Source organism: Dendrobates tinctorius, unplaced genomic scaffold, assembly GCF_039654945.1.
Source record: "Dendrobates tinctorius isolate UK_male_01 unplaced genomic scaffold, ASM3965494v1 ptg000028l, whole genome shotgun sequence".
Lineage (NCBI taxonomy): Eukaryota > Metazoa > Chordata > Amphibia > Anura > Dendrobatidae > Dendrobates > Dendrobates tinctorius.
Window position 1 is genome coordinate 41,512,091 of NW_027361696.1, and position 60,948 is coordinate 41,573,038.

General features: G+C 44.8%; 1 protein-coding gene across 3 annotated transcripts; it reads right to left on the minus strand.

Annotated features, from left to right (window-relative positions):
• Positions 1 to 38,739: 38,739 nt before the first annotated feature.
• Positions 38,740 to 59,102, minus strand: LOC141085326 (sialic acid-binding Ig-like lectin 13). Of its 3 annotated transcripts, none has more exons than XR_012231274.1 (10): positions 58,917 to 59,102; positions 58,057 to 58,145; positions 51,182 to 51,547; positions 46,286 to 46,585; positions 46,110 to 46,139; positions 44,751 to 45,005; positions 42,970 to 43,081; positions 39,538 to 39,643; positions 38,949 to 39,011; positions 38,740 to 38,847 (listed from the first exon to the last, which is right to left on the minus strand). XR_012231274.1 is itself a non-coding variant. In XM_073570609.1 (10 exons), the coding sequence occupies exons 2-10, from the start codon at positions 58,133 to 58,135 to the stop codon at positions 38,761 to 38,763; spliced, it is 1,323 nt and encodes a 440-aa protein (XP_073426710.1). In that variant the 5' UTR covers positions 58,136 to 58,145; positions 58,917 to 59,102; the 3' UTR covers positions 38,740 to 38,760. The 3 variants fall into 3 exon arrangements, 2 of the variants coding, with proteins under 2 accessions (XP_073426710.1, XP_073426711.1); XM_073570609.1 differs by having other exon boundaries at positions 39,613 to 39,643; XM_073570610.1 differs by lacking the exons at positions 58,057 to 58,145; positions 58,917 to 59,102 and adding an exon at positions 53,106 to 53,161 and having other exon boundaries at positions 39,613 to 39,643.
• Between the last annotated feature and the right edge of the window lie 1,846 nt (positions 59,103 to 60,948).

Consider the following 60,948-nt stretch of genomic DNA (forward strand, 5'->3'; position numbering starts at 1 on the left):
ATTTTGTGATCGTCCCTCCATCTGTATGCATCTTCTTACATTTCCTCTGAAGAATATTCCTTTTTACCTGCTGCTTTCATCATAATACAAGAATTTCAGTTAAAGCTTCCCTCTTTTCCTGGAGTCTTCTTACATGAGATCGTGGCTGAGTTAAGCTGTCTGATTAATCGGTATGAACGTGAGTACAGGTCGATACGGAAGGGGCCCAGAAAGAGAGGTCTATCCAGGCACCATACGTTCTACATATCCATGAGTCAGAATACAAACTGATATTGGTTTTTTAACTTGCAATCAAAAAGTATTTGTAAATTGTTAACACACTAGGGCAGTGTGCATACTGCGTCTTTGTACCTTGCCTACAGTACATGGGAGCTTCTTTCTTCTACCTATAATGAAACATCATCAAAGGCGACATTCATCTGAGCAAATAAGCGTGTTGTATCAGAATTGATCTGTCTGGTAGGTAACTGCTCAGCATTTGAATAACTCTATGAAAGCACAGTAGATTGCACTTTTAGTTTAGTACGGAACGTAAGGAGAAGAAGAGAACTAAGAACTAGGGTCAGAGCAGAGCCCTTCCTCAAGTTTGAAGCGCATGGCCGGGGACCGGTCCCCGAGGTTGTATGGATACTGATGTTCCTGCAGCAGACACCGGAGGAATAGAAGTTGTCACCACTTTATTCCCACCTAAGACTTGGGGGCACAACAGCAACGTGAGTGAGCCGGGACTTGATAGCAGGGAGTCCCCGAAGCAGGCTACAGCTGTCTGCCATACAAGTAGAGTTCTAAGTAACATCAAGAAGGAGGAACTTGAGTTTAATACACAACTACAAGTACTTCAGATTAGGCGCTAGTGTGGAGACGTTCAGAGAAGGAACATGTTGGAGGAGTGCTGGAAAGGTGTACTTTACCTTGCCTGGGAGTTGGCTGAGCCCCTGACCTGGAGGACACGGCACCGAAGTGGGCACCTGTATGCGCAACAGACTGTGAGTAAAGCTTTGGAACTACATGCCCTTGTGTACTCCACTTATTCTTGCACCTTACACCCAGCTCTGCTACATCTACTTCTTTACACCATCTCCCCACTTGCCAACCTCATCAACACTGCCCTGGGACTACAGCTCCACCTGTGGGGAGCTTCAACATCATTGCTGCACCACAGCATCTGTCCCAGAGAAGCAACCCTGCAGCGCTGGTCAAACTGACTAGAAACCACAGGTAGCGTCACGAATCATCTCAACAACTTTATCCCCATCACTCTACCCCTTTTACATTGACCGCCTGAGGCCACGGACCGGGTCACCGTCACTGTGACATCTCCCATTGTAATCAACGGGCCCAGCACCGAGTACCCCACGGCCTCTGGGGGCGAGGCAATTTTTGGCATCATGAACAGGATGACGAAGCCCGGTACCACCGGGTCCTGTGTGCTGAAGATTTATTGGACTTAAAATTGCTGAAAATGTGCAAAATAACCAAAATGATAGACAGCAAAATGGACTCTCAAAATGACCGCCGGCGCGGTGAAGAAGGGCGTGACAACATGGGTGGCCCTAAGAAAATAGCGCAAACTGTCCTGGGCCTCCCCTGCCTGAACTTCTATGCAACAGCAACATGGCCCACCCCCAGAGGGGTTCGTATACTGGCTTGGTATGGAGGCAGAGGAAGAAGGCGCCGCCCCAGGAAGGAGGAGAAAAGCCCTGTGGCGGGAAAGGAGCCCAGGAAGGAGAGAGAACACCAGGACACCATGATGGAAGAAGGATGGAGGCCTGAAGAGCGCGAGGAAGAGGAGCTTGCCTTCCCCAGCGCAGTAGTTGAAGGCTCCGGCCCTGCTTTTGTGATGGACCGCCAGCAGCTGGAGGAAGAAATCACCATGCTGAACCGCAGTCTGCGGCTGAATCAGGAAGCGCTGCGACCTTGGACCGGCAGCGCACCCAAGAGGGACCTGCAGAAACGGTACCTCCACCACTTGTACCTGCCGCTGCTGCACCAGTTCTCCCCCAGGCAGCACCTGTGAAACCCGCGGCTGCTGCTTTTCCATCAGCAGTGCCTGTCACCACCTCCCCACTGCTGCCGCCGCTGGGCACTGCCTGCCAGAAGGAGTTACCTGAGGACCCGAGAGCTGAATGTAAGGCAGAGACTGTGATCTTGCCTGGACCTGGCGCGGCCACCCAGGTCCCACCGGAGGCCTCAGCAGATCCTGAACCAGCTCCAGTAACCACCGCTGCCACCTGCTGCCATCTAGTGCCCGCACCAGAGTCAGAACACCGTCAAGAAGCGTCAGGTATGACCGCCGCCCCTGCAGTCGGTTTGACCCCTGAGTTCCCATCTACCGCGTGCGACAGGCCAGTATTCCGCATGGAACAAATGGAGGAGTTGTGTTCTCAATTCTAAGACGCTAAGTTGACCACAATGGATAAGTGGAAAACGTCCCTGCTGAAAAGAGCAAAGCTGGAGCAGACGCGTCCCATCCGGCGACTTCTCATCTTGGTGGAGGAGCCTGAGCAGCTGATAGGTGTTACCATGCATCACGGATTTCCCTTACCAGAGATTCATTATCCTCGCCTTTCATCACACAAGCGACAAGACCACCACTAAGTACATTTCTAACTGAACTGTTACCCAGGAGGGTATGGGCACCGTTGTGCCCTCATTTTCTGTGTTTCCCCAGTTCGCCCAGTTGGCACCCATTTTATTGAACTGAGCAATCATGAACTTGGAGTGATCCAAAAACTTTGCTGTAAATAGTTTGCGCCTCTTAAGGTGCTCTCTCTTGGTTTTACACAAGCCTTCTTCAAACAAGGACTACCTCAAATCTGGAGTTCTGCTCCATCCCCAAGGACACTGCAAGAAATCCCAGCTGGGAGTAGTGTCCAGCCCTTGCAAGAATTATTGCTGTCTTACTGTGAAGTATTTTATAATGTGCATTTTGAAAATGTTGGTAGCAATGTTTAGCTGCAGTATTAGAAATGGATGTTTTGCAGAAAGTAGTTTAGAAGTAATCTATAATAAAAATGTGAAGCTTTGAATAAAAATTTTGAATTCAGATGACGAACCAGGAGTCAACGGTTGTCACCTATGGGTCTAGAAGAAACAGCAGAATGTGGAAATGTGAATGATAAAGGAAAATATGATGCAGCAGAGATAGTAGGCCCTGAACTGGCAGTGAACTTCTTAGCAACGGTTACTGCCAATAGCACTTTAAATTAGTTAAAATGTTAAATTATAGGTAGTCTGTTAACTAGTTCTGCAACGTTTAAGAATCAGTGCCTCCCATATTGGGAAGTTTAGTTTAATAATTGTTTACTTGTTAAAATGCATTTTAAAAATGTTGCATGTTCCTTACATAACACCTTTGTTTCACTTGCAGCCCACGGACGTGCTGTGTTTAACGGGGGGTATGTGGCACCCCTGAGGGTTCAGTCGCCACAGAGGTACTGCACCTTCTCCTGAGGTGTGGTACCCCACTATCCAGGTAAGGTGGAGACACCTGACTACACTCAAACACTCACATCCTACATGCAAACCAGTAGTGTAGCAGAGCAACCTTTGTGGCTCCCTGCTTGGAACACGAAGAGTGCTGGGAGGTGGGTGGAGCTTAGACTGCACAAGAGAGCGGGAGAATATTAGGAAAAGGTCAGTCTGTGAGAGAAGATCCCCTGAGAGGGATGGAGTGAAGGAAGTGCTGCAGCAGACTGCTGTGACCTGGAGCTGCTGGCACAGGAAAGAGCCATAGAAAGCCTGATTCTTCAGAAGAGAAGAAGAGAACTAAGGACTAGGGTCAGAGCAGAGCCCTTCCTCAAGTTTGAAGCGCATGGCCGGGATCCGGTCCCCGAGGTTGTATGGATACTGATGTTCCTGCAGCAGACACCAGAGGAATAGAAGTTGTCACCACTTTATTCCCACTTGAGACTTGGGGGCACAACAGCAATGTGAGTGAGCCAGGACTTGATAGCAGGGAGTCCCCGAAGCAGGCTACAGCTGTCTGCTGTACAAGTAGAGTTCTAAGTAACATCAAGAAGGAGGAACTTGAGTTTAATACGCAACTACAAGTACTTCAGATTAGGCGCTAGTGTGGAGACGTTCAGAGAAGGCACATGTTGGAGGAGGGCTGGAAAGGTGTACTTTACCTTGCCTGGGAGTTGGCTGAGCCCCTGACCTGGAAGACATGGCACTGAAGTGGGCACCTGTATGCGCAACAGACTGTGAGTAAAGCTTTGGAACTACATGCCCTTGTGTCCTCCACTTATTCTTGCGCCTTACACCCGGCTCTGCTACATCTACTTTTTTACACCATCTCTCCACTTGCCAACCTCATCTACACTGCCCTGAGACTACAGCTCCACCTGTGGGGAGCTTCAACATCATTGCTGAACCACACCATCTGTCCCAGAGAAGCAACCCTGCAGCGCTGGTCAAACTGACCAGAAACCACAGGTGGCGTCACAAATCATCTCAACAACTTTATCCCCATCACTCTACCCCTTTTACATTGACTGCCTGAGGCCACGGACCGGGTCACCGCCACTGTGACATCTCCCATTGTAATCAACGGGCCCGGCACCGAGTACACCACGGCCTCTGGGGTCGAGGCAGGTGCATCGCTAAATGTTGACGGTACCTTAATACAAGGAAAACAAATATAATTAGTGATTTATCTTACCTTTGTAGCTACATTTTCACTGTACTGCCTTCATATCTCCCATTCATTATCTCAAAAGTGATTACATACTGTATGCACAACCACCACTCTGAAAGGAATGAGGGACGAAAGACGCCCAATGTCGGCACCAGTGGGGTCAAACATTCTCGAAAGCTTTACAACATTCTCGACTTACGCATAATATCCTTTAATCCACGCAAGAACAACTTTGCCATTTTGGCCCTTTTTCTAATTATCCTAGATCCTTTCCTTGATCTCTGTAGAAGTTTCCCCAACACCCACGACCCGGGCACATATCCCACCAGCCCCGATTACCAATATGTAAGCCATAAATGTTGATACTTTTAACTCATTAAGTCTAATTAAATCATTAGATTTTGTTTAGTCAACAGTACTTCAATATTACATGCTCTTTGGGAAATTTGTTCTTACCTTGAATTATCCCATGTGGTACATTCTCTTATAATTTCCTATTTTTAATATCAAACTTTCAATGTTTATAATATGCCATTACTTATCTTCTTTTTGGAACTTGAAGACATCCAGATCGTGCCTGATCTCTACTGAATCTTTTCAGGGCAGGGGTGAACCTAGCCTCTCTGGTGCCTGAGGCGAACTGCAAAATGGTGCCCCCCCTCCCCGTAGTAAAAATCAGTACAAATAAATCTGGTTTCCTATTTACTAGCGTAACCTGACACACATGTAAAATACACACCTTTTAAATAGGAATATATTTGAAACTTTGATCTTTACACTTGTCTTCAGGGACTCAATGCCGCCTGAGGTAAAGTGATCAACTTGCCTCATTTTAGATGCACCCCTGGCCGGGGAACAGTGCTTGCTGTAGCGCTTCTTCCCCGGTGGCTGTCTGTGTGGTACTGATGTGGCACACAGTTGCCACACATATTACACACATGGACACGGATATCTCCACTACCGATTTTTCCGGTACCAGAAATATCAGGTTGTGTAAAACCAGCCTAAAGCCACATTCACATGTTCAGTATTTGGTCAGTATTTTACCTCAGTATTTGTAAGGCCAAATCAGGAGTGGGTGAGAAATACAGAAGTGGTGACATGTTTCTATTATACTTTTCCTCTGATTTTTCCACTCCTGATTTTGGCTTACAAATACTGATGTAAAATACTGAACGTGTGAACATGGCATGATAGAGGGTTTCTGCTCCTTCTGACTTCCCGCAGACAGAAGTTGCAGTCACAAGATGGCGCCAATAAAAGGTGGAGATGATGACATTATACACAGGAGCTCTGTATATAGTGTATAGTGTACAGGTAATACAGTGATCACTGGTGACATTATATACAGGAGCTCTTTATATAGCGTCAGTGTACAGGTAATACAATGATCACTGGTGACATTATACACAGGATCTCTGTTTACAATGTCACTGTACAGGTAATACAGTGATCACTGGTAACATTATACACCGGACCACTGTATATAGTATGCAGTGTATAGTATCAGTGTACAGGTAACACACTAACTCACCAGTGACATCTCTATATGTGAAGTACTCCATCTTTGGTTTTCATCTTTCATCCAGCACAGACCGCCATCACTTCTTCCAGCCAAGGCTCATCTCTGCAGGAAATAACACAGTTATCTAGAGCACCACTTCCAGAACACATTACTTAATTTTATCCCAAATTCTAAACTACAACAGATGAAGAAAAAAGCGACAGTGTCGCTCTGCATATTAACAGGACCGGCCACCCATTTAAAACAATATCCTCACAAAATAAAGTAATATCCCTTAATTAGCATGTAAAGCAGGAATTAATCAATCCACAACATAGATTATCTATGTAGCAATGTGGATATTAAAACTTAACCTTTATTAGGTAAAATTGTAAAAAGCCAAATTAGTCAAACAAAAACAAAGGGGTACCACAGTGAAGGAAGTGCCCTATAACCAGCGAACAGAAAAAGGGAGGGTTGTTAAAAAGGTACTACTGGCCTCTCACATCCTCAATATTAATCTGACCTGATACAAAGTGACTATAGTTGCCCATAGGATATGTCATCCACTTGCCGAAGTAAGTCACAATAATATGTATGGGTATAACTTTATTTTGTAAGCACCACTTATTTGTACCATATAAATGAGATCATGTACTGTATATATTATTCATCCTATGGGCAACTATAGTCACTTTGCTATCAGGTCAGATTAATATTGAGGATCTGAGAGGCCAGTTGTACCTTTTTAACAACCCCCTCCCCTTTTCTGTTCATTGGTTATAGGGCACTTCCTTCACTGTGGTACCCCTTTGTTTTTGTTGTTTAACTAATTTGGCTTTTTACAATTTTACCTAATAAAGACTAAGTTTTAATATCCAGAGATAATTCCTTAATTAGACCTTATGATATATCCTGGCCCCCGTGTGACAAATTCCTAGTTCCAGCCCTATGTTCTCCCATCCTGCCCTCATGAATATCCATTCTGCCCCATGTGATGTCCCATGATCCTGCCCCATCTGTCTCCATCCTGCCTCATGATTCTGCCCCCATGCTCTATTCTGCCCCCAAGCTCCATTCTGCCCCCTCTGTGCTCCATTCTGCCCCTTCTGTGCTCCATTCTGCCCCCTCCATGCTCCATTCTGCCGCCCCATGCTCCATTCTGGCCCCTGGCAAATTTTAGGCCATGCCCTGACCACACCCATTTCACAACTAGTCACACCCATATCCAAGCCACAATCGCACCCATTTAGCACTGCTGATCACACTGACTGGTACTGAGGGCACACTGACTGGCACTGAGGAAAAGAAAACAGAGAGAGAAAAAAAGAAAAAGAACAGAGAGAAAAAAAAAGAAAGAAAGAGAGAGAAAGCAAGAACAGAGAGAGAGAAAGAGGGAAAAAGAAAGACCAGAGAGCAAAAGAAAAAACAGAGAGAACGAGGGGAAAGAAAGAACAGAGAGAGAGAAAAAAGAAAGGAGTGAGAAGGAAAGACCAGAGAGAGAAACAAAGAACAGAGAGAGGGAATGAAAGCAGCCTGGCTCCCATTGTAATGTTCACCTGAGCCTCCCGGAGCAGGACATATCATGATCTGCTCACATGGCCGGCATCCCCGATTCCCAGGTGATCCCGCAATCTGTGCTGTCGGAGGAGAACACGGTGATGGAGCTGAAGCATTCCCTGAAGTGCCTCCATGGATCGACCGTCACAATCTCCTCCTGAAATTACCTAATTTCCGGTCAGCTTCCAGCAAATCACTTCTGGTGGAACATCACGTGCAAGTTTTAAAGTGCTCCTCGGGGCTCCACCATGTACTCCTGTGTCCACGCGAAAAGTTTGCTCCCGGATGGGACAGCGGGGCAGACTCTCGAAATCGGGACTGTCCCCCTGAATCTTGAATGGTTGGGAGTTATGAATGCTCCCCACCAACTTCGTACGGCTCCGCACATCTCATACACACACGGTTCCGCTTTGCATGCCTCGTACACACACAGCTCCGCTCTGTACACCTCGCACACAAACGGCTCCACTCAGTACACACATGGCTCCACTCTGTAAACCCTGTACACATGCGTCTCTGCTCCATACACCTCTTACACATGCGGCTCCGCTCCGTACACCTCGTACTCATGTGGCTCCACTCCGTACACCCCGTACACACACGGCTCTGCTCCGTACACCCCGTACACACATGACTCTGCTCCGTCCAAAATTGTGCACACACAGCTCTGCTATATCCACCCTGTAAACCCCTCCTGACTCCACAAATAAACTTCCCCTCATCCAGCACCATGACAACCAGCACAGCAGACACTGAGGCCAATAATCATGTGAGGCTTGACTCTTCTCCTCCTGTGACCTCATCACAGGTTCTGTGTGCAGAGAGCAGCCACGTATGAGCAACCTGAGGAGAGGAGAATTTGCTGCCCCCTCTCTTAAGGGATGCACAGTCGCCTGAGGCAACGTGCTCAACTTGTCTCATGGTGGATGTGCCCCTGATTCAAGGACCAGAGGTTACAAGTATCTAAAATGGAGAAGTAAATTGGATTAATTTACATAGCTTCCTACATTCTCTGTTAGGCCGGCGTCACACTAGAGAGAAATGTGGACGAGTTCTATGGTTTAAAAATCGCATAGCACTCAAACCAGTGTTAATCTATGGGGCAGCTCCCATCATCCATTTTTTTCTCACCCGTATTATACATGCGAGAGAAATCTCAGCATGCTGCGATTTGCACCATATTACGGCCGAGACTTACCAGTGCAAGTCTATGAGAGCGAGAAAAAAAGGAATACATACGAACCATGCGTGTGACTTGTGAGAAATACGCACTGGTGTCCTTTAGAAAAGCCGACAATTCAGTGCGATATACTGTAAAAATCACACTGACAGGTTAAAATAGAATAGATAGAATACATGTATACACATAGTATAGGTATATATATATACACTGCTCAAAAAACTAAAGGGAACCCTAGACACTCTTACTGAGCAGACAAATGGAGGTTAATGACCCTCCTATCACTTCCACCTGTTGTTTATTCCATTGGCACAACAGCGGGAGAAATTAAATCGCAATCAGTGTTGGTTTCACAGAATTGTGGCTGACTTGGAGTTACATTTTGTTGTTCCCTTTATTTTGTTGAGCAGTATATATATATATATACACTCACTGGCCACTTTATTAGGTACACCATGCTAGTAACGGGTTGGACCCCCTTTTGCCTTCAGAACTGCCTCAATTCTTCGTGGCAGAGATTCAACAAGGTGCTGGAAGCATTCCTCAGTAGAGTTGAGCGATACCAGCCGATACTTGAAAATATCGGATCGGAATGGATCGGCCGATCTTAAAAAAAAGTATCGGTATCGCCGATTCCGATACCGGGAACCAATGCAAGTCAATGGGGCCAAAATATCGGAATTAAAAAAAACCCTTTCTTTCCTTGTAGGTTAATTCTACATGAAGAAAAACAACTAAGAATAATGTAGAATGTATTGTGGGAGGTGGAGGAGACATTAAAGCCATAGAAGTTTAGCCCAATCAAATGGAATAGCAGGAATTAAACTTTTTTTTTAAAGATGTTAGGAGTTACAAAGATATTGACTATGTTAGCCTCATTTATATTTTGCCAGACATGTATGTCTTCTTCTTCTTTCTTCTTTCTTCTTCTTCTTCTTCTACTTCCTTTTTTTACATTCTTCTTCTTCTTCTTCTACTTCCTTTTTTTACATTCTTCTTCTTCTTCTTCTACTTCCTTTTTTTACATTCTTCTTCTTCTTCTACTTCCTTTTTTTACATTCTTCTTCTTCTTCTTCTACTTCCTTTTTTTACATTCTTCTTCTTCTTCATCTACTTCCTTTTTTTACATTCTTCTTCTTCTTCTTCTACTTCCTTTTTTTACATTCTTCTTCTTCTTCTTCTACTTCCTTTTTTTACATTCTTCTTCTTCTACTTCCTTTTTTTACCTTCTTCTTCTTCTACTTCCTTTTTTTACCTTCTTCTTCTTCTACTTCCTTTTTTTACCTTCTTCTTCTTCTTCTTCTTCTTCTTCACCTTCTTCTTCTTCTTCTTCTTCTTCTTCTTCTTCTTCCTTTTCTTACATTCTTCATATTCTTCTTATTCAACAATTATTATTCTACATATTCAGCTTCTTCATCTTCTTCCTATTCTTCTTCATCATATTCTTGTTTGTGTCAGGCATTCCTGTAGTTGTTATCTAGAAAAGTTAGAAGTTTACACCTTCCGTTCTGCCTGTCACAAAAGATTTACAACAGGATTTGTTATGCTTCTTTGTCTTCTCTCTCTTGTTGTTCTGCATCTTGGTGGTTGTCTTCCTGTTCTTTGTCCTCTTGAACCAGCTGACGGTACTGGCACCCGGAGGGGCAGCAGAAGGAACAAGAGCCAATGGCACTACCGAGGACCAGCTGACGGTGCTGGAACCCGGTTACTAAGCAGGAGGTACCTGTGCTACAAAGCACTACCAAGGACCAGCAGACGTTGCCGGAACTCGGATACCGAGATGGAGGCACCTAGGCCAAAGGCTCTGACGAGAACCAGCTGACGGTGCTGGAACCCGGAGGGGTAGCATAAGCTGCAAGAGCAAATGGAAATAGCGAGGACCAGCTGACAGTGCTGGCACCCGGAGGGGCAGCAGAAGGAATAAGAGCCAATGGCACAACCGAGGACCAGCTGACGGTGCTGGAACCCGGTTACTAAGCAGGAGGTACCTGTGCTACAAAGCACTACCAAGGACCAGCAGACGTTGCCGGAACTCGGATACCGAGATGGAGGCACCTAGGCCAAAGGCTCTGATGAGAACCAGCTGACGGTGCTGGAACCCGGAGGGGTATCAGAAGTTACCCCTGAAAAGCAAAGTTGGCATGCCGCAAGCTGGCCGCAGTTACCGAATCACACAGTCCTACAGGGGGTGCTTGTCCTACTGGCACTATGGAACAAACCTTTCTTACCAGAACCCGCAGTCCACATAGGAAGCACCTAAACTGCTGGCACCCTAGCCTCGGCTAACCCAACCGCAACACGACATGGCAACTTGGGGTGGCAAACTGACATTGACACTTCCCGGAAACAGCAGGCAGGGCTGGAACCAAGCTGGGCAGGAGGGAGTACCCGTGCCAAAGTCAGTTATGAGCAGCAACTGGCGATGTTGGAGCCCAGGACAAGCACTTAGCAGGCTGAGGCCTGATGTGCTGTCAATTGGGAGGCAGCAGGACAGATTGCCATCAAAACAGCAGGGGAACAGCTGACGTTACTGAACCCCACAAACACAGGAGCTAGTGTTTTACTCTGTGAAGACGGCACTTCCGAGCAACAACTGGCTGTGTTGAAGCCCAGGGACAAGCACGGAGCAGGCTGAGGCTGCATTGAAGAAATTTTAAGATCGGTTGTAGACTACTAATTTGAACCAAGCTCCACTTAGGCCTGTGGCTTCACTGATTTTCGTATTTCCCCTGTCCTCCAACCCCGCCAGTTACAGCTCCGAAGTGGCGTCTGCACAATCCACACTTGTTCCTGTGTTACAGGTGTTCAGTCCGGTCAGTTAATCCCCTGATGTGTGTCCGGCAATGTCGCCTGCTCTGTCCACATTCCCATAATGGGAATGTGGACAGAGCAGGCGACATTGCCGGACACACATCAGGGGATTAACTGACCGGACTGAACACCTGTAACACAGGAACAAGTGTGGATTGTGCAGACGCCACTTCGGAGCTGTAACTGGCAGGGTTGGAGGACAGGGGAAATACGAGAGACAGTGGAGCCACAGGCCTAATTGGAGCACGGTTAAAAATCAGTAGTGGTACGACTGTGTAGGCAGCAGGAGACTTTGCCATCCACACAGCAGGGGATCAGCTGACATTACTGAACCCCACTGAGACACGGGAGCAAGTATCTCTTTCCGTGTGGACGGCACTTCCGAACTACAACTGGCTGTGTTGAAGCCCAGGAAATAGGAGGGTGTAGGCAGAGGCCTACTGTATTTTGAATGAGGTGACAGCAGGAGAGACTGCCATCCACACAGCAGGGGATCAGCTGACATTACTGAACCCCACTGAGACACGGGAGCAAGTATCTCTTTCCGTGTGGACGGCACTTCCGAACTACAACTGGCTGTGTTGAAGCCCAGGAAATAGGAGGGTGTAGGCAGAGGCCTACTGTATTTTGAATGAGGTGACAGCAGGAGAGACTGCCATCCACACAGCAGGGGATCAGCTGACATTACTGAACCCCACTGAGACACGGGAGCAAGTATCTCTTTCCGTGTGGACGGCACTTCCGAACTACAACTGGCTGTGTTGAAGCCCAGGAAATAGGAGGGTGTAGGCAGAGGCCTACTGTATTTTGAATGAGGTGACAGCAGGAGAGACTGCCATCCACACAGCAGGGGATCAGCTGACATTACTGAACCCCACTGAGACACGGGAGCAAGTATCTCTTTCCGTGTGGACGGCACTTCCGAACTACAACTGGCTGTGTTGAAGCCCAGGAAATAGGAGGGTGTAGGCAGAGGCCTACTGTATTTTGAATGAGGTGACAGCAGGAGAGACTGCCATCCACACAGCAGGGGATCAGCTGACATTACTGAACCCCACTGAGACACGGGAGCAAGTATCTCTTTCTGTGTGGATGGCACTTCCGAACTACAACTGGCTGTGTTGAAGCCCAGGAAATAGGAGGGTGTAGGCAGAGGCCTACTGTATTTTGAATGAGGTGACAGCAGGAGAGACTGCCATCCACACAGCAGGGGATCAGCTGACATTACTGAACCCCACTGAGACACGGGAGCAAGTATCTCTTTCCGTGTGGACGGCACTTCCGAACTACAACTGGCTGTGTTGAAGCCCAGGAAATAGGAGGGTGTAGGCAGAGGCCTACTGTATTTTGAATGAGGTGACAGCAGGAGAGACTGCCATCCACACAGCAGGGGATCAGCTGACATTACTGAACCCCACTGAGACACGGGAGCAAGTATCTCTTTCCGTGTGGACGGCACTTCCGAACTACAACTGGCTGTGTTGAAGCCCAGGAAATAGGAGGGTGTAGGCAGAGGCCTACTGTATTTTGAATGAGGTGACAGCAGGAGAGACTGCCATCCACACAGCAGGGGATCAGCTGACATTACTGAACCCCACTGAGACACGGGAGCAAGTATCTCTTTCCGTGTGGACGGCACTTCCGAACTACAACTGGCTGTGTTGAAGCCCAGGAAATAGGAGGGTGTAGGCAGAGGCCTACTGTATTTTGAATGAGGTGACAGCAGGAGAGACTGCCATCCACACAGCAGGGGATCAGCTGACATTACTGAACCCCACTGAGACACGGGAGCAAGTATCTCTTTCCGTGTGGACGGCACTTCCGAACTACAACTGGCTGTGTTGAAGCCCAGGAAATAGGAGGGTGTAGGCAGAGGCCTACTGTATTTTGAATGAGGTGACAGCAGGAGAGACTGCCATCCACACAGCAGGGGATCAGCTGACATTACTGAACCCCACTGAGACACGGGAGCAAGTATCTCTTTCCGTGTGGACGGCACTTCCGAACTACAACTGGCTGTGTTGAAGCCCAGGAAATAGGAGGGTGTAGGCAGAGGCCTACTGTATTTTGAATGAGGTGACAGCAGGAGAGACTGCCATCCACACAGCAGGGGATCAGCTGACATTACTGAACCCCACTGAGACACGGGAGCAAGTATCTCTTTCCGTGTGGACGGCACTTCCGAACTACAACTGGCTGTGTTGAAGCCCAGGAAATAGGAGGGTGTAGGCAGAGGCCTACTGTATTTTGAATGAGGTGACAGCAGGAGAGACTGCCATCCACACAGCAGGGGATCAGCTGACATTACGGAACCCCACTGAGACACGGGAGCAAGTATCTCTTTCCGTGTGGACGGCACTTCCGAACTACAACTGGCTGTGTTGAAGCCCAGGAAATAGGAGGGTGTAGACAGAGGCCTACTGTATTTTGAATGAGGTGACAGCAGGAGAGACTGCCATCCACACAGCAGGGGATCAGCTGACATTACTGAACCCCACTGAGACACGGGAGCAAGTATCTCTTTCCGTGTGGACGGCACTTCCGAACTACAACTGGCTGTGTTGAAGCCCAGGAAATAGGAGGGTGTAGGCAGAGGCCTACTGTATTTTGAATGAGGTGACAGCAGGAGAGACTGCCATCCACACAGCAGGGGATCAGCTGACATTACTGAACCCCACTGAGACACGGGAGCAAGTATCTCTTTCCGTGTGGACGGCACTTCCGAACTACAACTGGCTGTGTTGAAGCCCAGGAAATAGGAGGGTGTAGGCAGAGGCCTACTGTATTTTGAATGAGGTGACAGCAGGAGAGACTGCCATCCACACAGCAGGGGATCAGCTGACGTTACTGAACCCCACTGAGACACGGGAGCAAGTATCTCTTTCCGTGTGGACGGCACTTCCGAACTACAACTGGCTGTGTTGAAGCCCAGGAAATAGGAGGGTGTAGGCAGAGGCCTACTGTATTTTGAATGAGTTTACAGCAGGAGAGACTGCCATCCACACAGCAGGGGATCAGCTGACGTTACTGAACCCCACTGAGACACGGGAGCAAGTATCTCTTTCCGTGTGGACGGCACTTCCGAACTACAACTGGCTGTGTTGAAGCCCAGGAAATAGGAGGGTGTAGGCAGAGGCCTACTGTATTTTGAATGAGTTTACAGCAGGAGAGACTGCCATCCACACAGCAGGGGATCAGCTGACGTTACTGAACCCCACTGAGACACGGGAGCAAGTATCTCTTTCCGTGTGGACGGCACTTCCGAACTACAACTGGCTGTGTTGAAGCCCAGGAAATAGGAGGGTGTAGGCAGAGGCCTACTGTATTTTGAATGAGGTGACAGCAGGAGAGACTGCCATCCACACAGCAGGGGATCAGCTGACGTTACTGAACCCCACTGAGACACGGGAGCAAGTATCTCTTTCCGTGTGGACGGCACTTCCGAACTACAACTGGCTGTGTTGAAGCCCAGGAAATAGGAGGGTGTAGGCAGAGGCCTACTGTATTTTGAATGAGTTTACAGCAGGAGAGACTGCCATCCACACAGCAGGGGATCAGCTGACGTTACTGAACCCCACTGAGACACGGGAGCAAGTATCTCTTTCCGTGTGGACGGCACTTCCGAACTACAACTGGCTGTGTTGAAGCCCAGGAAATAGGAGGGTGTAGGCAGAGGCCTACTGTATTTTGAATGAGGTGACAGCAGGAGAGACTGCCATCCACACAGCAGGGGATCAGCTGACGTTACTGAACCCCACTGAGACACGGGAGCAAGTATCTCTTTCCGTGTGGACGGCACTTCCGAACTACAACTGGCTGTGTTGAAGCCCAGGAAATAGGAGGGTGTAGGCAGAGGCCTACTGTATTTTGAATGAGGTGACAGCAGGAGAGACTGCCATCCACACAGCAGGGGATCAGCTGACGTTACTGAACCCCACTGAGACACGGGAGCAAGTATCTCTTTCCGTGTGGACGGCACTTCCGAACTACAACTGGCTGTGTTGAAGCCCAGGAAATAGGAGGGTGTAGGCAGAGGCCTACTGTCTTTGTAATGTGGAGACAGCAGGAGAGACTGCCATCTCCACAGCAGGGGATCAGCTGGCAATGATGAACCCCACTAACACTTGAACGAATGTGTTTGGCTCTGTGGAGACGACACTTCTGAACACCAACTGACGCTGTTGGAGCCCAGGATTAGGCGAGGAGCAGGCTGTGGCCTACTGGATTTTGGCAGGTGAAGGCAGCAGGAGACTTGCCATCTCCACAGCAGGGGAGCAGCTGGCAGTGCTGAACCCCACTAACACTCTAACGAAGGTGTTTGGCTCTGTGGAGATGACACTTCTGAACACCAACTGACGCTGTTGGAGCCCAGGATTAGGCGAGGAGCAGGCTGGGGCCTACTGGATTTTGGCAGGTGAAGGCAGCAGGAGACTTGCCATCTCCACAGCAGGGGAACAGCTGGCAGTGCTGAACCCCACTAACACTCTAACGAATGTGTTTGGCTCTGTGGAGACGACACTTCTGAACACCAACTGACGCTGTTGGAGCCCAGGATTAGGCGAGGAGCAGGCTGTGGCCTACTGGATTTTGGCAGGTGAAGGCAGCAGGAGACTTGCCATCTCCACAGCAGGGGAACAGCTGGCAGTGCTGAACCCCACTAACACTCTAACGAATGTGTTTGGCTCTGTGGAGATGACACTTCTGAACACCAACTGACGCTGTTGGAGCCCAGGATTAGGCAAGGAGCAGGCTGGTGCCTACTGGATTTTGGCAGGTGAAGGCAGCAGGAGACTTGCCATCTCCACAGCAGGGGAACAGCTGGCAGTGCTGAACCCCACTAACACTCGAACGAATGTGTTTGGCTCTGTGGAGACGACACTTCTGAACACCAACTGACGCTGTTGGAGCCCAGGATTAGGCAAGGAGCAGGCTGGGGCCTACTGGATTTTGGCAGGTGAAGGCAGCAGGAGACTTGCCATCTCCACAGCAGGGGAACAGCTGGCAGTGCTGAACCCCACTAACACTCTAACGAAGGTGTTTGGCTCTGTGGAGACGACACTTCTGAACACCAACTGACGCTGTTGGAGCCCAGGATTAGGCGAGGAGCAGGCTGTGGCCTACTGGATTTTGGCAGGTGAAGGCAGCAGGAGACTTGCCATCTCCACAGCAGGGGAACAGCTGGCAGTGCTGAACCCCACTAACACTCTAACGAAGGTGTTTGACTCTGTGGAGACGACACTTCTGAACACCAACTGACGCTGTTGGAGCCCAGGATTAGGCGAGGAGCAGGCTGGGGCCTACTGGATTTTGGCAGGTGAAGGCAGCAGGAGACTTGCCATCTCCACAGCAGGGGAACAGCTGGCAGTGCTGAACCCCACTAACACTCTAACGAAGGTGTTTGGCTCTGTGGAGACGACACTTCTGAACACCAACTGACGCTGTTGGAGCCCAGGATTAGGCGAGGAGCAGGCTGGGGCCTACTGGATTTTGGCAGGTGAAGGCAGCAGGAGACTTGCCATCTCCACAGCAGGGGAACAGCTGGCAGTGCTGAACCCCACTAACACTCTAACGAATGTGTTTGGCTCTGTGGAGACGACACTTCTGAACACCAACTGACGCTGTTGGAGCCCAGGATTAGGCGAGGAGCAGGCTGTGGCCTACTGGATTTTGGCAGGTGAAGGCAGCAGGAGACTTGCCATCTCCACAGCAGGGGAACAGCTGGCAGTGCTGAACCCCACTAACACTCCAACGAATGTGTTTGGCTCTGTGGAGACGACACTTCTGAACACCAACTGAAGCTGTTGGAGCCCAGGATTACGCATGCCGCATGCAGAGGCCAATGGGCAGCGGTTTTTATGGAGGTTGTGGACTACTACTGATTCTAACCATGCTCCACTTAGGCCTCTGGCTCCACTGTCTCTACTATTTACCCTGGCCTCCAACCCCGCCAGCTACATCTCTGAAGTGGCGTCAGCACAATCTACACTTGTTCCTGTGTTACTGGTGCTCAGTCCCGTCAGTTGATCCCCTGATGTTTGTCCGGCAAGTTCGCCAGCTCTGTCCTCATTCCCACTACTGGTTATGGGAATGTGGACAGAGCAGGAGACCTTGCCGGACACACATCAGGGGATAAACTGATGGGACTGAGCCACAGGAACACAGGAACAAGTGTAGATTGTGCTGACGCCACTTCAGAGATGTAGATGGCGGGGTTGGAGGTCAGGGGAAATAGTAGAGACAGTGGAGCCAGAGACCTAAGTTGGGCACGGTTAAAAATCAGTAGTGGTTTGAATGTTGATGGAGCTGGTGACTTTGCCGTCCACACAGCAGGGGATCAGCTGGCATTACTGAACCCCACTAACACAGGAGCTAGTGTGTTTCTCTGTGCAGACGACACATCTGAGCGACAACTGGCTGTGTTGAAGCAAAGGGATTATAGTTCAGGTGGTAGAAAAATGAACACACCAGCAGACCTGGATACAGTTGCCAACCACTAATTTAGTCTGTAAGAGGAATGGCAAAGTCTTTGGAGATCCAGGCCTTGTTCATTTTCAGAAAAGTCAGCCGGTCAACATTATCGGAAGATAGTCGCGTGCGACGGTCTGTTAGTACACCACCTGCGGCACTAAAGACACGTTCCGATAATACACTGGCAGCAGGGCAAGCCAGCACCTCCAATGCATACTGGCTAAGCTCTGGCCATGTATCCAGCTTAGAGACCCAAAACTTGAAGGGGGAAGAGCCATCTGGGAGTACAGCGACAGGGCAAGACATGTAGTCTGACACCATCTGACGGAAGCGTTGCCTCCTGCTGACTCGAGGCGTCGCTGATGGTGTAGACAATTGTGGTGGACACACAAAACTTTGCCACATTTGGGCCATAGTGGTCTTGCCTTGTGCTGCGGCGCTGCCTCTGCTCCCTCTTTGTGCAGAGTTTCCTCCACTGCCTCGACGCACAGAGCTGCTTTGTAAAGCACTAGCAACAATGCTGTCGGGTGGAATGGAAAACATTATGGACTGCACCAGTGACTCTTCGTACTCCCGCATTTTACGCTCCCGGTTCAACGTTGGTATGAGCCTTTGTACGCTGTCCCGGTAGCGAGGATCTAGGAGGGTGTACACCCAATAATCAGCCGAGACGAGAATGTGGGCGATGCGGCGGTCGTTTCTCAGGCACTGCAGCATGAAATCAACCATGTGCTGCAGACTCCCAACTGCCAAAGAACCGCTGTCCCCTGTTTGAGGCGTGACCTCGGCCTGCTCTGCATCACCCCACCCTCGCTGTACATACTGAGTAGAGGTTTGTGTACCTCCCTCCTCTGGAGAGATGTCTTCCTCCTCCATCGACTCCTCCTCATCCTCCTCACAAAGTGTCCCCTGCCTAGGCCTTTGTGAGGAAACACGTAGCGCAGACTGTCCAGAAGCAGATGGCATTTGGGACTCCTCATCCTCCACCTCTTCTGAAACCTCATCCCTTAGTGCTTGCAGTGTTTGTTGAAGCAGGCAGATAAGGGGGACAGTCATGCTGACTAGTGCATCATCTGCACTCGCCATCCGCGTGGATTCATCGAAGGCACGCAAAACGAGGCAGATGTCCTTCATAGAGGCCCACTCAATGGTGCTGAAGTGTGAACGGCGCACAGTGCGACTTGTTTGCGCCTGATGCAGCTGGTACTCCATGACTGCTGCCTGCTGCTCACACAACCGCTCCAATATATGTAACGTTGAATTCCACCGGGTGGGTAGGTCACATATGATGCGATGTTCCGGAAGGCCAAATCGTCGCTGCAGAGCAGCGAGGCGCGATCTTGCCGTGCTGGAACGTCGCAAGTGAGCGCACTCTATGCGGACCTTGTGCAACAGTGCAGCAAGATCCGGATAGTCCCTCAGAAAGCTCTGCACGACCAAGTTAAGAACATGTGCCAGACATGGGATGTGTGTGAGGTTGCCTAGGCCAAGAGCTGCCACCAGATTTCGGCCATTGTCACACACTACCAAGCCCGGCTGGAGATTCGCTGGCCCAAACCACACATCGCTCTCCAGCTTGATAGCATTCCAGAGCTCCTGCGCTGTGTGGCTTCGATTCCCCAAAGAAATTAATTTGAGTACAGCCTGTTGACGTTTGGCCACGGCTGTGCTCATATCGGTCGTAACAGGCTCCTGCTCTGCTGTTTCTGAGGAACTTGAGTAGGAGGAGGAGTCTATGTGTACAGACTGGAGTCCTGCAATCCGTGGCGTTGGAAGAACACGTACAGCGCCACTCTCCAGATCCGTACCCGGCTCCACAACATTGACCCAGTGGGCAGTGAGGGAAAGGTATCGTCCCTGTCCATGGTTACTGGTCCACGCATCGGTGGTCAGGTGGACCTTGCTACTAACGGCGTTTAGTAGCGCATGTTTTATTTTGCCCTCAACATGTTTCTGCAGGGCAGGGACGGCTCACCTGCTGAAATAAAAGCGGCTGGGCACGTTGTATTGGGGGACTGCCAATGCCATTAAGTCCCGGAAGGTGTCAGTGTCCACCAGCCTGAATGACAGCATTTCAACTGCCAGAAGTTTGGCAATGCCAGCATTCAGAGACTGTGCTCGGGGATGGTTTGCCGAGTAAGGGCGCCTTTTATCCCATGCCTGTGCTACCGATGGCTGTGATGGATGGGAACGTGCTGCTATGGGTGTAATCTGACAGGGTCTCCGGACAACAGTGGCAGAGGTTCTTCCTTGGCGATCCTGTGAGGAAGCCGAACCAGCAGTGTGTGAGCTGGAGGAAGAGGGCCCAACACGAACTGAAGAGGTGGTAGGTGGTGCTGTACGTTGGCCTACGTCTTCAGGGTGTCTCTGCAACTCCAACTCGTGCTTGGTGCGCACATGTTTCCACATATTTGTGGTATTGAGGTTGCTGACATTTCTCCCTCTTTTGACTCTGATGACACAGCTTGCATTTGACAAAGCAAATGTCATCTGCAACTGTGTCAAAAAAGGACCACGCACTGCAACTCTTGTGAGCGCCCGGTTTGCCTTTGGAAGGAGGAATGCTCCTAACGGGTGCCGAAGTGGAGGGTACAGGCAACCAAGTCTTCCCCCTCCCTCTGCCTCCTGTTTTGGCCGGTAGGGGAATCTCTTCCTCCGAGCTGCTCCCACCACCTTCCTGTTGCTCACGCCATGATGGGTCAAGGACCTCATCATCTTCCCTCCCCTCTTCAAACAGCTGCTTCTCCGGGGTTGTCTCGCCAGCACCGTACGCACCAGAAAGTGGCAACTGAGTCTCGTCATCATCTGATGCGTACTGAGGTGTGCTGACCATAGGCACTGGCCCACTCGCCTCTTCAGATTCAGAGGGACAAAGAAGTTGCGCATCACTGCATACTCCCTCTTCTTCACATTCAGGAATGCTGCTTGGCTGGCCCCCTCTTTCCAAGCCAACAGATTCCGAGAACAGAAGTAGAGACTGTGATGGCTCCTGTCCATGTCTCTCTGACTGCCTGGGCACTTTGGCAGGTGGTGAAGAGACAGATGGTTGCTCTTCGGTGCTCTGACCCTGAGAGGATGCGGAAGTAATTGAAGTCGATGCGTTAGCTGCCATCCATCCGACAACGGCTTCAATTTGTTCCTCCCGCAGCAGTGGGGTATGTTGAGGTCCTACAAAGCTGCGCATAAAGGACTGTTGCCTGCTAAAACTGGGGGATGCTGATCCACTGGTGCCCGCAGCAGGCCCAGAATCCCCACGTCCTCTACCTGTAGAATCCCCACGTCCTCTCCCTGCAGAATCCCCACGTCCTCTCCCTGCTGAAACTCCACGCCCACGCCCACGCGCCTTACTCCCTGCCTTCTTCATCTTGCAAGACTGCTTAAGATAGGCAAAAAAGTACAAAGGGGGGCCTTAGTGTGCTTATTCCTGAACAGCTGGTTACAGGTACAAGAAACACTAATTTTATGAAGTGTGTGTGTGTGTGGACTAGACTTTAATAGGAGCTGATGTGGCCTACACAAGTTCAAAATGTAGTGTTTGGTGAACTTTTTTTGTGGTTTCTTTGTTGGAAACAAACTCAAAGTATGTGAACAAAGAATTGAAACTGATAGTATCACCAACTTTTTGGAGCTATTACAATGCAGGCAGGTAACCTACAATGCAAAAGATGAGGCTCCAAAAAAATTGGGTAATACTAATCTGGCTGCGCCGGCAGGGCACAAGCCAGAAAAAAAGGCTCCTCTATCTACTCCTATATAGTGTTTGCAACCAACCAATGTTGATGGATACGGATGGATGCACACTAATAGGAGAAGAAAAAATGAGCTGCACTCAAAGACAAATATGTGGGAGGCAGTGACGCACGTTGAGCGTCCTACAACCAGACGTAGCTGCAGGACACTCTACTCAGCGTGAGCTGCACTCACACACAGTCAGAGGCCTCTCAGACAGCCGTCAACAGTGCAGCTAAGTGGGCACTGGCACTGACAGGCTGCAGAAAGGCTCCGCTGTGTACTCCTTTATAGTGTTTGCAACCACCGTAGATGGAGACGGATGGATGCACACTAATAGAAGAAAAAATGAGCTGCACTCAAATAAAAATATGTGTGAGGCACTGACGCACGCTGAGCGTCCTACAGCCAGACGTAGCTGCAGGACACACTACTCAGCGTGAGCTGCACTCACACACAGTCAGAGACCTCTCAGACAGCCGTGAACAGTGCAGCAAAGTGGACACTAGCACTGAAAGGCTGCAGAAAGGCTCCGCTGTCTACTACTAGTGTTTGCAACCAACGTATATGGATACGGATGGAAGCACACTAGATTGAAATTATGTAAAAAATGCAGCTCAAAAAATAAAAGATGTATGAGGCAGCAGTGATCACACTGGGTGGCCTACAGCCTGACGTGGCTGCAGGACCCACTCCACAGCGTGAGCTGCACTCACACAGCCCTTGCAGACAGCTGTGAACACTGCTGCTAGGGCAAAGAAGGCTACAGTGGTGGTTTATGTAGCCTGGGTAAAGCACTAGATGTTTGGTGGAATCGCTATTTCTAACTGTCCCTCACAGTCTTCTACAGCAGCCTGTCCCTAACTGAATTCACAGCAGAGTGACCAGAAATGGCGGCTGCGGTGGCTTTTATAGTGCATCATGACATCATTTCGGCAGCCAATCACAGCCATGCCAATAGTTAACATGCCTATATGCCTAACAGGATGTGCCCACACTTCGGAGGATTCCCATTGGCTTAATCAAAGCAAGCAGGCTCATAGCATGATGGGAACTTCCTATTCCGATTCCGATTCCGGAATCCGATATGACAAAAGTATCGGAACTAAGTATCGGAATTCCGATACCGCTAATATCGGCCGATACCCGATACTTGCGGTATCGGAATGCTCAACACTATTCCTCAGAGATTTTGGACCATATTGACATGATGGCATCACACAGTTGGCGCAGATTTGTCGGCTGCACATCCCTGATGCGAATCTCCCGTTCCACCACATCCCAAAGATGCTCTATTGGATTGAGATTTGGTGACTGAGGAGGCCATTTGAGTACAGTGAACTCATTGTCATGTTCAAGAAACCAATCTGAGATGATTCGAGCTTTATGACATGGCGCATTATCCTGCTGAAAGTAGCCATCAGATGTTGGGTACATTGTGGTCATAAAGGGATGGACATGGTCAGCAACAATACTCAGGTAGGCTGTGGCGTTGCAACGATGCTCAATTGGTACCAAGGGGCCCAAAGAGTGCCAAGAAAAAATTCCCCACACCATGACACCACCACCACCAGCCTGAACCGTTGATACAAGGCAGGATGGATCCATGCTTTCATGTTGTTTACGCCAAATTCTGACCCTACCATCCGAATGTCGCAGCAGAAATCGAGACTCATCAGACCAGGCAACGTTTTTCCAATCTTCTACTGTCCAATTTCGATGAGCTTGTGCAAATTGTAGCCTCAGTTTCCTGTTCTTAGCTGAGAGGAGTGGTACCCGGTGTGGTCTTCTGCTGCTGTAGCCCATCTGCCTCAAAGTTCGACGCACTGTGCGTTCAGAGATGCTCTTCTGCCTACCTTGGTTGTAACGGGTGGCAATTTGAGTCACTGTTGCCTTTCTATCAGCTCGAACCAGTCTGCCCATTCTCCTCTGACCTCTGGCATCAACAAGGCATTTCCGGCCACAGAACTGCCGCTCACTGGATTTTTTTTCTTTTTCGGACCATTCTCTGTAAACCCTAGAGATGGTTGTGCGTGAAAATCCCAGTAGATCAGCAGTTTCTGAAATACTCAGACCAGCCCTTCTGGCACCAACAATCATGCCACGTTCAAAGGCACTCAAATCACCTTTCTTCCCCATACTGATGCTCGGTTTGAACTGCAGGAGATTGTCTTGACCATGTCTACATGCCTAAATGCACTGAGTTGCCGCCATGTGATTGGCTGATTAGAAATTAAGTCTTAACACACAGTTGGACAGGTGTACCTAATAAAGTGGCCAGTGAGTGTATATATATATATATATATATATATATATATATATATAGAGTGCTGTGCAAATTAATTGAGACAAAGCATTTTTTTAAAGTAAAATCGTAAGTTGGTTACCAGTCAGTGATTCAAAACAGTTTTAACTACTTTGAACAGGTGTGAGTGCCTGCCTGTTCAAAGCAGTTAGAGCTGGTTTGAATCACTGACTGGTAACCAATTTACGATTTTACTTAAAAAAATGCTTTTTCCCAATTAATTTGCACAGCACTGTATATATATGTCATTGACACACATATATATATATATATATATATATATATATATATATATAGATTTATATTTCATAGAGATATAGATAGCAGAATATGTGATAATTCAATTATTCAATTGTCGGCTTCTGCAAAATCATTACAGAACCCGACAGGATATGAGACATGGTTTACATAAAGTATACCATTGCATATCTGTTAGATTTATATATGTCCCTCACTAATAATGTTATTAGTGTGTGTGTTGTGATACAGTGACCCCTGTGACAGCTAGGGGGCGCTGCATGGGCTGCCCAGGACATGCATGCAGGCGTTCCCTTTATTGTGATGGGGAAATGGTGTGCGTCAGGGTTGTAAATGGCTGATATGTATCACAGGGATGGGTGTCCTGTGATGGAAGCCGGAACGTGTTTTAATCAGCAGATATATTGCTGATGGTTTTGTTTTGGGAGACTTCCAGGTGACTTAGTGAGATGGGTGGGACCAGTCACCTACAAACCCATCCAGGGGCGTATGTCTGAATGCCCAGAGTAAAGCCTGTGTGTGTGGCTGGGTGGGTAAAAAGGACCTGCAGTGAGGTCATGACCATGTGATCCATACCTCACCTTTGGTGTGGTTATGTACCATATAATATGCCTGAGATCTGGTCATATGTGTCATGATCCAGCATGGGGCTGACAGTTTAAATGGGTAAGTGACCTTTTTTCCTTTGGCTAGGTGCCAAAGTGATGTGATTGCCCCCGGTGGCCATTAGAATTATTACACGTGGTGTCGTTCATTCTAAGTTGCCCTGGTGGTGGTGAGCGGTAGTGCACTTTAGTTTCTTTGGTTTAATGTGCACTTAATTACAAATCAGGTGTTAGGCTCTATAAAAGGGAGCCAGGTGTGTTCAATCACTGTTGGTGATATTGTGTGTTAGTCATTCACAAGGAAGCCTGGGTGAATGAAGGAGCTGAACATGAGTCCTGCGCAGCCCAGCCAGAGGGGACGAGTGGCAGCTAGGTGGTCTACAAGAAGGGCTGGCATGGCGTGGTGGAGTCACAGTGTTTGGTGTCGGCAGGAAGTGCTTGCATGGCTTGGTGGAGTGACGACTATGGAGAGAGTTGCACTCAGCATGCAGGACTTGGTTGCTGAGAGCTGGACTCAAGCATGCTGGACTTTTTGGGCAGGAGCTGAACTCATCTTTGGGACTCTGTTACTGGACAGCTGCAACTGGTGGTGGACTCTGCTCCAAGGCTGCACTATGGTGAAGGATCCAGTTATGGTGATGGATCCGGGTGGAGGAGAAGATGCACACAGGTGGTGGGCTCTGTTGCTAGGAGCATATGCAACAGAGCAAAGTTAAGTGGTGTTTCCCCTGTTTTGTCATCTTTCCTCATGTGTGTTTTAGTGTAGTGGTGGGATTAGTTTCCGCACCGACCAATTCCCTAGTGAGGGTTTAGGTCAGGACGAGCTAGGGTTTTTAGGTTCCTGTTGCGCGCCCGATGCGGAACCGGCATAGGGAACGTTAGGAGTGCAGGGACACTGGCTCAGGGGAGTTCAGGAGGTCTCCACTTCCCTATTCCCTATTGCAGGGCCCACCATTGTTAATGTTACCCAGGTTTCCCTTATTGTTTAAATTCGCCATACTGGAGGTGGGGTTTCCAGACTTGTATATACGTGTAATGTCTAAATTCGCTACGTGGAGGCGGTGTATCCAGCTGCATGTGTTTATTATTTAAATTCGCCCCACTGGAGGCGGTGTATCCAGGGTCAAGTGCGTCACATGGATTCGCCTTGCAGTACTCGCTGCGTCCAGACACGTGTGACCGTGACAATATGGGGGCATGGACCTGATTGGTTTGTGTGGAAGGTCCTGTGAGGCCTGTGTGTTGGGATATCCTGGGAGTAGGTTCGGATCCCTGAAGAGCACATGCTGAGGCCCTGGACCTGGTGAGGCCAGTGTGTTGGGAGATCCTGGGAGTAGGATCGGATCCCTGAATAGCACCCGGTGAGGCCTGTGTGTTGGACGGTTCCAAGTGGGGATGGACGTCCTGAACAGCACACGGACAGGCCATGTGTGTTTGCAGAGACAGTGATGGCACTGCATTGGGGGAGCTACTGACCTTCTCCGGGTCTGGACTATCTGGAGTGCCCTTGTCACAAGGATGGTGATCCCAGCAAGGCAGCTTCCCCAGGAGAGAGGACCAACAAAGAGTCAGCATCTAGAGCAGGAGCTCCTGTAAGTACCTCCACAAACTGTTGGTGCTTGTGATATTCCATGAATGTTACTGAACTGTTTGGCGTGCTGTCGCCCACTGTCACTGCACAGAGAGATCCAGCGTGTTTAGGGACTGTGAATTAAACCCATACCCTGTAAGTGCTCTGGACTATGAGTTAGGTCTGTGATGTGCAACATGACCTATGGTGCGGTTTATGATGGCATAATAAACTGCATTGGATTGTTTAAATGGAAAGTTTTCCTGCGTGCTTTAAATCTCGCAGCCAAGTGAGTGTTCCCCAACACAGACAGTAAGCACCATCTTACAGTGTGTAAACTTTTGGATGTCTAGGTGTAAAAATAAAGAATTAAATCATGGAAAAAACTGGCGTGGGCTCCCTCGCAATTTTCTCTGCCAGAGAGGGAAAGCCAGTGACTGAGAGCAGATATTAATAGCCTAAAGAGGGACCATGGTTATTGCCCCCCTTGCTAAAAACAGTTGCCCCCAGCCACCCAAGTGATGTAGCGGTAGTCACTGAGGCTGCGCAGACTCACCGCCTGACCCGCAGTGAACTCGACAGCATGGGAAAATGTTCAGAAACTTTCCCTCGCTACAGAGTTCATCTCCGGTCAGGCTGAGAGGCTGCGCAGGCAGTTTTTCATTAATTTCACAGTGGCTTACAGCCGGGACAGTAGCATTAACACCGCTACTGGTTGTAAACTAACTCCTTGAGATGGATTGCGGCATGGGACATGACTGTACGGCGGATAGGCATGGGATATTGTTGCTTTTTTATTTTTAATTTTTTACAAGAGAACAAGGGCTTCGATTGGATTGGGAGTTTAGTAAAGATGGCAAAAATGTGTGTTTAATTATTTCATTAAATATCTTTATTCTTAATGTGTGTTTTTTAACCCTTACATACTATTGGATTAATAATGGATATGTGTCTTATTGACACCTCTCCATCATTAACCGGGCTTAATGTCACCTTACAATAGCAAGGTGACATTAACCCCTTATTACCCCATATGCCACCCGCTACAGGGCAATAGGAAGAAAGAGGCTAAGTGCCAGAATTGAAGCATCTTAGAGATGCGCCTTTTCTGGGATGGCTGGGGGCAGATGTTTTTAGCCAGGGGGGCCAATAACATGGTCCTTCTCTAGGCTAAAATATCTCCTCTCAGTCACTAGCTTTCCCTCTCTGGTGGAGAAAATTGAACAGGAGCCCACGCCAGTTTTTTCTGTGATTTAATTCTTTATTTTTACACCTACAGCTCCAAAACTTTACACACACACACTAATAACATTATTAGTGAGGTTCATATATAAATCTAATGGATATGTAATGGTTTACTGTATGTAAATCATATCTCATACCATGTCGGGTTCTGTAATGATTTTACAGAAGTCGACAATTGAATTATGGGCTATTCTGCCATCTAGCGCTGTATGAAATATAAAGACATATATATATATACTGTGTGTATATATATATATATACTGTGTATGTGTATATATATATATATATATATATATATATATATATTAGTCCTCAAGAAGAAAGCAGCACACCAAAAGAAATCCAGTCAAAATGCTATTTATTAGCCCATCTGGCTAGTTGCCCATAGTTTCTATAAGGTCATAGTTGCCCATGGGTGAAGCCATTTATTGTCATACTACTGTGTTTTCTCTTTTTAAATCATAATGACATCCCAAGACATCCAAATGAACCTGATCAAAAGTTTACATACCCTGGTGATTTTGGCCTGATAACATGCACAGAAGTTGACACAAATGGGTTTAAATGGCTACTAAAGGTATCACCTGTGACCTGTTTGCTTTTGATCAGTGTGTGTGCACAAAAGCAAAGTGAGTTTCTGGGATCCAGGCAGACTCTTGCATCTTTCATCCAGCCACTGACGTTTCTGAATTGTGAGTCATGGGGAAAGCAAAAGAATTGTCAATGGATCTATGGGAAAAAGTAGTTGAACTGTATAAAACCGAGAGATACAGAAGATATCCAAGGAATTGATAATGCAAGTCAGCAGCGTTCAAACTATGATCACCAAATGGAAAATCAGGGGCTCTGTAAAAGCAAAACCACGGTCAGATAGACCAACAAAAATTTCATCCACATCTGCCAGGAAAATAGTTTGGGATGCAAAGAAAAACCCACAAATAACATCAGCTGAAATACTAGACTCTCTGAAAAGTAGCGGTGTGGCTGTTTCAAGATGCACTATAAGGAGGCACTTGAAGAAAAATGGGCTGCATGGTCGAGTCGCCAGAACAATGCCATTACTGCACAAATGCCACAAAGTGTCTTGCCTACAAAATGCAAAACAGCATAGAGACAAGCATCAAAACTTCTTATGGAACACATTGGGGATACGAAGCGACTGAGATTAGCGTAAACAAAAGGCAACTGGTTTGACAACCTCAATGATCTCGTGAGGACCAATAGACTTGAGACCTAGCTTAACGGAAAGAAGCTTCAAACGTATGTTGTTGGTAGACAACCACACTTTATATCCAACCAGAAACCTAGGTCCTACAGATCGTCCCTTGTCAGCAAAATGTTTCTGCTTGTCCTGAGACACCCCAATGGTCTTCTGGACCTCCCTTCAAATCTCCCCCAACCTTTGAACCGCCGAATCTGCCCCTGGACACCCCGAATACAGCCTGGAAAATTCAACAATTAACCAAAATGGGGGTGAAAACCATATTTACAGAAAAACGGAGAGATGTCAGTGGACTGATTAACCCAATTATTAAATGTGAACTCAACTACGGGCAACGAGGAACACCAATCATCCTGCTGGGACGTGGCAAGACACCGCAAAATCTGTTCTAGAGACTGATTGTTCCTTGCCGTCTGACTATTGGTCTCGGTATGGTAGGCAGAGGAGAAGATCAAGCTAATACCCAATCTCTTGCAAAACGCCCTACAAAATTTGGACACAAATTGCACCCCTCTGTCAGACACCAAATTCAGAGGCACGCCATGCAACCGCATAACATGCTCAATAAACAACTTAGATAGTGTTTCAGCATTGCTAAATCTGTCAACTACTACCCAGACCATTGTTTTGCCAGCAGAAGGAGGAAGATCAGTGATAAAATCCATGAACAAATGAGTCCACGAGTCCAAGATCTATCCGGAATTGGCAATGGCACCAATTCCCTGGCCAGCCGGTTATGGGAGATTTTACCACCAGCACATTTATCACAAGCAGACACAAACAAGGCAATGTCAGAAGACATGGAGGGCCACCAAAACAGTCTAGCAATAGCTCTCTGGGTGGCCGCGACTCCCGGGTGTCTACTGAGAGCAGATTTGTATAATCACTGGAGCACTCTCAACCGAAACTGAACTGGGATGAAAAGTTTATTATCAGGCAATGACGGAGGAGACTGAGCCTCATGAATTTCAAGTTCCAATTTGGAGGACACCCCAGCCATAACCACTACATGCTGTAGAATCGAGGAAGGAGGTTGGGGAGCTTCGAGATAAGGCATCGGCCTTGACATTCTTGGAACCAGGCCGAAAGGAGATAGAAAAGTGAAAACAAGGAAAAAAAGGGACCACCTCGCCTGCCTAGGAGTCAAATGTTTGCCTGACTCAATGTAAGAGAGGCTATTGTGGTCCATATTCACCGTGATCCAATGAACAACCCCCTCCAAAAATTCCTCCATTCCTCAAAAGGAATTTCTCTCTGCAGGAAAAGTTTATTGGAGAAAAAGCCACAAGGTCTTAAGTTAGTCAAAGTGATGGGTCCCTGAGACAGCACTGCCCCCACTCCCACCTCCGATGCGTCCACCTCTACAATGAATGGTTCAGATGGATCGGGTTGGACTAACACAGGAGCAGACATAACACATTTTTTCAATGTAGAAAAGGCTTCAACTGCCAGAGATGACCAGTTTTTAAGATCAGCCCCCTTACGAGTGAGATCAGTGAGAGGCTTGACCACCTGAGAAAACCCCATAATAAATTTGTGATAGTAATTGGCAAAACCCCAATAAAGCTGAAGACCCTTGAGGTCTCTGGGTTACCCGAATCAACATTGGCCTGTACTTTTCCAGGGTCTATACTAAACCTATTGGCAGAAAGGATGAATCCCAGAAAGGACAGCTCTTGGATAAAAAATAAACACTTCTCAGGTTTAGCGAACAGAGAGTTCTCCCATAACCTATGAAGAACTTCACGTAAATGACTGATGTGAGATTCTTGTCAGATGAAAATATGAGAATGTCATCTAGATATATCACAATAAAGCACCCAATGAAGTCAGAAAATACATCATTAATGAAATTTTGAAAAACAGCTGGCGCGTTCGTGAGACCAAAGGGCATGACCAAATTTTCAAACAAATCCTCAAAGGTGAGAAATGCAGTTTTCCACTCATCCCCCTTCCAAATATGGATAAGATTATACACTCCCCTGAGGTCCAACCTGGAAACCCACTTAGCCCCAGATAATTGGTTGTAAAGATCTCGAATAAGCGGGAGAGGGTAGGTATTTCTCACCGTAATTTTATTTAGTTCCCGAAAATCGAGGCAAGGGCGTAAATCACCATCTTTCTTTTTGACAAAAAAGAATCCACCAGCCAAAGGTGATACAGAGGGATGGATGTGACCTTTACGTAAGCTTTCTGAGATATAATCTTTCATAGCAGTATTTAACAGGCTGGAAAGATTATACAAATGGGCCTTGGGCAATATAGCACCCAGAATGAGATTAATAGTACAATCATAGGGGCGATGTGGTGGCAAGACCTCAGCCTCTTTTTCGGAAAACACATCCTCAAAATCCGTCCGGTACTCCGGAATGCCCTCCAGACTAACGGACGACAACAGAACAGCAGAAAGACTACCATTTGAACAATTAGGAACCCATTTCACAATATCCTGAGATTCCCAGTCAACAGGATTATGCACTTGTAACCATGGGAATCCCAGCACCAGTCCCGCTGCAAGATTATCCAGAACATAACATGAAATTCGTTCCTGATGCAAGGAACCCACCTTGAGGAGAAACTCCTCAGAGACAAAATTAACAATATTCTTAACCAGCGGTGTCTTATAAAATAGCAATGATATGGATTGGGTTTTCAAGCCTAACTGTCCCTATCTTACTCTTGGACACCAAGCTCAAGTCAATTGAGTTCATGGATGACCCACTGTCCACAAAAGCTGAAGTGGGTATGTAACCATCTCCACAAGAAAGTTCCGCATTTAACAGAAATTTTTTTTGAAATGAGGAAATAGTACCTGAGACTCTGGGTGACCACCTTGAAAATCACCCAGACTTGGCAGCTTGTTAGCCGGTGGACAAGAAGGGCAGTCCTTTTTCCAATGTCCAAGGACATCCACAAAAAAATTATCTCCCTTCACATCGTCACTTCCTCTCCTTCGCCTTGAGGTTAGTGGCCCCAACCTCCATAGGTTCCGTATATGTCATCACTTGGAATTTAGCAGGATGTAAAGGAACCTCTCGCTGAATTACTCCTCTCTCTCACAATCTCCGATCCATACGAATGGCCTGAGTCATGGCCTCCTCCAAGGAGCTGGGTGGTGGAAGAAGAGCCAGATCGTCCTTAAGATGATCCGACAGTTCTCTTCTGAACTGACATCATAGTGCAGAGTCATTCCAGGACACTTCGGTGGACCACCGTCTAAACAGAACAATACCATTCGGCAGTGAATTTACCCTGGGAGAGACCCAAGATCGTGTCCTCTGCCACCCTGACCCGGATTAGTTCATCAAAAATCAGTCCTAAAGCCTCAAAGAACCTATCTACAGACACACATTCAGAGGCAATAGCAGGTAAAGGAAAAGCCCAAGTTTGAAGACCCTCCCGGAATAAAGAAATAAGTAATAATTATCCCCACCTGTTGACTCTCACCACCTGAGGATCGGGGTCTAAGGGAGAAAAGCAGCTCACAGCTCTCCCTGAATGTACAGAACTTCTCCTTTTTTTTCCAGAGAGAATATCTGGGAGCCTGACCATAGGTTCAGGAGAGTGTAAAAAGACATCCATGGGGCCGAGTGCTTGCAGACTGATTGTGTCATAGAACCCTTAAAAGACTTAACTGTCTCAGTAAATTCCCTCTGGAGTTGATTATGGGAAGTGGCCAGGGTTCTATGTTCCACAGACAAATCCTGCATCACATGAGTCAAATTAGACATCTGATCCACAAGAGTACAAAGCGGATCTATAAAAAGAGAGAGGAGAGAAAAAAAATGTATGGCCAGTTATAATGTCACGCTGCAGCACTGCAGGTAAATTTATTATTATTATTTATTATTATGCATTCATATAGCGCCATTTATTCCATGGCGCTTTACATGTGAAAAGGGAAAATATAGACAAGTATAATAAACATGTATAAGACAAGGGACACACAAGTACATAAGGAGAGGGGACCCTGCCTGCGAGGGCTCACAGTCTACAGGAATGGGTGAGGATACAGTAGGAGAGGGTAGAGCAGGTCGTGCGGTGGTTCAGTAGACCGAGGATCATTGCAGGCTGTAGGCTTGTCGGAACAGGTGGGTCATCAGGTTCTTCTTGAAGATTTCCGTTGATGATGAGAGTCTGATGTGTTGCGGCAGAGAGTTCCAGAGTACGGGGGAAGCATGGGAGAAGTCTTGTATGCAGTTGTGGGAAGAAGAGATAAGGGGAGAGTAGAGAAGTAGATCTTGAGATGATCAAAGGTTGCATGCGGGTAGGTACCTGGAGACCATGTCACAGATGTATGGAGGAGACAGGTTGTGGATGGCTTTGTATGTCATGGATAGGGTTTTGAATTGGAGCCTCTGGGCAATAGGAAGCCAGTGAAGGGCCTGGCATAGGAGGGAGGCTGGGGAATAGCAGGGAGACAGGTGGATTAGTGGGGCAGCAGAGTGTAGGATGGACTGGAGTGGTGCCAGAGTGCTAGAGGGGAGGCCAGAGAGTAGGAGGTTGCAGTAGTCAAGGCGGGAGATGATAAGAGCATGCACTAGTGTTTTTGTGGTTTCATGGTTGAGGAATGAGCGGATCCGGGAAATATTTTTGAGTTTGAGGCGGCAGGAGGAGGCGAGGGCTTGGATATGTGGTTTTAAAGAGAGTTCAGAGTCGAGGATCACCCCAAGGCACCAAGCGTGTGGGACTGGGGAAAGAGAACAGCCATTGACATTGATGGATAAGTCTGGTGGAGGGGTAGAGTGAGATGGGGAAAGATGATGAATTCTGTTTTGCCCATGTTCAGATAAATGCAGAGAAATGAAAACTCCACTAGATGGCAGCAGAGCGGAGAGAGCGCTGGACTCCTGCTCAGAGCAGACCAGCAGCACTGCAGTGAGGTTACCACCAGGTGGCAGCAGAATAGTCAGACAAGCCGGGTTGATACCAAAGAGTAGTGTAGTATAAGAGGAATCCCATACACAGAGTCAGAGGAGTGCAAAAAGGTCAGTACTGGTCCGTAGCAGAAGTACCAGAAGGAAGGGACAAAATCAGGTCAGAGCCAAAGAAGAGTTGAGTATCGGGGAGTCCAAACACACAGGGACACACAAAGTCAGGACGGGTAGGAAAGGGGTACACAGACACAGGCAAAGACAGCTAAATGCAGCAGGACAAATCAGGGTCTCACCAGAGCCACCTACACACGCCGTAGGCAGGAAATATAACTAGCACTGTCTGCAGGATGCAGCAAGGAGAAATAGCTGACCTGACACCGGAACGAGGTTAAGAAAGTTAACCCCTGAATGACCAGACCGGGAAAGGAGAGACGAGACCCAAAACCTGATCTGGATCATAACAGAGACCTTCAAGATCAGCAGCGATAGAAGATGAAGATGGCAGTGGGAAAGTATGAAAGTAGGGACAAGGACCTTAGATTATAAACACAACTCCAGTGCTGCAATAAAAAAAATGCTGTAGTGGTGTTTTAAACAATTTGTGATTCATTTTGTTGAAATTGACTAAATTGGCCGCCACCATTTTACACATTGTGGTAAACTTCATTAACCAGAGAGGCATGACTTAACTTAGAGTATGGCCATTTGTGCTTTTCTACAATATATTACAGCAAGCACATCACAGGGTATAGTACATCCAATCAGGAGAGACTATCATAACTGGTATAAAGTCATGATGTCCCTCATTCGACTTATCAGCTTGTATTTATGCTCTTTTTCTATGGTAATCTTGTAAGAAGTCTTGGGTTTTCTACATGTTATATTATTGCTCTCATTACATGGAACTATCCTTTTCGCCATATTGACCTTGTCATGTTGTTGGGCTTATCCTTTACACAACCCAAATTATATGGATATGGCGCATTTGTACTATCCATGATTCCATAATTATGGCATTTATTTAAGCTGACACTAGTTTAGTCCAGTTTTAAAATTTTGGGAAAAGTATCAAAAGATATTTTACACTCAATCATCATGGTATTTATTCTGGACATACCCCCTATCAATGAATGCTTGTATTACCTTATTTGTTATGCTTTATTTCTTGCACGTGTATATTTTTTTCACGATTTATTATTTTGTTCTGTACTTATTGAATCTGATGAAGGGCAATGATTTGACTGAAACTTTATGCTTTCATTGTGGATTGCAACTACTGTATGAATAAAACTTTTTGAATTGCAATTCTTTTTTAGTGCCAAGTTGTTCAGGAATGTCTTTATAAAAGTTTGGGTCCTATTGGTACACCAATATTACGAGAATACCGTGTTCTATTACATGGAGTAGCATTTCCGGCACAGAGGCACACGACATTCAGAAGATGCATCGAAATTATTTAGTGACATGCACTAGAGTTGAGCGAAACGGGTCGGTCAAATTCAAAAGTCGTCCACTATCGTTAAAGTCGGGTTTCGCCGATCGAAACCCGACCATAGCGTGAGGTCGGCCATGAGGTCGCAGACTTGAGCGCCAAAGTCGCATTTCCCATAATGCATCCAGCACCTTTTCTCAGCCAATGACCAAGGACGCACACTGTGGGCAACTTGATGACATAGGCAGCGGCCACCACCATCTTATAGAAGGGCATTGCAGTGATTGGCTGGCTTTGTGTGGCATCACAATGGCTATAAAAGCCCTGAACGCAGACCGCCATCTTACTTCTGCTGATGTTAGCATAGGGAGAGGTTGCTACTGCTTGTTCTCAATAGGGAGAGCGTTTAGGCAGGAAAAAAAAACTGCTTCTGCTGATAGCGATTTTCACTGTACAACACAACAGTTAGTGTGCAGTGACAGGGTAGGATATTTTTGTGTGCATCAGCTCTGGTGGTTATTAGGCTGCCTTATAAGGCTACCTGATAGCTGCATTGCTGTGTGCACACTGCTGTGCAGACTGCTTTTTTCAAAGCAAAAATACTTTTCTTCCTTTTGTCTGCACAGTTACCAAGCGTTCATTTTTTCACACTTTTGCGTGCAACAGCTCTGGTGGTTCTTAGGCTGCCTTACTAGGCTACCTGATAGCTGCATTGCTGTGTGCACACTGCTGTGCAGACTGCTTTTTTCAAAGCAAAAATACTTTTATTCCTTTTTTCTGCATTGTTAGCGAGCGTTCATTTTTTCACACACTGTATAGAGCTGTCCGCTTGTCAAACAGTATCCTATATCTGCTGTTTGATTGCGGTCCAATCTATACAGAGACAGCACGTGTGTGTGTGTGAGTCCGTAAATACATAGACGGACCTTTCCATTTTTCCATACACCGTATAGAGATGTCCGCTTGTCAAACAGTATCCTATATCTGCTGTTTTATTACGGTCCAGTCTATACAGTTTTCAATGTGTAACTATTATTATAAAGTAAATTAAGGTTGACAAGCTTAAGTAATAAGAATTGATGTTGTTGGCGTTAAAATGGGCACTGTAGGTGTCTTTACTGTCCTCCACTTCCTGTTGACTTTGCTTCCCCATTGACTGGTATTGGGTTTCGTGTTTCAGTCGGACCCCGACTTTTCCCTGTAGTCGGCCGATTTCGTTCAACTCGACTTTTGAGAAAGTCGGGTTTCATGAAACCCGACTCGACCCTAAAAAAGGCAAAGTCACTCATCTCTAACATGCACCTCTTAAAAAGTTAGGTGCCTTGGACCCAGCAAGACTGGGTTAAGGTACTGTCACACTTAGCGATGCACCAGCGATCCCAACAACGATATGACCCGGTCAGGATCGCTGGTGCATCGCTAAGGCCTCTTTCACACATCCGGTTTGTGCCGTCAGGCACAATCCGGCATGTGTGTAAAAAAACGGATCCGGTTTTTTTTACCGCCGGATGCGTTTTTTTGTCATTGAGAAGCACATGCGCCGGATCGCGCCGCATGTGCGTCCGTTTGTTCCGGTTTTTACCGGATCCGGCTGAATTCCTCTGTCCGGCGGCCGGACAGGACGGGTGCTGCAGCGTTTTTTTGTCCGGCGAAAAAAGCCGGACATGGACGTATGCGGCCCTTCCGGCTCTGCGGGACAATGTTTCTCAATGGCACATTCCGGCCGCCGGATCAGACTTCTACCTGATCCGGCCACCGCATGCACGGTTTTACCCTGTGCGCATGCCCGGATATCTCTCTCTCTCTTTAACCCGTTCTCTCTCTCTCATACCCCGGTCTCTCTCTCTCTCTTTCATGCCCAGTTCTCTCTTTCATACCCCGTTCTCTCTCTTTCATACCCCGTTCTCTCTCTCTCTCTTTCATGCCCCGTTCTCTCTCTCTCTCTTTCATGCCCCGTTCTCTCTCTCTCTCTTTCATACCCTGTTCTCTCTCTCTTTCATACCACGTTCTCTCTCTTTTTCATACCCCGTTCACCGGCTCCTGGATCCTTTTTTTCCCTGGTGACTCCTTTGCAACATAGCCGTGTCAGGCGCCGTAAGATACGCCGCATATACTTCCGGTCCCTCCGTTCATGGCTGGATCCGGCACTCCATCTTTTTGCCGCATGGCGCCGGAATGCCACCGACGGACATGTGAAAGTAGCCTAAGTGGTCGCTAGTGAGCTGCCACACAGGCAGATCTCACCAGCGACATAGCAGCGGTTGGCGGTCACTACTTACCTGTCAGACGAGGCGATGAAGACGTCCTCCTGCCCGTATCCACGCGCGTCGCTCGTCGCCACAGCAGGAAGCTGACGACGAGAAATGGCCCAGGCCGTTCTCGCGTGATCAGCGATAACCAGCGGGGGAGCCGGTCGGAGGTAAGTATCACACATAGCGATATCGCTAGCAATATCGCTGCTACGTCACAAAACCAGTGAAGTTATAGCGATATTGCTAGCGATATCGCTTAGTGTGACGGGCCCTTTAGCGAGAGCGTCTGCTATGCCAATCTGAATGAATCAGCCCCATAGTGATTTCATAGACCAGGTGACCCACTAAAAGAGTACTCTCCATAATGTTGCCTTGTTTCATAGCTTGGCAGGAAGTTAAAATAATAGGTACTCCACAGAGGTCTTTATCAACTCGTTAAAAAGGTGGTCTTAGAATAGTTGTTTTTCGCTATTGATTGGACTTTGCCACTAATGTTCAACAAATGGGGGTTTTGATAACTGTATCCATTATCTGGCACCAATCGATATTATGTTTTTTCTTTCGGTTCTTAGCGCTATAGCAAAGCGGTTTTGCATAGATAGATCCTTTGGAATCATTATTAATTATTTTCAAATAAGTTTTCCAAACTGGACATCCACATTGATATTGGGTCTAATATATTATTGCCTGAACAGCGGTTCATATTACAAATGACGCATAAAAGGGCAACCATAGTCACATGACTACACTACTAGTTTCTGAGTTTGGCCCCATCATTCTCTCACCCTATTGCCTTCAGTTTTCACTTGACTTTCTCTCCTAGGTCAGAGGGGCTTTTGTGCAATATGGATCGTCCCATTCTCTATAAGAATTTAGAGGTTTTCAACACTGAGCTGGGGGTTGGACACGATGACCCTGGAGGTCCCTTGCAATTCTAACATTTTATGACTCAAACACTTTCTATTCTTTAGAACGGTCCTTAAGATAATGAGACATTCAATGAAGATCATTCCGCTATTCATTCAACCAGTCAATGCAAATATCATTTTTCTCTTACAAAAGAAAAACAATAGACCCCATGGTTACATCAGAAGGTTTTAATATCATCTATGTTGTTTGTGGACATTTTCATAATCATTAGCTGCATCGACATCTGTTCCTACAGCAGTGGTGTTTGCACGAGTCATAGGCTGTAAGATAGGATATAGAAATTCATATAAATATGCAAAAAATAAAATAGAATTATAAACAACAGTAAAGAATTGAGTTGCAACAACAGGATCATAATTACCTTCAATTGTTCATACGTATCTGTAATCTCTGACCTCCTCAGTTCTGTATATGTGGCTCCAACCTGCAGGATCAAAAAAGTTGTGATTGCATTCAATTAAAAGATATTAAGAAAAAAAAGTAAAAAACTGTCAAGATTTTTTTCTTATATGCTTGTATTTTGGGCTAAAAATGCTTGCAAGTGGGTTTCAAGAAAAATATTGCACCATTCGGCTGTCAAAGGCTTGATGCTTTCTTGAACATTCTTGACTGTTGAAGGAGTTACCCAAAACCCATAAGTGAACTTGTTCTGATGGAGCATTTGTAACTTATTCAGTCTTTTTTGAGCTCCTCGCAGATGATTTAAGACCACATCAAAGTTCAGCTCAACTTTGATGCAGTATGGGATTGAGAATGAGCTCAGTTACTTCATTCTTCAAATAGCAATTGGTAAGCAAATGGAAAACAAAAGCCTATAAAAGCCAAATAGTAAAAAGAATGATGAAACACAATTAAAAAAATATATACTGTATATATATTTTTATCCCTAAATAGACACATTTAGGTAAAATTCAATAAAATATTGTCTTGGTGAAGAATACAAAGGATACCTCTCTTTGACATCCATATGCCGTAAGAAGGCCAACAGAAAGAAGAGGTCTTCATTATCTTAGTATGGCACATACCTCAATGCTCGATGGCTTCCTCTGTCTTTTTCTATGAAAATAGTAAATATGTCACAACAACAAATTACAAGAAAAAGGAAGCGTCGACAGAAAGTGGAATTAGAGCTACTTTTTAAAAAAATCTTTCAGTACTAACACTAAACCTACAGGGGAAAATGAAGTATTACACTGTGCATAGCAAATTTATTGGGCTTTTCATGTTCGTATTGTAGAAGCTGGGTCCTCTGGATTAAATTTACACTGTTATGTCTGTCAGAATCCAGAAACCCAAAAGGTTACTTCAGATAGGCTTAGGTAATCCACTCCATCAAACAGATCCCAGAGAAACACCAGCATTTCCCATATAACCTCTGTTCAGGGTTCTGGTCTTACTAAGGGTCCCAAAAACTTGATTCCAGCTCACCCAGTTGCTCTATGCTCATCCACCTGGGGCTCAGACACTGACCTTGCCCTGGCCTCACATCATGGATAATAGAAAAAATTGGAGTCCGGCTCATGAGTAAGACTGCTTAGTGCAGTCAAAAGGCGTTGACTGGGTAATGTCGACCATGAAAATTTTCTTTTGTACCCACTATATTTTCTTTTGAAAAATAAAAAGAAAAGAAAAATCCAGTCCTGTATTTTTCTAATACTAAAGGTCCAACTGGGTTGCATTTACGGAGTGGCTGCTGACAGGAGGACCAAGCTTAAAGCAAGGATGGTCAAACAAAGCCAGTACAACATCAGGAGGGACAAAACAGTACAAAAACAGTAGACAAACTGAAGTCTGAATGTAAGCCGAGGTCAGATACCAGAAGATCAGTCAAGAGAAAAGTCAGAAGAGCCGAGATCACAATCAGGAAGGATATTGAATAAGACAAAGTCAAGATAAAGCCATTTCAGAAGTAGGATATCAACAGGAAATGTAACAGTGATGTCTCAGATTAAGGCCAAGGTCATCCGATTATATTTTCTCTTTTCCGTGAAAATCGATTTGACGATGCTAATCAGAATCTGATGAGTATGTGATCAGTGAGTGATATGGTTTTCTCAAATGTGGAGCAGATGGAAAAAAAAAGTTTCCATCTTCTCTATACAGCCAGTATGAGAAAATATGGGGATTTCATCCGAGTGCGGTCCGATTTTTTTTTTTTTGATGGACCGATTGACTTGCATCACCAAGTGTGATCTGAGAAAAAAAAATCAGACGTGTATTGCCCCATAAAATAACATTGGTCCTAATGCTATCTGAAGTTTTGTCAGATCACACTAGGATCAAAAATACAGTCGCCTGTGTAAACATGCCCAGGGTGGTAGCTGTAAGCGAATGTCAAGTGTCATGAGTCCAACACCCTGGCACGTTACATAAAACACGGGCTTGCTTTAGGTGTGTGTGTTGCTGTAGTAACTGTGGCCACTTCTTGACTCCTCTTTTCTGCTGCGCTAATTCTGGTCATTATTCACCACGACCCCATGAACAGAAGACCACAACAGTGTAGAAAAACAAATACAAATTTGCAACAAATCACTACATGAGGTGCAGATATCTTTCTTTGAATTACAATACAGTGGCATGTCTTCACAAAACATTTTCAGAGGCACAGTTGATGAAATGTCTCACTAGCAAAGTTAGGGACTTTCAAACTTCCTAGACAGCTATGACAAATTAGCTGCTCTTTCCTTTTTTCTCTATCTTCAGCCCACTTTTAGGAATCACCTAAACGAAGCACCTGTGGCTAACTCCTTTACTGCATGTGCCCTAAGCCTTGCTAACTTGTCTCTTCTAAGATCCACAGCTCTCAAGACTTTACTACCAAGAAACTGTAGGAGAGAACAGGGCAAAACAGGGTCTTATCCAAGAAATTTAGTAAGCTTTACGTTCAGATTAAACTCACCTGTTCAATGTGTTAAGACAGCATATAATATAAAGAGTCAGCTGCAGCTGATCCACGGGTCGGCAAGTGACCATCAGAGGTAAAAAGGATTAGTGGAAATTTCCATGCTGCCGAAAGGATTGAGACGTATATCCCAGTAAAGTATAAATAAGGTGGTGGTTTATTTTATGCATTTTGAAACATAAAGTTACTTCTTCTTCAGGAAAGACCACAACACTTACTGACACTTTCCATTCAAGGAGGCCTCTCACAAAGTTGCTGAACCTAAGTTTCCTTGCCCAACCCGACTGCTAGAGGTATTCCATGGCCATCATTCGAGCTCCTTCCCTTAGTTGTTTTCCTTTTCTCTCTGTCTGCTTATCTGGTCTCCTCTTCTATGCACACACACTCCAGTGAAGAACACTTTGACCAGAGTGGTATCCTTTCTTCTTTCCCTGTCCAAAGTTACGTACTAACTGAACTTTCTATTCCGGTCACTAACCCACAATTCTCCTCCCCATCCTGGGCTGGCCTTTACAGTTAACCGTGTCTACACTACCAACAGGAAACTGCAGCCACAGAAGGATAACTCAAATAAAATACTGTAACATACATGTAAAATACACTTTCATACATTTAACCATTAGGGCATGTTAGAGGAATGGAACGCCATCCTCACTACCCTTACGCCTGCACGATCCCTAACTGACCTCAATATCTGTCCATTTGCAGCAGAATTCTAGGAGTTTAATACAGGTGTGGTGCCAACATAAGGGCCACAGAAGAAAGCTAATGGCTTCCACTGGGATTCTAGACAACACCCCAAACCCTAAGGGTATGTGCACACGCTGTGGATTTTGCTGTGGATCTGCAGCAGATCCACAGGCATTGTACAGTACAATGTTAGTCAATGGGATTTCAAGTCTGCAGTGCAAATGCTGATGATTTTTCCACACGGATTTGCTGCGGTATTAAATCCGCAGCATGTCAATTCTTTCTGCGGATTCCACAGCGGTTTGACACCTTTTCCATTGTCCAGGTGTTAATCCGCAGGGGAAAACCACTGGCAAATCCACAGATAAACCGCAGGTCACTTTACCTGTGGTTTTACCTGCAAATCTGCGCGGAAAAATCCGCAGGTAAATCCGCAGCGTGTGCACTCATCCTTAGTCGACCTGGGTGGAATGACAGGTCCAAGCAACATCAGAAGAGTGTGTGCTGCCAAGAGACATTTATTGTGACAACTCCTCGTTCACTAGAGCCACAAGCAGAGAGTCTGTTGAAAAAATCAGAAGTCGCTGGAGCGGGTGATACTGTCAAAGATGCTCTTTGCAGATGGTCTTTGCTCTAGTTGATGGAGGTTATTAAAAAAGAAAAACCCACCAGACTAACCCATAGTGCGTCATTTGGGTATTTAAAAATGGGTTTTATAAATCAGACAATAGACAGATAAAATAAGTAGGAATTCAGCCATTAATATCTATTGAGTATTAACATGCATTACCTCCAACAAGCAAACACAAGCAGTACAAGAAGTAGAAGACAAATTGCGCCAATCGTTGCTGGAAGGATGATGTGTCCATAACTGTTTATAAATGAATCTCTGGATCCTTCATCTGTATGTAAATAAATATTAGCACAACAGATTAAAATGGGAATTATTCAACCCACATCATAGCCATGGGGTTGTAAACTTGTGCTTTCGGTTCGAGGCTAAATATATTTTGCTTAAATTTTGTGAAATATTTGGATTCTCACAAATAAATTTTTTTGTGTGATGAACATAGCACGTTGGCCACCATTCTTCTGATTTGTAGAGGGCCAGGAAAGGCATGAAAAAAATAATGCCACCACTTCCATTTATCATCTTCCATGTAGCCACAAATGCAATTTTTTTCTAGATCTCTATGACAAATGATGTCCCTTTTTAATCTTCACTCTCTGTTAGGGCAGGAAAGAAGAAACAGAGGAGAGGATTAAGGAATTTGCACAGAAGACTGAATGATGATCTGTGGTGGCAGGAAAAGTGAGCAGCGAGGTGAAAAAATTTTTCTCGCGACATACTGTATATTATGTTCTGGGGTTCATAAACACCTCAGAGTTTGGTAAGACAAAAATTAGTTTGCATTAAATAAAATTTTTGCAAAGTCCTATTTGTTAGTGCTTAGGAGAAAGTCATGTAGCTCAATGGCTAAAAGGTGGGCCTCTGTACAGAATCGGCAAGGGAATATTATCAGATGCCTTTGAGAAGCAGAGATCAGCCTAATGATCTAGTGCTGAGAAATTTCACAATTCACCATAACCAGTAGATCCAGTCCCAACCCAAGTAATAGCTGGAAACCATAGTAAGAGGAGCCAAAAGAGGAGTAATCAAGGCACAAAGGAATCTGCTGTCCAGAGAGGCTGACTACAAAAGAAAGTAACAGAGACAAACTCCTTGAGCAATATTGTGCAAGTCAGTTGTACAGTTGAGACTGTGCCTTAAAGCAGTGTGTAACTGACAAGTTCTGAGCCTAAATACTGTGTGTAACAATTTGTAGGTATAAATACTGTGTGTAACTGACAAGTTCTGAGCCTAAATACTATGTGTAACTGACAATGTCTGAGCCTAAATATTGTGTGTAACTGACAAGTCCTGTACCTAAATACTGTGTGTAACTGACAAGTTCTGAGTCTAAATACTGTGTGTAACTGACATGTCCTGAACCTAAATACTGTGTGTAAGTGACAAGTTCTGAGCCTAAATACTGTGTGTAACTGACAAGTTCTGAGTCTAAATACTGTGTGTAACTGACAAGTCCTGAATCTAAATACTGTGTGTAAGTGACAAGTTCTGAGCCTAAATAGTGTGTGTAACTGACAAGTTCTGAGCTTCAATACCATGGGTAACTGACAAGATCTTGTCATTATTGAGAGGCTGTAATTACTTTACGAGCTGAGATACTGAAAAAAAAGGTTATTCTCAAGTTCATTAACAAGTAAAACTGCAAAGTTCTGGCCGTCTACAGTGCAACTATGCTTCTCCGATGCAGCAGTGGCAAAGATGTCCTTGGTTGCAGCATCAGAGAGCACATTGCTTGGACCAGTGGTGTGACAAAGCCAATGTTCTGTCAATCACTCAAGTCAAATGCGTACCACCAACCTTGTCCCCAATTTGCAGTAAACAGATGTATGCTCCTGAAGAGAAAATCTGACAACACCTTTAATGATTGAAGACTACACTTACAAAACTAAACTGACTCTTTTACAAGCTCAATACATACAAATTGAATACTTTATACTTACTTCGATGTATGATTTCAATGTTTCTGTTTGTGACCCCATGTTCATTTATTGCAGAACATTGATATCTCCCGGCATCACTTTCGGTAATGTTGATCAATTGAATGATGAAAATCAGGTCATTCATGCTTGGTTGAATCACCATGTCTTCTTTATACCAAGTGATGGAAGCATTTGGGTTACTTTCTACAATGCATCGAAGAGTTACAGAATCTCCGTCCTCCACAATCACGGCGGTCGTACTATTGGTATCAACACCTAAATGATAGAGATATATGAAAAGATGAATTGCATAATGTCTTTCTTACTAATTATCTATATCTATCGTAAGTGGTAAAAGGTGTGATTTCTTTGATGAGATATGTTACAAAACTTCTTATATTTGCTTGTATCAATGATTTATTCAATATTTATTGAAACAACTGTGACCATTTAAAGTCTTTTCCCATCTTGTACATCTAGTTCATATCCAAAAGATTTGTCATAAATGTTTGCTGAGACTTACATCTATCTCTAGAATAGGACCCCAGTACATGGTGCTGGGAATACATAGCTGTTCATATCATGCATCTCATTTGTTTAGGAGAACTGGAAATTGTGGTCATCTCAATATCCACATCTAGCAGCCATGTTCTACAATTTTCAGAACTCCCATACACATGAATGGAGGGAGTCATAGCCATGAGCGCCCACCTTTCCTTTCCCAGCACCATGCACAGCAGGGCCGTGGAGTCAGAGTTGATGTCCATTTTGGTGGAGTCGGTATAAAATGGACCGACTTCAACTCCTAAAATATAACACAAATTGTGTGCAGTAGTTCAATGCAGGATGTGCTGTGAATTTTTTTCATAAGAATTTGGGGAAAGTTGTGAAATGCCCCATAAATGTCTTTTCATTCCTGATCTAAGGATCTTGGCTTTTAGTCAAGATGTCAAGATAAAACTGTACTGCACTTTATGTACATGCTCACTAGTGAAGCAGTGCTCTGCAGTCGGAGTCGTGGAGTCAGAATAAGGGAAATTGAGTAGTCAGAGTTGGAGGTTTCTCTTACCAACTCCATAGCCATGGTTCACATGATCCGTTCTAGAGTCCATCCATGATCCATTTATGACAGATATTGTGGGAATTTCCTGTACATTATCATCATTGATTCTTTAGAAAACTACTGAATTTTCCTACTATTCTTTAGATTATCAGGACAGTCTGACTACCAAAAAGTTCTCTATTTTTGTCCTCTGAGGTTGTCATCCAACTTATAGGACTGTATTTTGGAAGTTATACATCCCTGTTACTTTATTGGGGCTTTACTAGATGAACATGCCTTTATGTTCTTTTTAATAAGATAAGATAGCAATAATTTACCTTCAATGGTTATATCAACAGATGGAGAATCTAGGAAAAAATAAACAAAAGAAGTCTTAGCCAAGATGTCTGGAAATGTTATTGAAAATATGTCTGCATCAATCACTAGAAACACAGAATGATCTCCAGCCCTGGCATTATGGATGATATGATGGGATATGATGAGTATGACTTACATTCCACGTTCAGAAATTGCTTCTCCACTGTGGAAAAGTCTTGTTTGAAAGTCACTCTACAGAATAATGGGGAATTGTCATGTGACTTTCTTGGTGTGAATGTGATGTTGGAGTGGAAGGTTCTGGTGCCATCTTCAGAGGTAATAATATAGTCCACCTGCCTTGTACCAGTCATGGTTCCTTCCCATGATATACGTGGCCGTGCTATATTCTGGCATCTACCAGGACTTGTACAAGTCATCGTCACCTCCTTTCCATCCACCAGTCTTGTAGAAGAGATTGTAGGTTTATCTGTGAGATCTACAAAAATACGACAAAACGTGAGAGGAGGTCCAATGGTGTTATCTCCATACATATTTTTTGGGGGTTTCCTGTTCTTTAAAAATGAAGTTCAACACTAGGAAGTCTACAGTAAGTAAATCACATTGTTGTGAAATTTACAGCATCACTGGGTCCAGCTGCCTAGTTCCACCATGATAATCATTTAGACCAAGTCATAATCAACATCCTTGTTATCTTTACCATACCATTTCAGCACTGACCACTGGAGTGCAACCATTTTTCTTTCCTTCATTTTTGTTTTTTGCTGCTGTTTTCCAAGAGCAATGACTGTTAAGTCTTTTTTTTTTCAAGACTTCCTCCATCAACCCCTTCATGCCTCAACCAATTTCCATTTTATCTTTTTAATTTTTTCCTCCTTTTTTTCAAGAGCTATAGCTATTTTATTTTTCCATCCACAAACTCATGTGAGGGGTTTTTTTTTTGCAAAACATATTGTAGTTTTGAATGACACCATTTATTTTATCATATGATGCACTAAAAAGCGGGAATAAAATTCCAAGTGCGACAAAATTGCAAAAAAAGTGTAATTTCACGATTGTTTCCTTATTTCTTTACCATGTTCACCATACAGTAAAACTGACCTAGCAATATGATTCTCCAGGTCAGTACAATTACGCAAATACCAAACAAGTAAAGTTGTTTTTCTTTTAAGTGATAGAAAAAATTTTGGAAATTTGGAAAAAAAAATATGCTTTTTGGGATTTGGGGCTAATTGAGGGCTTATCTTTTGCACCCTGAGCTGACATTTCTACTGATACCATTTTGGGATTTATACAATGTTTTGATGGTCTTTTATTGCATTTTATTTCAATGTTGTCATGTCAACCCAACTACATCTTATGGATACATAGAAAGATGTGCACTACCTGTCAATGCATGATAAATACCGCTGTCAGAGATTGAAAATGACATTTAACATTTTAACAGCCACAGGCAGCACTTTGCTCCACCCGCATCTGTAATACTATGTGCACACGCTGCGGTTTTTGCTGCGGATCTGCAGCAGTTCTGCAGACAGTGTACAGTAACATGTAAATCTATGTGATTTACATTCTGCTGTGCACACGCTGCGGATTTTTAACTGCGGAAAAGCTACGGTTTTGAATCCGCAGAAAGAAATGACATGTCACTTCTTTTCTGCGGATTCTGCTGCGGTTTACCATCTCCTCCATTGTAGAGGTGATAAACCGCAGGCCAATCCGCAGGTAAAACCGCAGGTCATTTTACCTGCAGTTTTACCTGCGGTTCCGCAGATACAAATCCGCAGACCAATCCGCAGCATGTGCACATAGCCTTAGAGGCTCGACTTGTAAGCCCACATCAAAGTCAGGAACTTGACACACAGTGAGTACTCTTTGTTTCATTGCAGTCATTTGGTAAATTCAAAAAAGATCATTTTTTTCTCATTATTGTACACTCTGCACCCCATCTTGACTGTCAAAAACAGAAATGTAGAAATTTTTGCAAATATATTATAAAAGAAAAACTGAAATATCACATGATGATAAGTATTCTGACTCTTTGCTCAGTATTGAGTAGAAGCACCCTTTTGAGCTAGTACAGCCATGAGTCTTCTTGAGAATGATGCAACAAGTTCTTTACGCCTGGATTAGGGGATTTCTCCAGTTCCTTCAGGGTGGATGGTGAACATTGGTGGACAGTCATTTTCAGGTCTCTCCGGAGATGCTCAATTGGGTTTAGGTCAGGGCTCTGGCTGGGCCAGTCATGAATGGTCACAGAGTTGTTCTGAAGCCACTCCTTTGTTATTTTAGCTGTGTGCTTAGGGTCATTGTCTTGTTGGAAGGTGAACCTTTGGCCCAGTCTGAGGTCCAGAGCACTCTGGAAGAAGTTTTCAACCAGAATATCTCTGTACTTGGCCGCATTCATGTTTCCTTCAATTGCAATCAGTCATCCTGTCCCTGCAGCTGAAAAACACTCCCATAGCATGATGCTGCCACCACCATGTTTCACTGTTGGGATTGTATTGGGCAGGTGATGAGCAGTGCCTTGTTTTCTCCACACACCGCTTAGAATTATTACCAAAAAGTTCTATCTTCATCTCATCAGACCAGAGAATCTTATTTCTCATAGTCTGGGAGTCCTTCATGTGTTTTTTAGCAAACTCTATGCGGGCGTTCATATGTCTTGCACTGAGTAGAGGCTTCTGTAGGGTCACTCTCCCATAAAGGCCTGAATGGTGGAGCGCTGCAGTAATAGTTGTCTTTGTGGAACTTTCTCCTATCTCCCTATTGCATCTGTGGAGCTCAGCCACAGTGATCTTGGGGTTCTTCTTTATCTCTCTCACCAAGGCTCTTCTCCCATGATTTCTCAGTTTGGCTGGATGGCCAGGTCTAGGAGGACTTCTTGTGGTCCCAAACTTCTTCCATTTAAGGATTATGGATGCCACTGTGCTCTTAGGAACCTTGAGTACTGCAGAAATTCTTTTTTAACCTTGGTCAGATCTGTGCCTTGTCACAATTCTGTCTCTGAGCTCCTTGGCCAGTTCCTTCTACCTCAAGATTCTCATTTGGTCTGACATGCACTGTGAGCTGTGAGGTCTTATATAGACAGGTGTGTGCCTTTAAACTCAAGTCCTATCAGTTTAATTTAACACAGCTGGACTCCAATGAAGGAGTAGAACAATCTCAAGGATGATCACAAGGAAATGGACAGCATGTCACTTAAATATTAGTGTCTGAGCAAAGCGTCTGAATACTTATGACCATGTGATATTTCAGTTTTTCTTTTTTAATAAATTTGCAAAAAAATTCTAAATTTCTGCTTTTTTTCAGTCAAGACGGGGTGCAGAGTGTACATTAATGAGGAAAAAATGAACTTTTTTGAATTTACCAAATGGCTGCAATGAAACAAAGAGTGAAAAATTTAAAGGGGTCTGAATACTTTCCATACCCACTGTATGATGTAACTATATGTCATATGTCGAGAAGGGGTTAAGAGGTCCAGCTAGACGCTCATTTTCAGATGGGATATTGGGGATTATACGGCCATTTTTTGCTAAATTTTAAAAGTAAGTTGACCAGTCTTCAGGGCTATGAGATCTATGAATCTATTCTATTATTTATAAACACTGTTTTTCGGTGATTCCTTTGCATCCCCATTCATACTGCACCCACACACACAAATGATACACCATTTGAAAGGTAAACTTGCCCCCTTCAGCAAGAAAATAGCCAAACAAACCACACATCCACGATTTGATCACAAAATACAGTTTAAACATTAATTTTCATAAACCTTCAGTAAGGAAAAAAGACCTGCAGGTGGCACCACAGTACCCCAAAGCACACTACCACAAAGGTGCTTACAGACAAAACAAACATATTCAAACATTTGCCTTGAGGGCTTTCCAGCTTGCCGAACTGCTTGCCCAGCCTATTTTAGCCAAATTGGAAGATTGCACACTTCACTGCTGGTGAGGCACATATGCAAACACATTTGTAAACATGTACTTCCTATTGAATTGCACACTTGCTCCATTCATACCCCACCCACACAAATAAATGATGCACCGTTTGAAAGGTCAAATTACCTGCAGGTGGCAGCACACTACCCCAAAGCACACTACCACAAAGCTGCTTACACACATCACAAACAAATCCAAATATTTGCCTTGGGGTCTTTCCAGCTTGCTCAAGTGCTTGCCAGGCCTATTTCAGGTACATTGGAGTATTGCACACTTCACTGCAGGTGAGTCACATATGCAAACACATTTGTATACATGCACTGCTTTTTGGTGATTACTTCGCCTCACACACACAAATGGTGAGTCACATATGCAAACACATTTGTAAACATGCACTGCTTTTTCGCTGATTACTTTGCCCCACAAAAACAAATGATAAACCATTTGAAAAGTAAACTTGCTCCCTTCAGCAAGAAAAGAGCCAAACAAACCAAACATTCACGATTTTATCACTAAATACAGTTTAAACATTCATTTTCATAAACCTGCAGAAAGACACAATGAACTGCAGGTGGCACCTCAACCGGAAGACATTTTTTGGCCTCTACTTATCAAACCAATTTATTGTATTGCCAATCTACATATATAAATACCTGTCTGTGTTCATCTAATGAAATCCACTTACATTTGACCAGCTTGCTCTTTCTGAAATTGCCTGTGCCCCCGACGACCAATAATACTGTATTGTGAAATCTGGTAACAGATCCTCTCTGGATCATGCCATAATGATTATTAAGGATAATAGAAAACTTTTTCGCAATGATTATTGTATGAGTCTTATTTAATCTAAAGATTCAGTAGAACTCTAATAAAAAATTTTGGCAAAAAAATTCAGATTTGCCCAGATCAGATTTTTCGGTGATTGACTTGCTGACTTTTGCCATGTCTATGAATGCCTTCCAAATTCGCTTATGAGGCTCTATGGTCCTCAGCCTCTGGAGTCTGCATCTAAGATGATGAGTTGACTACACCATATCTCCTAAGTTACTGATGACATTTCGATGTTGGTGCGTTATCGGTCATGATGGCATATCCTTTATTTCACAACTGGGTATTAAGGTTACACTTACCCATTATGTGCACATAAGGTTGGATGTGTGTGTAGGTAAATTTCATCTGAATATCTTCAATTCTGAAAACATGAAAACCTTCATCTTCACTCCATGGTTCTTTTATATACAAAGAGCAGTCTCCTCTGGTTACATTTCCAATAAGACTGACGCGTCCATTTGAGTAATAGTTCGAATTTTCTCGAGAAGCCACACGTAGGCCAGCATCTGTGCCCAATCTATACCACAATCCATTGGTGTCTCTACTTAGTCTTACGTTTGTCGGTACAGTAAATGTGCAAGGAACATGAGCACATAGACCTCTTTGTACACGCACAACTGGATCTATGTGTATTTTAAAATCAAGAGGATTTTGACTGTAGGTACCTGTATTATAAGAAGAAAAAAAAAGACACAAGCTTTTATTAAAAAGTTTGGACAATTTTCAAGTTTGTACTTATGATGGCAATCTAATACAAAGTTATAATGTGTGATAATGCACTAACGGGAAAAATGTTACTGTGCTTTATGTGTATATATTATAAGTTGTGATGTTCTATATCGCTTATACTATAAGTATGGAATTGGATATAGTATTGAACTCACAGTGTTATGGCATATCTTGGCGCATATAGTAAGATTTGGTAGACCCTTGTCTCTAGGGTGTTTCCTTTAATGTTGTAGATGATGACACAACAAAAGATGTTCATGGAGGCTATTTTGCAAGGCAATACTATGAGCTGTGATGACGTGAAACTTCATGAGGGTGACAAACTACAAAGTTGGATGCCTCTTCATAGACTGTAACCATAACACTTTGCAGCACTTACAACTTTGATTATAGCTTAAGACGTTCAGTCTGGACAACTGGCTATCACCCCTAAGTAAAAGCTGCACGAACGACCCTAGTGTGGTCCTGCTTTTAGTAACCTGTTAACGACCTAGGATATATATTCATCACATGCCAGATGAGGTTATATCAAATGAGCTCAAGAGACGAGGCCATTCCATATACATTGGGCACCAGCAGACTGTAGCCTTAGGCTATGTGCACACGCTGCGGTTTTGGCCGCTGTGGATCTGCAGCAGTTCCGCAGACAGTGTACATTACCATGTAAGTCTATGAGATTTACAATCTGCTGTGCACATGCTGCAGATTTTTAACTGCGGAAAAGCTGCGGTTTTGAATCTGCAGAAAGAAATGACATGCCACTTCTTTTCTGCGGATTCTACTGCGGTTTACCATCTCCTCCATTGTAGAGGTGATAAACCGCAGGGGAAAATTGCAGGCCAATCTGCAGGTAAAACCGCAGGTCATTTTACCTGCGGTTCCGCAGATACAAATCTGCAGACCAATCCGCAGCATGTGCACATAGCCTTATAGTGTTTAGATCCAGGGAGCTGTTATGCTGCCCACCACCTAAGCATCCTCCCCCACAATGCAGTCATGAGGTGCAAATAAAATGACTTTGGCAGAAAGAGGCCTACTGGATAAGTGCATTTCATATTGTTGTGATATCAAGCGTCCGAGCTGTCACAATTAGAGATGGTGCTACTTTATTCGCAGGTCACTGTCCAACGGCCATCTTAGTAATCTATGACTGCCTGAAGGGAACTTTGCCAAACGCCTCTTACCTGTCGGCATCCTCAGCTCCACTTTTGATTAGCCAGCCAGGAGCAATGTCATTGTCATTATGCCAGCCAGCTAGTCAAAAGAAGAGTTGGATGCTAACAATTAGGCGATTCTCAGGGCTACCATCCAGCATAGATCACTGACGTGGCCACTGAACCGGGACCTGGAAATCGACTATCACTCTCTATAACCACAGTGTAATGTTATTGAACCTATACATTAAGCACAGTAAGAATAAAGAAATCAAAATTACAAAATTACTACTTTATTGGTCACTTTAACTTCCCAAAATAATGTAATAAAAAAACTTACATGAAGTCATATATATCCAAATCGATGTTGGTAAAGATTACAATTTTCCCTGCAAAATACAAGCTCTTTGGAGACACAACCCAAGACAATTTTTTGAAAATTCTGTATTGTTTAAAAGCCATAAAATTAAAAAAAAAAAAAAAAGTATAGATTTGGTTATGCTGTAGTCATATTGATCTGTAAAATCAGGTCATATTTGCTGCATAGTAAATGTCATAAAAATGAAAACCAAAAACCAATAGCAAAATTAGTTTTTTCACCATTTCACATCGCTAGGATTTTTTATGATTTTTCATTACTTTACATGGTAAAGGGAATGTTATGTTCCAGACTAAAACTTATTCTTATATGGCAATGTAGATGTAAAAATAAAAAAGTTGTGGCTCTTGGAATATGGGAGAAAATAATCAAAAGGGCGAAAGCGAAAAAAAAGAAGGTTCAGCTGAGGAATACAGTACTTGCTCATGGGGAAGAGGGCGATAGGTGCTGAAACTGAGCATCTCTGTGATTGAGAGAATTAAATGCCTCTGTCAGAGACTGAAAGAGGCATTTAAGGGTTTAAACAGAAGCAACTGGAGCAAAATTCGGTCACTGCTGTTACAGGCAGTTGCCCAACCTACCCTCACACACAGCGCAAGGAAAAAGGAGTGTATATTGCAAATTAATTTTATTTAACATACAAACACAAAAAATGATAAAACAATGCTTCAAGTCTAGCAAAAGAGTAGGCAAAAAGCAACTACCACTTGTCACAGGAAATTTTTTTGTCCTAAATAAACCTAAATTTACCTTTTATAATGCCCTCAAATTGCCTATATATTTTTAGTAACAGACTAAATTACCTATGGGTAATTGTGTTTTATGGAGTCCATGACAGCACCCAATTGAGAGAGAGGATCTGCCCATATGGACAGGAACCTGCAGATGAAAAGGGGTGGTCTCCTTTGCCTCCTCAGTTGGATTACAGAGCATGAGAGGAACCGCAAAAATTTAGGCAATCTCCATAATAATTAATCAATACACATGTATATACAACCACCACTGGAGTGAATCACATACACCCATATATTTGTTTATTTGTTTTTTACTATGTGTAACTAAGGGAGGGATGTGAGTGGGTGCTGTCGTGGACTCCATAAAACACAATTACCGGTAAGTAATTGAGTCTTTACTTCTCACCATGACAGCACACACCTGAGGGACTTTCAGAGAACCATCAACCAGGGGGGACCACCGTATTGGGGACAGATCTCCCGAAAACCCAGTCAGAGGATGATGATAGATAAAGTCTATAGTGGTTGTAAAAGGTAGATGATGAAGGCCATGTTGCTGCCTTACATATCAGATCGATCGAGATGTTCACCTTCTCAGCCCAGAAGGATGTCATAGCCAGTGCTGAATGGGCCCTTACTCTGTCCAGGGGATTTTCACCTTTCACTGAGTAGGCCAGAAAGATTGCATCTCTGATCCATCGAGATAAAGTGCTCTTTGTGACTCCAAACCCCTTCCTGTGGCCCTGAAAGGACACAAACAAAGCCCTACTCTGCCTCCAGGGAAGAGTTCTGTCTATATAATGTAGGACAGTTCTCCTCACATCTAAAGTGTGGAATCTCTCTTCCTCAGGAGTAGAAAGGTTAGAAAAAAATGAGGGAAGAAAAATCTCCTGACTTCTGTCAAATTTGGCAACTACTTTAGGGAGGTAGGAAGGGTCTGGTTTCAGCACTATCCTATCAAAAAAACTAAAAGAAAAGGAGGATCTATAGATAGAGCTTGTATATCACTAACTCTTCTAGCTGATGTTAATGTGACTAACAGAGCAGCTTTTAACAATAGGCAGACTCTAAAGTTTCAAATGGAGGAGCTGTCAGGGCATCAAGGACCAGGTTCAGGTCCTAAGAAGGTAAACGAGCAATGTGTTCAGGGTCGCTACGCTCACAAGCTGTAGTAAACCATGAGATTCGTCTAACATCGGCAATATTATAAGTATATAGGTCTCCCAAAGCTGATATCTGAACTTTTAATGTGCTAACTGAAAGGCCCAGCTCCCGACCCCTCTGGAGAAAATCAAAGAATGCAGAAATTCATAAGAGAAAGGGGCAGTATGGAACTAAATGAATTTTCTCCATATTCTACTTGGTTGTGGATTTCTTTCTACTTTGGAGAAGAGTGTTGATCAAGTTGTCAGAAAAAACCCTTAACTTCAAAAGCTGCCTCTCAAGTTCCATGCCATCAAGTGGATACACTTCACTTAAGGATGACAGAATAGACCCTGAGAGAGCAGGCCCATATCTGATGGGAGGATCCAGGAGTCAGATATGGACATGGCTCTAAACCATGAAAATCAAGGTCTCTTGGGCCAGAAGGAGTGATGAGGATCACCCTCACTTCTTCCTCCCTGATCTTCCTGATGACTAATGGAAGCACAATCATCGGAGGAAATGCATAGGCCATACTGAACTGCCAAGGGTCTGGAGGGAGTTGACCATCTTCGGCTGGTCTGCCCTGTTCAGGGTGGCAAACCTTTGGACTTGCCTGTTGGCTCTGGAAGAGAACAGGTTATCTCTGGAAGCACCCACAAGTCCACTATCTTTCCGAAGATTTGGTGACTGAGAACCCATTCCCCTTGATGTAAAGTATGGTAACTGAGGAAGTCCGCTTTTAGGTTGTCCAATCCCCTGATGTGAAGGGCTGAGAGGGACAGGAGATGGGTTTCGGCCAGTTCGAGGATTTTTACAGCGTTAGACCTCAGAGTCCTTAACCGAGTTCTGCCTTGCTGATTTATATATGCGACTGACGTGGCATTGTCTGATAGAATCCTCACATGAGACTCTCGCAGCTGTGGGAGAAAGTGATGTATCGCATAACTGCCTTTAACTTCCTTAAGTTTGAGGTGTCATCAGCCTCTCCTATGCACCACCGCCCCTGGGCCAACTAACAGTAATAACTATCCTAGAAAGTTTCACTACCCATGGAACCCCCTAGAAAGATGATCCCGATCTAACTACCAGGCCAGAGAGTTTATAACTTCTAATGACAGTCATTCTGCCATTGAGGTGACCTTGCAGTCATTCATCCGCACAGTGGATTTCTTGCTGCAGACACCTAGTATGAAATTGAGCCCATTGAACAGCTGGAATACAGGACATAAGGAACCCCAGAAGGGACATAGCATCTCTCAGGTACCTATGAGGGTTAACAATTGCCATCCTAACCTTTAGTCATTATAATCAGCATCTTTTCCCCTGGGGGGAGGCACCTTTGACTTACTGAATCTAGGTGTAGACCCAGGAAGGATTGAAGGATCTGGACTTGTCCAGGTTGATTATCCAACTCAACGCCTGTAAGGATGAAATCGTGTCAGCAAGGCGACCCCTACATTGGGAGACAGACTTCACTACTATCAAGAAATAATCCAAGTATGGAATAAGTGTGTCCTGCAGATGCAAATAAGCCATCAACTCCGATATCAAATTTATGAAGATACAGGAGCCATGAAAAGACCAAATGGCATCACTGTGAATTGAAAATGTCAGACATGACCTCCTATGATGACCAACACTCTGAGGCACTGTTGGAACTTGACTTGTATGGCCAGATGGTAGTAGGCATCCTTCAGGTCCAGGACAGTCATGAAGCATCTGGGGAATAAAAGTTTAATAGCCGATTTTATTGACTCCATCTTGAAGGTGTGAAATCAAAGGAAGGTGTTCAATCTCTTCAGATTAATGATGGTTCTATAATAACCATCTGGCTTGGAAACCAGGAACAAAGGGGAAAAAAATCTTGTTCCCTCCTGGTCCCATGGGACCTCTACCAGGACATGTTTAGACAACAGACCAAGGACCTCCGACTCAAGAGCCTGCTGTTGCCCAGGAGATTTAAGAGAGGTCATGGTAAAGGAATCTGGGGGGATGTGATGAAACTCTAGCTTTAATACAGACAATATTAGGCTCAGGATCCAGGGATTAGATGCAATCTCCCCCCATTTGTGGCAAAAGAATTTTCATCTGCCACCTACAGGAGGGTCAGGGTTAACGGAATTTGTTTCCACTCTTGGAAGAGGATCCACTGAAAAGGGCACCTTTATGTTTGGACTCCTAAGTCTCCCAGCGATCTCGGTCTCTATAGGGCTTCCTTTTACCAAATGGCCGCTTCTCGAAGGCCCTCATGTTGGATGGAACAAATTGGTTAGGGAACCCCTCTTTCTCTCTCCAGCCTTAGTGAGTATCTCATTGAGCAATCTCCCAAACAGGTATTCACCCTGGCATGGAACTGGGCCCCCGGAAGAAGAAATGGTGAAACGCACTTTGGGGTGGGAGACACGGCAAATCCCTAGTTTACCACTGAGGTAAAATAACTATCATGCACCTTTCTCCATTTGATCCCACTTTTTGTTGCCAGTTCATGTTACCATTCAGTTTATAAGCACTGAGGCACTTTATGACCAATTGGTCTGCTCTGCTTCCCTGGACAGAGATTGAAATGTCTACACTGATCCCTATACTCTTCCTTGCCTCTTGCTTACCATCTGTCTAGTGTGTATATATATTCCATGAATTTAAAGAAAAGGCTCTTTGCTATATTAAATTGCCATTTATTTATTTATGTATTTATTTGTTACTAAAAATATATAGGCAATTTTAGGTGCATTATAAAACATAAATTATGTGTGGAACCATTTAGGTTTATTTAGGGCAAAAAAATTTCCTATGTCCCGGTGGTAGTCGCTTTTTGCCTAGTCTTTTGCTGGACATGAAGCATCCTTTTATCAATTTTTGTGACCTGTGACACAAAGGTTCTTTATGGACTTATATGTATATTACAGGCAGATGCAGGCTTTATTGTAGTTGCCATCTGTTGGGAAGGGTGCACTTGATACATACACTCACAAATAGCATGTGATGCTGGGAAGGTGTTAATCCACTAATAAAAGATGAAAGATCATACTTACTTTTCCATAGCTGAGTTGTACTTAAAATTACAGCCATACAGTCCAGAAAAATGCCAATTCTTCTGTTTTGTAATTGCATAGTTTAAGGTCTATGGTAAAATGTATAGGAACTGTTAGTAAAGCTAAGTAAAACACTGATATGCTGTTTTGTACTATATAAAAAACTCTTCATTTGTCTTTTTTAGTAAAATTATTCCAATAAAAACAATTCAGTTGATGCCCAGTTATTAATTTATTTACAGTGTTAAATTAAAAATTTGCTCCAGAATTTCGTATTTTTATAATTGTATTCTCTTATATAGCGCCATTAATTCCACAGCACTTTACAGACATTATTATCACTGTCTCTGCAGGGGCTTACAATCTATATTCCCTTTGACTATGTCTTTGGAGTGTTGGAGGATCGTACATGTGATTACTAAGACAGATCAGGGGAAGAAACAATTTGGCGCTCCCTCTAGTTTGTGCAGATGGGCGGGTTATATTACCATATAAATATGACTTCAATTCATGCTGCCTAAGCCACCAATATTGTGCCGAACATGGCTGGCTTTTCCCTCCACCGCTCCAGATGATTGCCAGGTCTCTTCCATAGAAATACAGTAGACAAGGAAAAGATGAGTAGCAAAGTATTTACTTAGCTGCCTCCATGTCTCCTATCTACTACGAGGAGAAACAATTCGTATGTACAACTACCCCTCTCCTGAAATAAGGGATATCATTATGGACATCAGCAGGATTCCAGCCATTTAACAGTCGTATGTTGGATTTTCATCATCTCAGGAAAAGATTAAGCATCCAGGAGACGTCCCACCACTCCCTCTCACTCACCTCATGGTTTCAGAGAATTGTTTTCTTACCTTGGGTATTCTTGGTGGTTCATCTTATGATTCCCTTTTTAATGTCCAAATTCCATTGTTATGGACAATATTTTGGGCTATGTCTTTCTTTTTTGGATCTTTAGGACATTAATCATGTCTGATTTCTACTGAATCTGTGCAAGGACTGGATGGTTCTAAGTGAAATAAATGCAGAAGTAGAATGGACGAATTACGATATTTCCCTTGTGACCGGCTATTTTGCTAATGATCATAACCACAAAGAATTTCACAGTTATTGCTCCATCAAATACAAATTTTAAAAACGTGATATCAGTGAAAAACTTAGGAGGAGAAATGGGAGACAGACAATCCTTTATAAACTGTAGTTTGGTGGTATCCCAATGGTTAGACATTCCACCAATTATTTTGTGGCTAGGTGATAAAAATGAAAGGTGAAATACTTTCTAAATATAAAAGCACCACATTGGCTCTGCTGACAGTACAGGTCATGATATTCATAAGAATGAAGGTTACACAAGGTCTCATGAAGGCATTGACTTAAAATAATTTTATTTCTATTGCACCAACATATTCTGCAGCACAACAATTCAGAGGGTATATGTACAGTACAAATATCTTCAGACATTAAAAAGTAACACAATCCAAGTAAATTAAGTGAGGGCCTTGATTGCAAGAACTTACAATCTACAGTGGGGAAAATAAGTATTTGGTCCACTGCAGATTTTGCAAGTTTTCCAGCCTACAAAGAATGGAGAGGTCTGTAATTTTTGTAGTAGGTACACTTCAACAGTGAGAGACAGAATCTAAAAATAAAAACAGAAAATCACATTGTACGATTGTTATACAATTAATTTGCATTTTATTGCATGACAGAAGTATTTGATACAATAGAAATATGGAACTTAATATTTGGTACAGAAACCTTTGTTCGCAATTACAGAGATCAGATATTTCCTGCAGTTCTTGTAAAAGTTTGCAAACACTGCAGCAGGGATTTTGTCCCACTCCGACATACAGATCCTCTCCAGAACTTTAAGGTTTTGTGTTGTCAGTGGGCAACATTGTGTTTCAGCTCCCTCCAAAGATTTTTTATTGGGTTCAGGTCTGGAGACTGGCTAGGCTACTCCAGAACCTTGAAATACTTCTTAGAGAGCCACTCGTTAGTTGCCCTGGCTGTGTGTTTCAGGTCATTGTCATGCTGGAAGACCCAGCCATGACCCATCTTCAATGCTCTTACTGAGGGAAAGAGGTTGTTGGCCAAAATCTCATGATACATGACCCCATCCATCCTCCCTTCAATATGGTGCAGCAGTCCTGCTCTCTTTGCAGAAAAGCACCCCTAAAATATCTTTCCACCACTATGCTTCATGGTTGAGACAGCGTTCTTGAAGTTGTACTTATCCTTCCTCCAAACGCGGCAAATGGAGTCGATACCAAAAAGTTCTATTTTGGTCTCATCTGAACAAATGACCTTCTCCCATGCCTCCTCTGGTTCATCCAGATGGTCAGTGGCAAACTTCGAACGGGCCTGGACAAGTGCTGCTGTGGGCAGGAGGACCTTTGCATGCCCTGCAGGATTTTAATCCATGACAGTGTAGTGTGCAACTAACAGTAATATTTGAGATTGTGGTCCCAGCTCTCTTCAGGTCATTGACCAGGCCCTCCTGTGTAGTTCTGGTATGATTCCTGACCTTTCTCAGAATCATGCTTACCCCATGAGGCGAGATCTTGCATGGAGCCCCAGACCAAGGAATATTGACCGTTATCTTGGGTTTCTTCCATTTTCTAATAATTGTGCCAACATTTGTTGCCTTCTCACCAAGTTACTTGCCTATTGACCTGTAGCCCTTCCCAGCCTTGTACAGATCTACAATTTTGTCCCCGGAGTCCTTAGACAGCTCTTTGGTCTTGGCCATGGTGGAGAGGTTGGAGTGTGATTGATTAACTGTGTGGACAGGTGTCTTTTATACAGGTAACAAGTTCAAAAAGGTGCAATTAAAACAGATAAGGCTAGTTTCACATTAGCGCTTTTGAGCGCAGTGACGGCCTG

Excerpts from the sequence above, each read along its gene's own strand:
- LOC141085326 (XM_073570609.1), bottom strand. The coding sequence starts at position 58,135 with ATGCAATTACAAAACAGAAGAATTGGCATTTTTCTGGACTGTATGGCT. Across the intron at positions 46,140-46,285 it reads GCAATTTCTGAACGTGGAAT|ATTCTCCATCTGTTGATATA; the intron begins GTAAGTCATACT and ends ATTTTTTCCTAG. Across the intron at positions 38,848-38,948 it reads ATACGTATGAACAATTGAAG|CCTATGACTCGTGCAAACAC; the intron begins GTAATTATGATC and ends CCTATCTTACAG.